We start from the raw sequence: 71,549 nt of genomic DNA, 5'->3' as shown, positions 1-71,549 counted from the left end.
TTTTTTTTTTTTTTTTTTTTTTTTTTTTTTTTTTTTTTTTTGTCCTGCTGTGGGCACTGTTCTCCTTACACAAAGACTCAGGCTGATGTAACTTCCACCATCTGGTACTTTGCATGTCACTGCGGCAGGAGGGAAGAGGCATAGCCAACCGTGCACTGACTTTTAAAGGCTTCCACTTGCAACAAACACAAGTCATTTCCACTCCTGTCCCATTGGTTAAAGCTATGGTTGACTTCAAGAGGGTGGAGAAATAGAATTCTGCCCTATGCTTTCAAGGAGAAATATTGTACAACAGCACTACACAACATCACAAACCAACTCAACAACCCATTCAGCCCCTACTTCCCTCCAGGATTCTGAACGCAATCACCTAAATATAATAAAAAATATTTCTGTCAAGATAAAACATTACTCGCGTTGCCGTGTTAGGACAAGGGGGAGGAAGGAGAAGCACTTAAAGCGACGGGGGCCGTGGGGGAGTGAGGTTGAACCCAGAGCTGTGGCGTCCCTACCTCCCTCTCTCCTGGGAGCGGGGGATCCTGAGTTGGGCGGCAGCGGCGGCGGCGGGCGGCGCGGTGGGAGGTGGTGCGGGGCGGGGCGAGGTGAGGGCGGGGTGGGGCGGAGAAGTGACCTGGCGCTGCGGCCGCTGGACCGCGTGCTGCTTCCAGGTAAAACCTCAGGAATCACAGCAAACACAGGGACCACAGAAGCGCTGTGACATCAACTCTTAGCAGCCCCCAAAGAGACTGACTGCCAACTTACTCAGAAATTAATTGAGACTGTGAAGCCCTTTGGGGGTTTTGAAGAGGAAAAGGAACTGCAGCGCAGGATTTTAATTTGTGAAAATTAAATAATCTGGTAAAAGGGTGGATCCGAGGAATCAGTGAAAGCAAGAATCTTCCACAATCTGTAATTGAAAATGTTGGAGGAAAAATTGTTACATTGGGATCTCACAAGTTGAGTACATACAAAATGCTGTTGAAGAAGCATCAAACTGTGTTTTGATGGAATAGAGATTTGTATTTGGTTTGCAGGTTTAGCACTGCAGGCTATTCCAGAAGACTTGGATTTATGAGACGACAATCTGCTTAAGAATTTAGATATAAGATGCATAAGAAGCCTTAACAGTTGCAGGGTAACCAATGACATTTTACATCTAGTACCAAACATTGACAACTTCAGTTGTCTCTGAGAGCTATCAAACTGGGGGCCACAGCATCTATTCCAATATTTTAGGTTTCCTCGGAGATGTTTCCTGGACTATACTCATAGCAAGAATTTGTCAGTTTTATCCAAATGAAATAGCGTCAACTCTTGTACATATATTTTTCTTGGTATTTCCTAAATGGTATGTGTTTAGATTATATCAGAATAAAATTGATTGTAGATGTTGGAAAAAATATTAAAAATTATTCAGTCATTAAATATTGTAATGATGGTTCCAAAATACACATAGGGGGTGAATTTATACACAGTGAAACTATAGGTGCTTTTTTCTTCTCTTCTAATTTTTTACTTTTCTGACTTGTGAATTTCCTAGAGTGACCAAGTAGCATCTTTTATAATGGAAACCACCAATAAACTTAATTGTGTAAAGTATGTTTATGAGACTATAATAATTTAGAAAAGATGCTTATGATTTTTTAGTGACAAAATTAATACATACAATTGCATCTATGTTGATACATATATCTGTGGTCAGGGACAAAAGAAATAGATAAAATGTTAGACTGTCTGGGGGTGCCTGGATGGCTCAGTTGGTTGGGCATCTGACTTAAGCTCAGGTCATGATCTCACGGTTTGTGAGTTCGAGCCCCACATCCGGCTCTGTGCTGACAGCTCGGAGCCTGGAGCCTGGAGCCTGGAGCCTGGAGCCTGGAGCCTGCTTCGGGTTCTGTGTCTCCCTCTCTCTCTGCCCCTCCCCCACTTGTGCTCTGTCTCTCTCTCAAGGATGAATGAACATTAAAAAAATTTTTTTTTAATGTTAGACTGGCTGTATTTTGATGAATTTTAAAACTCCACAGCTTTTATTTATTTATTTAAAAAAGTTTCACATGCTCCTCTGACTGAGCCAGCCAGGTGCCCCTTTTATATTTTTAAATGTAAAATAAATAAGAGGTGCATGGGTTGCGCAGTCAGTTAAGCATCTGACTCCTGATCTCGGCTCAGGTCATGATCTCAGTTTGTGGGTTTTGAGCCCCGTGTTGGGTTCTGTGCTGGCTGTGCAGAGCCTGCTTAAGATTCTCTCTGCTCTTCCCTCACTTGTGTGCTCTGTCACTTTCTCTCTCTCTCTCTCTCTCCTTCTCTCTCTCAAAATAAATAAATAAACTTAAAAAAAAAAAGAAAAGAATAGGGCAGAAAGTATGGAAGAAATGCTATTTTCAAGCTCTGCCTTTATTTCTGGAAAAGCATCCATCTATTATCCCCAGGGAGAGGACGTCCTCTGTCAGGTATAGCAGGACAAACAGAGGGCCAAGAACAAGGAGACCTAGTTTGTAACTCTGACTCTACAGCTAACTGGTTTGGGATTTTGTTTTATTCATTTAACCTCCCTTGGCCTTGTGTAGTCATCTGAGAAGTGAAGATATTGATCAAGATGATCTTTTTCGTTTCCTCTGAGTTCCAAAATTCTTTAGGCCACATGAGGTACAAGGGTCCTAAATCCCTGTACTGTGGAACATGAATTGCCTTATAAAATATTTGCTTCATTTGAGCCCCAGTGGCCAGTATGATAATATTAGTACATAATAGGCATTTAGTAAGTGCTTGATAATCAAAATTCAACTCACTGAATAGTCATGATCATCCTCCAGAGTAAGATGATCTTATAGAGGTTGAATTTACATGCCTAATAAGAGTACCAGGATCTGTCTGCTCCAAAGTTAAGGCACACTTTCTAATACATAAAGCAAACTAATTTCAACATAGAGAATCTGTTAAAATTCTTAGAGATGGGATAAACTTTAAAAACAAAACTAGAACATTGTTATGGTATTCTGAATTATGGAAAACATTTAGTCATTGACTGTTTTGTAAGATATAATAATTGGCATTGTGTTATTTATTGAATAATTAGTACTTGGGCCTCCTGTTGGAAGGACTTACCTTTTAGCTGAGAAAAACGTTGTGCGTATGTTGCCTAATTTAAACTTGTCCAGGCACTCAATGTGCAGTAAGCCAATGGCTGAGACACTGGTTTTGAAGCCAAAGGAAGCTTTATTATCAGAAAGGCAGCCCAACAAGAAGACAGGGGATCATTGCTAAAGCTGCTTTGCTTTGTTGTGCTTAAGGACAGCTTATCCACAAGAGAGGTCTTCTTGAAACCTTAGAAGGAGGGCCTCAAACAATCTGGAAGTATGCATTCTTCTGGACAATGTGGCAATTTGGGGCCTGATAAGATCAGATACTAGATAAGTTGGGAACAAAATGGTGTGTGGAGCTAAGTTAATAATGCAACTAATACAACTATAGTTCTGCTTATGTTTTCAAAGCAGGTCAAGAAAGCAGGTGTCTGGCCTCACATTTGTGAACCATGAAAAATGCATATAAAACATATTACAAAAATACGCAAGATTATAAGGCAAATGCTGATTATCTTTGAACTCCTCACCCTTTGCAGATGCCAGTGATTAGATCCATGATTGATCGCCTATTAAACTGCTTTCACAAAAAGAAAAAACAATATTTACTTTGTACTATATATTACCCTGTAATTACACTTACGTCTTTCCTTTGAATCTTAGGCCCACCTTTGTTCCAGATACTGTGTCAGTCCCCTCTTTGTTCCAAATTTTTTTTTTAATTTTTTTTTTTTAACGTTTATTTATTTTTGAGACAGAGAGAGACAGAGCATGAACGGGGGTGGGGCAGAGAGAGAGGGAGACACAGAACCGGAAGCAGGCTCCAGGCTCTGAGCTGTGAGCACAGAGCCCGACACGGGGCTTGAACTCACGGACCGCGAGATCGTGACCTGAGCCAAAGTCGGACGCTTAACCAACTGAGCCACCCAGGCGCCCCTGTTCCAAATTTCTTAAGGTAAGGGTTATTTCACCCCATCCCTATTCCAAGCAAAGAATTTAACTACCTGGGTAAGTTCTCGCCCAGGGTCAAGCCTTAGGGATCTGATTCCCTCTCATCAGGAAAATGCTTAAGATGGTGTCACAATTACTGGATTCTTTCTGTAGAGGGCCTAACTGTTCTCAAAATAGTAAATCCAAATAGCTTTGCTTAAACTGCTTGCAGTTTAACAACTAAATTATTGAAAAGAATATTTTGGGGCAAATTCCGCAAATTCCTCAGTCCTGAATATTTTCAATTAAAATACAAATGATGGTTTTCTTCCCCAAGCTAGATTTTAAATAAGAAGATTTCAAAAAAATCATCACACACACAGAATTCTAAATTCACTAAATTTTTTTCATAGCCGCTCACTTGTTCACATACACAGACCAATCACAGCATCTGCACATGGTTGGGAATTACCACAGGTTGGAGGACTTTTTCAGTGCTACAGTGGAGGCAAGGCAACTGTGACTATCATTTCAATGAAAAGCACTAAAGATCCATCTAAGTTTTCTTTTTTCCTTAGCCAAAATCTAAAACAATGCATCTAAGTTCCTCTGCTTACTCAAGGCCTTCTCCTTATCTGCCTGTATTGTGTGCTGACTTCAGGCTACACGTTCTGAATAAAATGTGACCAGTATGAACTCTGCTTCAAGGTGTCCTTAGTCCTCTAAGTTTGGTATCCTCTTTTTTGGGGGGAGTATTTAATAAACTTGAATATAAATATTTCCTTTGTTCTTATGTTAGAATTTTATATTCTTTTTTTCCCCTAAGATTTTATTTTTTTTTGAATTTTTTTTAATTTTTAATTTTTTTTATTTATATATGAAATTTATTGTCAAATTGGTTTTCATACAACACCCAGTGCTCATCCCAAAAGGTGCCCTCCTCAATACCCATCACCCACCCTCTCCTCCCTCCCACCCCCCATCAACCCTTAGTTTGTTCTCAGTTCTCAACAGTCTCTTATGCTTTGGCTCTCTCCCACTCTAACCTCTTTTTTTTTTTCCTTCCCCTCCCCCATGGGTTCCTGTTAAGTTTCTCAGGATCCACATAAGAGTGAAACCATATGGTATCTGTCTTTCTCTGTATGGCTTATTTCACTTAGCATCACACTCTCCAGTTCCATCCACGTTGCTACAAAAGGCCATATTTCATTTTTTCTCATTGCCACATAGTATTCCATTGTGTATATAAACCACAATTTCTTTATCCATTCATCAGTTGATGGACATTTAGGCTCTTTCCATAATTTGGCTATTGTTGAGAGTGCTGCTATGAACATTGGGGTACAAGTGCCCCTATGCATCAGTACTCTTGTGTCCCTTGGATAAATTCCTAGCAGTGCTATTGCTGGGTCATAGGGTAGGTCTATTTTTAATTTTCTGAGGAACCTCCACACTGCTTTCCAGAGCTGCTGCACCAATTTGCATTCCCACCAACAGTGCAAGAGGGTTCCCGTTTCTCCACATCCTCTCCAGCATCTATAGTCTCAAGATTTTATTTTTTAAAGTAATCTCTACACCAACTGAGCCAGCCATGTGCCCCAGGATTTTATATCCTTTTATGAACTTCCCACATGGCACAAACCTGGCAAGAAGGTATATAGACCATCCCTGCCAATGTCAGTCCATTGGAGGAGAGCTAGCTTCTCACAGATCTACAATAAATGAAGTGGACTACCTTTTTCCATAGTGGCAACTGAGACCAGCTCTCTATTCACTAGCTCTTGACCTTTGTAGAAGAGAGCAACTTCTCCTGGTCTGAAGACATTTGAAAGATCACACCTGAGGCAGGTTTTTCTCTAGATAATACTTTTCTTCCTCAGGCTGACTACTACAGTAAGACTTCATAACCCCCTGAGCAGAAATACCGTTCTTGTGCCAAGAAGAAGGGCTTATGAGCCCCAAAAATGCAGGACCTAGTTAATAGGAATATTTTAGGAATCCGGGGGACACATGTGCAGGGATCTTGAGCATACTGGATTGAGGATGGTGGTGGGAGGCAGGAATAGAAAGCTGGGTGGAGTATAGCTTATAGATATTGGGAGTACTTCTCCATGACTTGGAGCTTGGTGTTCTGTCAAGGACACCAGTAATGTGTCCAACATGCTGCTGAGAAGGCTCTTTGAAGCTTGCACACTCTGATAGCCTAGGATAAATGAGATGGAGGTGCTGAAACTGACTTGGCATAGTGCTGAGGAAGGGGTCTGAAGATTGGGGGATATAAGAATATTAGAATGAGGTTATTATCTGTGATCAGAGAAACCGATACTTGACAGCGTTCCCCAGGAGGAACCAGAGGACACTTCTCTCACTAACGCGGTGAGGAACGCATTGCTAAGGGATACCAGTTAATTTGAGAAGCTCTGTGACAGCTGTCTTGTATAGGCTGGGGTTGACAGAAGATGTTGCCATGAAACTGAGATTCCTACTATCGAGGAAATGGTAGGATTCTGGAATGGCAGACACCAATGGCAGTGTTTACCTGTTAGAATAAAGGGGGCATACGTCCTAATGGGCAGCAAGGCTATAGTAAGTAGTACGCAGTATGCTTTGACCCTCAGGAATTAGACAACAAACCATGGTGTTCCTAGGGGTGAGCCAGATGGAGAGCCAACCAGAATGTTACTTGACTTGTATAATAAAACAGAAAAATCGAGAGCCGGAGAACAGAAATCTTCACCAGCTCTTACTTCAGAGAAAAAGAGCCCTTTACCCAGTTTCTAAGTATGTCACTTCCCAGACCCAAAGCCCATTCATTGAGGGAGAGGTAGATCCCTTTGAGGAAAGACAATGCAATGCTACTGCAAGTATATATGATAAACACTACCATGATCCTTTCCCAGAGGGATATAAGACTGTTCATCGGGTAAATATGCACTGGCAAAAAGGAATTGTCAGACTTTTTAAGAACTGTTGAATATAGGGACCAGGGCTATGTGTTCGTAATGAATCAAGAGACCTGAAGTACCTTTGTTATTCTCTGCTTAAAATGGGGTCATAGGGAGGCCAAGTGATAAATGGAGTCCTAGCTCAAATATGTCTCACTATGGGTTCAGTAGATCTGTTGGACCCACCCTGCGGTTATTTCTCTCATTTATGAGCGTATAGTTGGGACACATATAGTTAGTAGCTGACAGTGCCTTCACATTGGTCCCCCAACCTGTGAAGTAAGAATCTCTAGGTTTCTTCCTTCAGCCAAGTTAACAAATCAAAGTAATAATACATGCTGGCAGAATTGAGTACCAGTTACCCACAGTGATTGCCAAATCAATAATGCATCATGGAATTTTAGGGTTATTTTTTTTCCCTTCCCTGTCTTATTCCTCCAGACTCTCACTCCTACTGCTTAGGATCCCTTCTTAAACAAACAACCTGTTTGCAAGACTGCTTTTTTGGAAACTCAGGCCAAGATGATTCTTCAGTGGCCATATCTGTGTTACTCCACTTATTTAGAGGAACTGTACCTCTATCTTCTATGGCCACTTGATCCAAATGGAGCTGCATATTCTTAGGGAGCTTTGTTTCCTTGGCCACAGTGGTCGGTTATGGGATAAACAAAGTAGTTAGTTAAGACACACAAAATGAGCCAAGTAGAGTGCTTCTCCAAATTTTCTTTATGTGGAGCTATTGGAAAAAATAGCCTCCAAGGCTGGGCACTACTGGTAGAACAGAGAATCTGACCAGATCTGCAAAAACTCACATTTGCCCAAGCCATCGTATCTGCCTCTCTTTTGGGTGAATTCCCTCAACCTTCTCTACCGTTTCCAAATTATCTTGAGTGTATCTTATTGGCAGAATTTAAATTGCATCCAGAAATGTAGTTCCTAACCTCCAGTCCCTTTAATGCCAGGGAAAGCACAGAAGAGGGTGGAAATAGATGCTGTTTTGCTAATAAGCAATATCAAACAAAGGGAATAATGCATACTTCATAGGATTGGCGATAATTAAATGAGATTCCATACAATGACTGGGTCAGAGTAAGGATTAAATATATGATAACAATATTCAACTCAAAAAACAGGTAAAGTGATACTGCCATGGTGAAAAACTGTGCTCTATCTGGACTGTTTATTATTAACACCTCTACGGGGATAGGATAACCATTCATTTCTACACATGTATAACATAAAAGATAGACTGAGACCATCTTTTCTGCCATTATATTACTTTATCTGTATTACTTAATCTATAGAACAACCATGTGAGATAGATACTGTTGCCTCCATTTTACAGATGCAGAAACAGGCTTTGCAGAACTATGTCATCTGCTCCAGTTTACATGGTCAATAAGTAGCAGAAACAGGCCTGGAACCTACTGTTTTTTGGCTACAAGGTTTGTAGTTTTTACTCTGTACCATAATGAATAAACAGAAGAGGAAATCCGGGAAGCATTTTGGAAGAAGCAAGATTCAGGTCTTTGAAGAATTCAACAGGTGACTATGGGGAAGGAAAAGACATTCCAGGTGGAGGACAAGCCTATAGAGAGGAAAGCCTAAAGCATACCTGGCTAGCGATGAGTGATTTGGGGCTACTGAATTCAGAGATGCAAGGGAACATATTCCCGAAGAAGCCCAGTGAGGCCAGCAATTATGTCTGGTGTTGCTCACCATTAGCGCCCAGCAGAGCACCTTGCACATAGTGGACTTAATATTTTTGAATAAATTGAAGATGAGTCTGAAAACATGGCTGAGGTCAAGATTTAAAGGGCTTTGAATACAAGGTTTGAACTTCATTCTATATGGGATAGGAAGTCATATGAGGATTGCAAAGAGAACAACAATACTGTGGAATCTATGGAAACACTTTCCTAGGCACCATGTGTAGGAGAGGACCAAAGGTGAAAGGAGATCTATGCATGAGGCCTGCGTGAGGGTAGTTGCTATAGTGGTTAAGAGTAGAAAGAAGGGAAAAAATTCAAAAGGCATTTTGGAGATGGAATCAACAAGTTGACAAGAAATTTTAGAGAAACCTGGAGATTACACAGATTTCAAGTTTGATTGACTGAGAGGATGGTAATTACTCAAGGTGATGGCCACAGGAGGCAGAGTAGAATAGGAACGCTAGGTGGGGGTGTCTGGGGTCAAAAGATGACTTCTGCTCTGGATGGTTTGGTTTGGAGATGCATGTACACCAAGGGAAGATGTTCAGCAGAAAGCCAGCAGATGCTGCCCTTAGGGGATAAATCAGAAATACCTACTTGTGCATGATTCAGGTGGAAGATATAATCGAAACTGTGGGACTAGAATAAATAACCCCAGATCATCAAATGAGGAAATGTAGATTGTGTAAACACCTGAGATCAAATTCTTGCTCTGTACATGGACCGTACTTTCAAATAAACGTGGTGATGAGGTGCCTAAGTGGCTCAGTTGGTTAAGCATCTGCCTCTTGATTTTGGCTCAGGTCATGACCTCACAGTTCATGAGATCAAGTCCCATGTGAGCTGATAGCACGGAGCCTGCTGGGGATTCTCTCTGCCTCTCTCTGCCCCTCCCCCGTTAATGCTCCCACTCTCTCTCTCTCAAAATAAATAAATAAATCTTAAAAAAAAACTATGACGAGCTGTAAGAGGGAAAGTTAAAGTCATTCCACACATTCTTTTTTCATAAAAATCTGAGGAAGATCTTGTAAAAAATATAATATGCCAACATATACTTCACAAATCAGTATTTTACTAAAAAATTCTTCCCTAAAAATTATTTAAAATTTTTTTTCAACGTTTATTTATTTTTGGGACAGAGAGAGACAGAGCATGAACGGGGGAGGGGCAGAGAGAGAGGGAGACACAGAATCAGAAACAGGCTCCAGGCTCTGAGCCATCAGCCCAGAGCCTGACGCGGGGCTCGAACTCACGGACCGCGAGATCGTGACCTGGCTGAAGTCGGACGCCCAACCGACTGCGCCACCCAGGCGCCCCACCTAAAAATTATTTTAAAATGCAAAACATCTTTAGAAACACTTAGCATACATCCAGAATAAATTGCTTACAAATTATTTTGCAGCTACCTTTGTATGAACATGGATTATCTACAAAAAGTGAATATCACATACCTTTGACAATGTCCAGCTGACACCTTCATCCATGCAAAATACAAGTTGCTATTTTCTCCTGTAACGTTTGATGAATATCTGATCCTATATTTGCATTGTGAATTGAGTATCTTAATTGGTAAGGCTTTGCAAAAGTAAACCAAAAACTGAGTTTGTGAAAAGGGTTCAAGAAATGGAATTGTTCTTCATAATAGTAAAGTTTGGAGATCTTCAGGGAACCCTGAAGGGAAGGGGTGGAGTGAAAGGGAGAGCTGGGAGGAGCAAGAATGCAAGAGAGACAAGATAAGAGCCTGGTGTCATGCTTGGTGGAACGGAGGCTCCAAGAACTTATAAGTACAGAAATGACTAACTTTCAGTGTCTTTTTTTTTTTTTTTTGGCAGACCACCTCTTCTAGTCTCTGGCAAACCAACAGTGAGTAGTAGATGACATACACTATCGCAACCACTCAAGGCCTATTGTTAAATAAAGGCTCAGAAAAATGAAGTAAGTGACCCATCCAAGGTGACAGTGGTAAGCGGTTGCATCAGTAGCATGCCCACACTGTCTTACCCAAGGGCTTGACAGACACATTTGGGAGGGCATCAGACTTTCCTTAAATTGTGAAATGGAGATTTAATCTTATCTTAACAGAATAAGTTTCACATAGAAAAAGGTTTTGGAATATAGAATCAAAGGCAAATAATTTATCTGAGCACATCTACTGAGAAGAAAATGTTAGAGAATCAAAGAATGAGTTACACTTCTATAGCAGCTCAGAATAATCATTACAGACTGAGATGCTTAACTCTGAAAATTAAATCAAATGGAAATGTTACTCACTGAAAACCTTACTTGTTCCAGTGAATTTCTTTAATGGTTAAAGATTTGATTGGCTACTTAGAAAACCCAAATAGTTATATTTATAATCTTTATCATGACTCCAAAGTATTAAATGTATAAAATATTATTATGGACATGCTACAGCACTTGACTGCCTTTGCTGAGTTGACCATATTCCAAACTGTGATATTATTATTTGTGTACTTACATTTTCTCTTCGACTGGTTTGAAGTTCAGCTTTGCATTTCTTCAAACTGCCTCGTCTATAGTAAGTGATGAGTATGCGCTGAATTGAATCGACAGTCTTCCCAAGGCTAGTTACATATAATAGAAGAGAATAAAATCTAAGCTATCTTAGTAATTTAACATTTGCTTTGAAAAGGATAAACCTGTGTTTATGAAACTTTTAGGCTTTTATTGTTTCTATTATCAAATTAAAATATAGTTTAGGATCTCTTGAATTGATATCGCACCTTTGTCCTGAGGAACTCATTGCTCACCATGGACTTCAAGGCCATCATTTAAATCATAGATGGCCATCGCCAATCCCACAAAGATTTCTACCCAGGCTGGCCCACAGGGAGGTATTCTGCTTGGAAAGGGGAAGGACCTCCTGCAGAGAGAGGCAGGGGGAGGCCCGGGTGAGGGGAGAGAGATTGATTGTAAAAGTAACTTCTGCACTTCTAAAAATTCCTCACTTTCTTAAAATTTGAAAACTACAGATATATATTAAATGTGAAGAGAAAATGAATATAGCTGCTGTCATTTTGGTGAATATCCTTCCAGTCCTTTTTTTCCTGAAATTTTTTTCTTTTTTTCTTACTTCATTTTTTCTTTTTCTTCTTCTTTTTTTAAGTAGTCTCCACACCCGTCATGGAGCCCAACATGGGGTTTGAGTGCACAACCTGGACATCAAGACCTGAGCTGACATCAGGAGTTGGATGCTTAAACGACTGAGCCACCCAGGTGCCCCAGAACTTTTTTCTTAATTGTGATTATGCACTATAAATGCTATTGGAATCTGTGTGTGTGTGTGTGTGTGTGTGTGTGTGTGTGTGTGTGTATTTCCCCACTGTTTATGAAAATTTCCAGATAAATGCTTAGCAACATAGGTAAATGTCTCCTGAAGTTGGATTAGGGTGACATTTCTCAACTTGTGGGTAATGATTGCTCCAAGATTCATAACTTACACATAGGGGTGCTGAAATATAATGGTTTTGGAAGATTATTATAAATATTTTCCATGGCCAGGAAAACAGAATCCAGAATGCCTTTGTGCCATCAGGCACTTTTTTTTGTTAAAACTTGCCACTTTAGTCATTTTTTTAAGTGCACAGTTCAGTGGCATTAAGTACATTCACATTGCTATGCAGTCATCATCACTATCCATCTCCAGAACTTTCTCCTCATCCCAAACTGAAACTCTGTACCCCACAAAAAATAACCCCCTTTCTCTACTTCCTCCAGCTCCTGGTAGCTACTATTCTACTTTCTGTCTCCATGTATTGGACTATTCTAGTTACCTCGTTTAAGTGGAATCACCCAGTATTTGTCCTTTTGTGTCTGGTTTCTTTCATTTAGCATAATGTCTCAAGGTTCATCCACATTGCAGCATGTGACAGAATTTTGTTCTTTTGAAGGGCTGAATAATATTCCTTTGTATGTATCTATGACATTCTGTTTGTCTATTCAGCTTTTGACGGGCGTTTGGTTGCTCAAGCACCTTCCTAGGAGTTAATTTAACCTGTGGGGTCTATCTCCATTTTCAGATGAAGAAACTGAGGCTGAGATAACTTACCCAGTAAGTGATGAACTTGAATCCAGAAGCCTAAGCAACAGCCTGAAGTCTTAACCGTTATGCTGTGCTCTTCCTATGTTTTTGAGTGAGGGTACAGGAAGTTCCATTCTGTACTACGGGGGAGGAAACCCCCACAGGCTGGATTGGGATAGGAGGGCTCCGCGGCAGCTGTGGCTCTGGCTCTGACCCTCAAAGGAAATGAAAGATTTAAATAAACTGTGGGCTGTGAGAACCGAGGCGTAAAAGGGCAGGGACAGGATTTGCTTTGAGTGGAATGGTTATGTGAGGGCCTGTTGGACCAGACGTTTTCCAGGGAGGTCATGTGCCAAGCAAAACACCTGTCGAGAAAGTTAAGGCGAACAGCGACCCAATCAGTTCCCCATAGCCTGTGCCACAGGACACAGTCTTGTCAGGACTGAGCTTCCTTCAACTCGGCCATCGGATTAAAGGTTAAAACCGAATGTATGTTTCCCCCCAAAACCTGTAGCACGTTAAACTTGTTAAATCAAATGATACCTTAAGTGACCGAGAAGGATCGGCTATTTAAAGAAACACGTCATTTCTTGTTAAAGCAATGTGGAGTACAGACTGTTTTCTCACGTTATACTCCACCAAGTCATTCATCAACACTGTGGAAAGACAATCCATCTCTTCACGGCTTTACCTCCTCTGCTGAGGGTGAATAGGTGAAGACAACAAGAAACGTGAGCAGTTAAGAATTAAACTACTATTTAAATGGTAGCACTTGAGGCTTTAAGATCGTGAGGTGCTTGAGAGCAAAAACCCCTGTCTTGTTTTCCTCTATCCCCCTCAGAGCCTAGCACAAAGTAGCCACCCAGACTTTGCAAATACAGTCTCCTGAACAGCAGGGAACCAAACAGCAGGGACCACTTGGAGTGAAGAGGAAACAGGCTCCTGGACTGGACCCAGTCACCTTGGTGGGGTGACCACTGGCAAATTATTAAATGTTCTGGGCATCAGTATCCTTATTTGAAAAATGGAAATCATAATGCCTAGTTGAGTTAAATAAATCATTTGACTCATCATTTAAAAACTCATTTTTAAGAGCCCTTATTAAGAACCGTGGGGTTGACTCCATTTCAAGATAATCATAAGTGGCATTGGAGAATTTGGAGACTTCTATCCTGAGATTCATTTCAGAGATTTCAGTCAGAAAATAGCAATATCGAGAGGCATCTGGTAAGTGATGGTTTGTCCAGTGAAGTAAGAACTTGCCCTTTGTACCTTAAATGCTTGTCGTTCTCAGGTGCCTGGCATAGTCATATCAGCCTGTCACCCCATGGGACAAAGTTCATGTCCTTGTTTTAGCTAAGTCTTTCCTCACAGTCTGTGTATTAAAACAAACATATGTACCAATGTCAGTGCTCCAGAATATGTAAGAAAAAAATTGATAGAACTGCAAGGAGAAATAGACAGGTTTACAGTTACAGATGGAAATTTCAAGGTTCCTTTCTTTTTTTTAATGTTTATTTTTGAGAGAGAGAGAGAGAGAGAGAGAGAGACAGAATGTGAGTGGGGGAGGGGTAGAGAGAGAGAGAAGGAGACACAGAATCCGAAGCAGGCTCCAGGCTCTAAGCTGTCAGCACAGAGCCCAACGTGGGGCTCGAACTCATGAACCATGAGATCATGACCTAAGCCAAAGTCGGATGCTCAACCGACTGAGCCACCCAGGTGTCCCAAGGCCCCCTTCTTAACAATTGATAGAACAACTAGACAGAAAATTAGTAAGTAACTCAACAAGAGCATCAGCCAATAAGATCTAAGAGACATTGATACGACACTCCGCTCAACAAGAGTAGAACACATATTTTTGACAAGTACTTGTGAAACATATGCCAAGATAGACTGTATCCTAGGCTATAAGACAAATCTAAACTGAAATCACACAGTGTCTCTCCAAAAACAATGGAGTCAAACTAGAAATCAATAAAGATGACAAGAAAATTTCCAAACACTTGAAAACCAAACAACACACTTAGGTAAGACACAAGTCAAAGAAGAAGTCGCAAGAGAAACAAACAAAAATACATTGATTGAACTGAATGAAAATGGAAATACAGCATATCAAAATTTGGGTACATGGCTCAAACAGTGCTGAGAAGGAAATATATAGCACCAAAAACATACATTAGAAAAAAGGAAAAGTCTTATATTAATAATCTAAGCTTCCACCTCGAGAACCTAGAGATGAAAGAGCAAAATAAACCCAAAGCAAGTAGAATAAAATAAATAATAAGGGTAAAAGCAGAAATCAATGAAACTTAAAACAGAAAAACAATAGAAAAAATAAATAAAGAGCTGCTTCTTTGAAAAGATCAGTAAAATTGACATACCTCAAGCAACACTGACAAGAAAGAAAGAAAGAAAGACATAAATTACCAATATCAAGAATGAAACAGGAGATATCATTAGAGACCCTACAGACATCAAAGGGATAATAAGAAAATATCATGAACAACTCTACATACATAAATTTGACAACTTAGATGAAATGGACCAATTCCTCAAAAAGCTCAAACAACCATAAATTAGTCAATATGAAATAGACCATTTGAATAGCTCATAACTATTAAGGAAATTGGCTTTGTAATCTTGAAACCTCCCCAAATGAAATCTCTAAGTCTATATCGTTTCACTAGGTAACTCTACCCAGCATTTAAAGAACAATTAACACTCATTCTATATAATCACTTTCAGAAAATAGAAGAGGAGAGAGTATTTTCTAATTCATTTTATAAAGACAACATTGTCCTGATACCAAAACCAAATTAAAATGGTACAAAAAAGGAGAACCAAAGACTAACATGTCTCTTAAATATGGATACCAGAAGTTTAATAAAGTATCAGCGGATTGAATTCAGCAAAGAATTACACAGCATGACCAATTGCAATAAGTGGGGTTTCTTCCAGGAATGCAAAGCTGATCCAACATTCAAAACTCAGTTAACATAACCCATTACATCAAGGACTAAAGAAGAAAAAAAATCACATTATTTTGTCAATAGACAGAAAGAAAGCATTTGACAAAACCCAACATCTATTCGTGATAAAAACTCTCACACACCAGGACAAGAGAACTTTTTCAAGTTGATTTTTTTTTAATCTACAAAAAACCTACAAGTAAAAACTAGAAACTTTCTTACTAAGATAAGGAATAAGGTAAAGATGTCCCCTCTCACCATTTCTTTTCAATATCACACTTTAAGTCCTGGCTAATGCAATAGGACAAGAAGATAAAATAAAGGGTATACATATTGGAAAGGAAAAAATAAAACTGTTTTTTTTTTCATTTATGACATGATTATCCATGCAGAAAATCTGAAAGGATCAATAAAAATCTCCTGGAACTAATAAATAATTACAGCAAGGTTACAGGATGCAAAGTTAATATATAAAAGTCAGCTGCTTTCCTATACACCAACAACAAACAAATGGAATTTACAATTAAAAGCACAAAGATCATTTACATTAGAATAAAAAAAATTGTTAGGAGATATTTATATATTTCTTAAAATTTTTTTTTTTAATTTTAGAGACAGAGAATGCAAGTGGGGGAGAGAGGCAGAGGGAGAGACAGAGAATCCTAAGCAGGCTCCACATTCAGCATGGAGCCCAATGCAGAGCTCAATCCCAAGACCCTGGGATCATGACCTGAGCTGAAATCAAGAGTCTGATGCTCAACTCACTGAGCCTCCCAGGCTCCCCAGAACCAATTTTTTAAATATTTAGGTATAAATATAACAAAATATGTACATGATCTATATGAAGTAAACTAAAAAACTCTCATGAAAGAAATTTTAAAAAAACTAAATAAACGGAGAGATATTCCATACTCATGGGTAAGAAGACTCGATATTGTCAAGATGTCAATTCTTCTCTACTTCATCTATAGATTTAATGAAATCCTAATGAAATTTCCAGCAAGTTATTTTGTGGATCTCAACAAACTGATTCTGAAATTTATATAAAGTGGTGAATGACCTAGAAGAGTCAATACAATATTAAAGGAGAATAACAAAATTATCTAACTTCTAGACTTATTATAAAGTAACAGTAATCAAGACAGGGTAGTGCTGGAGAAAAAAAAAAAAGTAAGGTAAATGAAACAAAATAGAGAGTTCAGAAATAGACCCACATAAATATAGCCAATCAACTCTTGAAAAATGAGGCATGGCAATACAATGGGGATAAGATAGTTTTTCAGAATTAGCGCTGGAAAAACTGGACATCCACACACAAGCAACAAACGTATCTACACGCAGACCTTATACCCAACAAAAAGTTAACTGAAAGTGGAGCACACACTTGAATATAAAATGCAACGCTATAAAACACCTAGAAGATAACATGGGAGAAAATCTAGGTGACTTTGAATTTGGCAATGACTATTTTAGACTAAAGTCCTGAACCATCAAATAAATAATTGATAAGCTGGACTTCACTAAGATTAAAAGCTTCTGTTCTGCAAAAGACACTGTCAAGAGAATGAGAAGACAAAGGCCTAGAGCAGGAGAAAATATTTGCAAAAGATATATCTGATGGGGACTGTTATCTAAAATATAGAAAGAACACTTAAAACTCAACAAAAAGAGAATGAAGAATCCAGTTAAAAAAATGGGCAAAAGATCTGCACAGACACCCTCCACCAAAGAAGATATACGGTTGGCAAATAAGGACATGAAAATATGTACAACATATCCTTAGGGAGCTGCAAATTCCAACAACGAGATACCTCTATACACCTATTAGAGTGGTCCAAATCCAAAAAACTGACATCAAATGTTGCCAGGATATGCAGCAACAGAAACTCCTCAGAATAGTTATGTACCTGGGCCCTGGAAGCAGGCAGCCTAGATCAAATCCTGACTCAAATCCTTAATCTTGACCAAGTCATCAGCCTCTCAGAACCACAGACTCCCCATGTGCAAATGGAAATGGTAATAACTATATTCTCATAGACTTGTTGCAATTTTGAAGCTACACTGAATTTTCACAAACTTAACACACCCATGTTAACCAGCCCCTCGGTTGTAAAACAGAACATTTCACTGACTTTTGACATCCTCCTGGTGCTCCCTTTCTGTCATTATGTCCCAAAGTACTCACCATCCTGATGTCTAATGGCATAGATTAGCTTTCTCTGCTTTGTACTTCTTGTCAATGAGTCATGCAGAATGTACTATTTTGCATCTGGTATCTTTCCGAAACCCAGTATCCTGAGATTGATCTATTGCACGTTATTGTAAATTGCTCACTCACATCATTATGTAGTATTTCATTGTGTGAGTATTCCGTAATGTATTCAGCATTCAGTTCTTGTTAAGCATTTAGGTTCATAGAGTTGTCTTAGGGGCTAAGTCTAATAGAATGCACAGCCTTTCATCCTTGTTCTCCGTCTTTTTTTCTGATACCTATGATCATTTCTCTCTCTCTCTCTCTCTCTCTGGTCTAGAGAAAAGAGTACTTGGATTTTTAAAATATAAAATAAATACTTTCTTCACACACTGAAAAATCCCAACCCCCTATTAGCATTCTCTTCTTCAACTATCCATGTGAAAAGGAGACCTCTCAAGACTCTGACCTTTATCTTCAAAGTCCAGTGTGAATTACAAAAGAGACTTTCTAGCTTTTTGAGCTCCAAATTCAGATCAGTTTGAACCATCTGCTTCATTTAAGATCTTTTTTAAAGGAGGCTTTGGATGTTTATAATACAAAAGCTTTTTGGCTTGGAAAAAAAGCCAAGTTCTCCACATGTAGCTCTAAGGAAATCTTGTAACATTTAAGAATCTCTCAAAGGTGAACTCTTCCTATCTCCATTTCCCTCAAGGGCACACCCCTTGTGGTTCGGAGAAAATGTGGAAATGAGTTACTCAACATTTCTATTGTAAAAATGTTAAGCAATAGAGCACTCCTGATTTCATCAAACAGATCCACCCACTGATACCCTCTGTCCCCAGCCTTAGAACACCTTTCACTTCTGCCTTCATTTCTCCAGTGATTTAAAAAAAAAAATTTATTTTGGCAATTTATCTGAAACATTACCGATAATAGTGATGGAGAGAGGTTGGGCAGGGACAGTGGGCTGCAGAAGCGTCCAGTGCAAAGTCCAGATTTCCCCTTCATCACAGGCTGGGAAGAATGTGACCAGTAGCCAGAACAGTCAATGAGGAGAGGAGAAGGGACTTCCAAGACAAAAGGAAGGGGAGCAAAGGTAATTGCTATCTGGTAATTGCCCGATGTCATACATGGTGAGTAACTGTGCTGTGTGCATGTGTGTAGATATATGTGTGCGTGCGTGTGTGTGTGTGTGTGTGTGTATGTGTGTGTGTATATCCCTGAGACAGGCTTGAGAAGCTGCTTGTCTGTTTCCTCGACAGAAGTAGGGCAAATATAAGAGCTCCCGGTTACTGCCAGACAGTAGTTGGCATTATTTGGTCAATACCGCAGATGCCCTTTGAACACGTTGGTCATATCAAGGTGCTTAAAACTGCTAAATAAGAACTCATGTATTAACTTTGGGCTGCCTTCCTAGGTGTTCAAATAAGAGATGAAGTTAGATATTAATGTTGAATCTCTTCTTCTGGGCAAGCAGTGGGCCCTGAAGGTGGACATGGGAGGATGAAACTGGCTTGCAGCCATGAGCTTGGAGGTCAAAGGGGTCCAAAGCCTAAGTGTCAGTTGAGGTAGCCTTGAGAAGCAAAGAACAGTTAGTATCAGTTGAAATGCTTTAGACCGCAAGTAACAGCATAGTGACAAGTGCTAGATTAGTGGTTATATCTGTAGCTTCTGAGCCAGATCTGGGTTCAAATCCTAGCTTTGTCATTTAAGTAGCTGTGTGACCTGAGCTGGATATTTACGCTGTCTGTATCTAGATTTCCTTGTCTTCCAAGTGAAGAAAATAATAAACACATAGGTTTGTTATAAGCCTTAACTACACACGTTCATTTAAGGTACTTAGAAGAGTGCCCAGAACTTAGTTCACTGTATGCTAACAAGTAATAGAATCCCATACTCAAGAAGACTTAAACATTCAGGAAATGCATTATCTCCCAGAGGGAGAGTGGGATTCACAGTTGATCGAACATCACGACATTATGGTCGTCTCCCTGTTCTGCCATCCTGAATGGTGCCTTATTTGCAAGCTGGGATCAAATGGCTACAGAAGCTCCAAACCTCCCGACTGGAAATAGGATGTGCTTCTTTCTGTGGCTATCTTTTAATAGAGAAAGGTAACTTTCTGAGAAGCTCTTCCTCAGATTTCCTCTAAGATCTCACTGGCCAGAATAGATCTCCTGGCAAAGAGAATGAATGTGTTGCTGTTACACCACTCAATTCCACGTCCGAAGCTGGGGACAGGGTTCGTTTCCCCTGGATGCTTTGAAATTTGTCTGAATGGTATTGGGTTCCCACAGGAGCTTCAACTGAAAGGATGGGGGAATGATAGACAATGGATACTAGAGAGCCAAGCAACAATGGCCACTATAACTAACATGGACAAAGAGAAGAAACGGGCTGCAGGGGTGAGATAGCATGGCACAAGAGAGAGCAAGAGGCAGAGCCTGGAGCGATCCATTGAGGTCATTTTACCCCTGGGAGAGGGCTGTTTAAAGAGCACGGGCAACCCACAAATGGGGAGAAAGCTGTGAAGGACACCAAACATCACCCTGGTCCTTCATTAGTTCTTCCTTTGTGGGTGGAGAGGAACAGGATTATCCTAGATTTACTTGATGGAAAGCTTTAGTCCATTAGGTACAAAACAAATAGGACAGATTAATGTCGAAAACTGTGAAGAGTGGTATTTTACCCCACTCACAAGTTAAGAGGTTAGGCTGCTACAATTTCATGGATCCTGGCAGAAGACCTGAGACTCCAGGGTCAAAGGCTGAGGACTTTCTTACTCGCAAAGTAAATACCAAAGCATGAGTATTTGTGCTCCAATTCCCACAGGGTGACGCAGAAAGGGCCAGCTGACACATGTACATATAAAGGGAAGGAGCCCTGAGCTTAGAGAAACCAAATATTTCATAATAAAAAAAAGTTACCCTGCCGGCTCTTTGCTCTGAAAGTAAACTTTATCTTTATTATACTAAAAGATAGGCACATCTATCTACACTCTCTTATACTCTGGAAACTTTTCTGATGAGTCTACCACTCTATTGGCTACTCTAATGAATCTGACCAAGAGAGGCTGAGACCAAATCTGTTCAATTTGTACAATACAACATCTAATTAGTCTACTATCAGTAGGACTCAAACCAGTAGGCTGAAACCAACCTGTAGAATTCACCCCGACCATGCCTCCCAGGGTTCCAGATCCAGGCAGTTGAACAAATCCCATATATCATCAGGTTCTACCTTAGAAAGTCAGGGGATTTTCTCCTTATATTTCTGTATTGGTGTTTCCACTTGGCCTGAGACATTAATTCAGGTACTACAGGATGTATCTGTGATGGCACCGGCTCTGCTTGGCCCTCCAGGAGGAAGTTTAGGGCAATTCTCTCATCTGTAGCAACCTTACCTGCTGAGTTGAGGCCCACTTGAATGCTTCCCGGGGATGAGGCACTAGCACTGATCACCTCAACCACAGTCAGGGACTAATTTTTTGTACCACTTTTTCTAATCGGATGAGTCCTGATATAGGGATAGGTGTACACAGGGTGCACATAAATAACAAGTCAGTTATCTCTTGGGGAATCTCTCTTGAGAACCAAGGGTGGCATCTTTTGGGAGAGATCTCTTAGTTGTGAGGGCTTCGTCATTTACTAGTGTTGCTTCCCTAACCACTTGAAGATTTCTTATGACCATGGCAAAGCTGCAAATCATTGTGTTTTCAGAAGGCAGGGAGCTTAATGTCCTAGTTCCACAAAGCAAGTATAGTCCCGAGGGCATATGTACATCATGACCATGAAATGAAAGTGTTGTTTATAGTTGTGGGGGTTGCTAAGTAGGACCTATATCATTTAAAGGGAGACATTGACAGAACATCCAACATTACCTCTTGGCCAGCTGGTAAACCTTGAACTTCCCCGGCTGAGTTTAAATAATTGAGTTTAGTCTTTCTTTATAGAAGGACTGCCTGAGGGCAGTTGGGGGGCATTTATCTATAATAGATATCTATTATCTATTAGTGATGGTTGTAAGAATAGGGGTGGAGACATCTGGATGTGTTAACATCTTTGTGGGAGGTGCAGGAGCTGGGACCATCCTCTGCCTCTTCTGATTGACTCCCCTGTAAAGGTAAGGTGACTAGTGGTCAAATCACAATCAGAGTCATCAGGCAGATGATGACAAAATCAGGCCCCCAGCCCCCCCAAACGCCCCTGGGCCCCCCGGGGGCGCGAAAGTCCTTGCAATGGTTTGGGAGAATCTCACCAGAGGTTTTCCTTCATGAGGAAGACTCCAGAGGTGATTTGGAAAAACAAAGATCATTCAGATCTCTCTCTCTCTCTCTCTCTCTCTCTCTCTCTCTCTCTCTCTCTGTCTATCATGTGTCTCAGGGTCTGAGATGCTCCCATCCCAGGTGCTACTGCTGCCTGTCCTCCATTGCCTCAAATTTCTGCATCCACTTTCGGCATTGATCATTTCACCTTTGCTTCAATCATCCCCTAATCATACTCAGACCTTTTATTCAGAAAAAAAAAAGTAACCTGGACATTTTAACAAAAGTTACACAGACCCATTGCGGCCTCCACATTGGCCTGTGATAGGGGATTGATGACGGCGTCCTCGACCAAATGGCAACTATCCTTATGATCTGGGACCGTGTCAGTCCAGCCAGAGAATCCAGGTGGCTGAACCAGAGTTAAGTCTGAATCTCCCAGGCCCCATTTTGACGGGGCTGCCATCTGGAGGATGTGCCAACCATGCTGGCCTGGAGTCGCCGTTAGGGGAGAGAAAGACATACCATGCCCAGGAATGGTCATGGAGAAATCTCAGATTTTCAAAATAGGTCCCTATCACCTCATCCCTTGTGTCCTGATCATTACCCAGAAAGCAGCTAGGAGGAAATGATCCCTTTCCGAGGACAGCTGTATTCGGTGACCAAACCTGATTTACTTATGTGCGTGGACTAGGATAAGGGGATGGGAGCAGAATCAGAAATTTTGAAGGTTGATGCCAGATGCCTGTGGACATTATGGATCCTGGAAGGTCCATAAAACATCCGTACTAACATCAGCTGAGGCAACGGTAGAGGGAAGAGGAAGGGTTCAGGGGGACACAGGACAAAAGAGCTTCTCCAGGCCAGTAAGGCTTTATATTTACTTTTACTTTCAAACAGTATGGTGTCTGCTCATGGCTCAACCAAATGAGCTTGCAGTGCTTTTGCCTGGTTCAACAATTTAAATTGGGTGAAAATCCTCATGGCTAATACCACCTGTTTCAGCCTTAGGAACCCCTTGACTCAGTAGCCATGCCACTTTATATTCTGGCTGGTGTTACTGGGTTTTCACCTTTTTGCTGACTTGGGCATGGCTCACATGGCAGCAACTTTTTTTTTTTTTTAAAGGAATCTACCTCAATCTGGGGCATTTGCTGCCCATTATCAAAATAACATCTCTTGAGACTTCATCTAGTTCCAGTGTAAGTTTTGGCGGGTGAGAACTGACCATAAGAGTTTATGTAGAATTCTTCGGGTCAGTTTCTCATTCTCCAGCGGATCTCCTGCAGCGGCATTGTAAATCCAATCCCAGGAACTCTTACGAGTTCAAATATTAGATTTCTTCTGTGGCTTCCCATGGAAGCTGTCTCAGGGATATCTCCCCCAAAGAACCATGATAATGGCTGGGACCCACTGCAAAGCCGCTGAGACACTTTGCTCTTGTCTGAACGAATCTGAGGGTGGAATGATAGACCATAGGAGGGACTAATGATCCAGTTGTTGCCATTCTTCTAGAAAAAGGCCCGGGACGCCTGGGTGGCTCAGTCGGTTAAGCGTCCGACTTTGGCTCATGCCATGATCTCACGGTCTGTGAGTTCGAGCCCCGTGTAGGGCCCTGTGCTGACAGCTCAGAGCCTGGAGTCTGCTTCAGATTCTGTGTCTCCCACTCTCTCTGCCCCTCCCCCCACTCGCACTCTGTCTCCATCTCTCAAAAATGAATAAACGTTAAAAGAAATTTTTTTAAAAAAAGGCCCAAACCTCCTGCTCATCCAGGATTAATATTAGCACTAGTTGTTACAGCAGGGCAGACCTGAAGCTGCCTGCCAAACCGGTGAGGGTCTCCCTACACCAAGATGAATTAGCAATGCTCCAAGCCCCACTTCACACAGCTGACTTTGAACCTACCTCCTAGTCCTCAGCTTGCTTCAATTCCTCCTTATAATTGGCAAAAACATGGAGAACCGTGCCTCATTGATCAAAAACTTGGTAACATGTTCACTGCCAATTCCCAGAGACTTCCCTCGAAAAATCTGCTAATTAGCCTCTTTGTCTACATCCCCTCTTGGTACCAAGACTGTCAAGAACTGCGAAGAGTCTGAGATTTTACCATCCTATAATCTGAGTTAGCCTGCCACAGTTTCATGGATATTGGGAGAAAACAGAAGACTCTTGGATCATAGACAAAGGACCTCATTATAGCAGTAGGAGTAGCCAAATATCAGTACTTGTGTCAGTGTCCCAAGCCCCAGCTCCCACAGGGCAATGCGAAGAGAGGCAGATAACTCCTGGGGATGCAGTGGATTGTGTTCCAAGAGTCTAGGGAAGCCTCTGTCCAGCTAATTACCTCTTCATGAATCTGTTAGCCCAGCTCAGCCTACCAGCATCTAGCTTTATGCAACACACACACAGACACACACACACACACACACACACACACACACTGATATCTTCTCCTTTCAACAATGTAACACAGCCTGTTTTACCTGTCTAACCCATGCCCGGATCCCATCCCCCTTTCCTTTGGCATTCTTCCCTCATGAACAGTCAGCCAAGTCCAATTATGACTTTACATTTATATCCTTAAATAGTAAAGAACTGATTTAAAACGTCAGGTAAAGAGAAAGACTTTGTGTTTGCTCTTAAAAGACAGGTAATCCTTTCTATGACATCCCATTAATCACATACTTCCCAGGACAGGGAGCTTCTGTGTTCCAAAGTGTCCCGTTCCATTGTTGTAGTAACAACTGTTAGAATCTGTTGGGCCTGTCGTCCTTTAAGGAGACAGAGTGAAATGGACCTCTTTCTTTTGTCTCCCATCTGCCTTCCTCTCCCTAAGACATGTAGCCAAGACTTCCTCCCTCCTTTTCCCCCAAACTGAGGGTAAGCGTAGCCCCTGGTTAAAAATGAAACCCCATCTTTTCACAAAAGGTGCTTTCAAAGCTGCTGTGGCCCTTTGGCTAATGGCTAAAGGAGTGGCCCTTTATGGTCCATTTTTTACTCTGTGAAGCCTGAAGGGACACAATCGGAAAACAGGAGACCGAGAACCGAAATGAATACATTCGAGAATGGGAAAAATGCAAAAGGGTCTGCAGCTTCTGCAGGTCGAGCTTCTTCAAAAGGGACTAGACTCGGGCTGCCCATCCTAGACTCTTCCATGGGGTTTGGAGTACCTCCGCACACAGTTCTGGGGGACTTTTGCAAAGGCAAGATTGTTCCATTGGTGTACTGCTGGAGCTCCTCTTTCACTTCACTCTGCTAAGGAAAGTTTAACACTAGAGGTAACAAAATAATTCTGGGGGCAAGACTGACCATGTGGACAGGGAACAACATTTCTCTGGGAGATTCAGGAGAGGAATCCAGAGAGGAGGGGTTAGATGGTTAGAAGAAAGACACCAGGATAAGGAGTGATGTTAGTGACCAGGTGTGCCCACAAGGAACTCCCTATGAATAACCGAACCTCCTACATGTACTTTGGGAAAAATCGTATTAGACCCTCAGTGTAAGTCTCCTTCCTCCACCATCCCGTATTATAATAATTTCCACCTCAATTGCAATGCACCCTCTCTTTCCTCCCACCCCCAAAGCCAAAGTCTGATTAACCGTACAGGCTCATGTAACGGTATCTTAGAAAGTAAAGGGAGTATATGATAAACAAAGCGTGGCCTGCCCCACATTCACTCCTCCACCGGTACAAGTAGAGGAGCCCTTTTGGCAGGGGACCATGCCTAAGAATTCCAGGCAGGAAGCAGCCATGAGCAGAGGAGGAAGCACATGACATTGAGGAACAGCATCTAGTAGACAAGTCAGGTGGAGTACAGACAAAACATTTCCATATACTTGAAGAGGAAAGTAAACTTTTAAGGAGGGCAAGATGATATCTGGGGCACAAATGGATTAGGATCCAGGCATTTCATCCCACCCCAAAGTGGAGAAGTGAGTTGCAATGGATTTGTCAAGGTCAAGGCCACATTCTCTAGGGTGGGGCCTTGGGTGAGGATATAAAAATATTTACACAGAAATCATCTTTTTGTTTAACGTTCATTTATTTTTGAGAGATAGAGAGAGTGCAAATGGGGAAGGGGCAGGGGGAGGGGACCAAGGATTTGAAGCAGGCTCTGCTTTGACAGCAGCAAGCCATATGTGGGGCTCAAACTCACGAACCTTGAGATCATGACCTGAGCCAAAGTCAGAGAAGCTCTACTGACTGAGCCATGCAGGCGCCCCTACACAGAAATCATCTTAAATAAAACTATTGCAACTGAATAAAGGAATCCTCATAAAATGGACCCAAGGCCAAAAGGAATTCTCAAGCCCCATCACCCATGGTCAATTGCAGACCCTAACAGGAAGAGATTTATACACTTTCCCAACAGGAAGGAGCCGATTTTACTACTCCAGCAGGAGTAGAAAGCAAAGGGAGTATTTCTTCTTGCCTGGTAGCAAACTCAGCCAATAAGAAAATGCCACAACTCAGCCAATGAGAAACCATCACCAGCCTGAACTCATGCTTTCCTTAATTGGACTCTGGCTCAAAGCAGCCCCTTCCAATGTTTACCTTTCCTCTATAAAGTAATGTTTCTCTCCTTTGATCTCTGCACTTTCCTATGGTTTGCCATGGCATACATGTCCTGAATTGAAATTCCTCTGCTATTCCCAATTAAACCCATTTTATTCATAAAGTAACTGACTGTTTCACTGGTTTTTTTTAATGTTTATTTACTTTTGAGAGAGAGAAAGACAGAGTGTGGAGTGGGGGAGGAGCAGAAAGGGAAGGAGACAAAATCTGAAGGAGGCTCCAGGCTCTGAGCTGTCAGCGCAGAGCCTGATGTGGAGCTCGAACTCACGAACCGCAGGATCCTGACCTGAGCCAAAGTCGGGCGCCCAACTGACTGAGCCACCCCGGCACCCCACAGCTGTTTCACTTTTAAGAATGATACTAAAAAATAATAAACCAAGATAGATGCTTCCACATCAAGTGACAAAGAATTATGACCTCAACATACAGAATGCCTACAATTCAGTGAGAAAAGACAACATAATAGAAAATCTAAAATAATAGCACACTCAAGATAAAGCAAGGAGGCTTCATTTACAAAAGACTATTTGTATAGTTGTGTGTATAGGACAGCCACAGTTACCTGAGGCTATTGGCAGCCAATCAGGAATCATTTCTATGTGTGAAAATAGGAGAGAAAAATTACAGGAGCCTAGAAGAAGAGAGGGTCACCTGAGAAGAACAATGACCTTTTTCCAAAGCCAGTCAGAGTAAATACTTGGAGTTTATTTTCTTCCCACCTCTAATCTCCTGCCAGGTTCTCCACTGGCTAAACCCAGCAGGGAGCCTTAGGGCACTGGGGCATTGCTAATGAAGGACAGAGAAGTCAAACTTCTAGGAGACAGCAGGGCAGAGTAGGAAGACTGTGAATCCTCAAGCAGCAGACAGAAGACACCCAGCACAGAAGGAGAAAATATGAATATGCAATTACAGGAAAAGAAATACTAAGAGTATAATGGCCATGTGAGACTAGGTCAAATTTCCCCAGCCATTTATTTTTTAAGTTTATTTATTTATTTTGAGAGAAAGAGGGAGAGTGCAAGAGCAGGGAAGGGGCAGAGAGAAGAGGAGACTGAGAAGCCCAAGCAGGCTCCGTACAGTGAGCTCAGAGCCCAACACCTGGCAGATCCCAGGAACCATGAGATGATGACCTGAGCTGAAGTCAAGAGTTGGACGTTCAACCAACTGAGCCACCCAGGCTCCCTCACCAGCCATTTAAAGATCAGATTCCTAAGTGAGACTTCCTGAGAGTACCTGGTCTACTACTTAATTATGTACTCTTGATTAGGTCTTGTTCTCATCATTGGGGTAATAAATGGGGTCATAATAACACATCATAGAGTTACCCTAAGGATCAAATGGGAAAAGGTATGTCAAGCACTGAGCCAGGGCTTGACATGGGGTAAGCAGTCAATACATGAAACCTTTTTTTCCCCCTTTCAAATTGGTAAATGATAAAGATCTATAATACTTGGTATTGGCGAGGTTATGGGGTAAAAAACATATTTTATTGGTAGTACAAATCAGTATATAACTTTTGGGAGGGTAACTTGACAGTATTATAACTTAAAATAAGAGTAAACAATTTTATGTGTAATAATTTATCATACACAACTTCTTTTAGTAACACGTAGGGACATATGTCTAAAGGTGTTCAGTGCCATACTGCAGTTGGGAAAGGTTGGAAACAACCTAAATTTACGCAATGAAACTCTACGTACCCATTTGTGTCAGTTTTCTATTGCTGTGTAACAAATTACCTTTGGAAACTTCAGAAACTTAGCCTCTTAAAAACAAGAATTTATTATCTCATAGGTCATGCAGGCAGGAATCCCTGCGTGGCCTAGCTGGATACCCCAGATCAAGATCTTATAAGGTTGTATTTCTATTGACCAAGGCTGTGATCTCATTTGGTGGCTCAGTAGAGGGAAGGAATGTAGAGATAGAGATATGCATCTTTTATTCCTGCATTGGATTCCCCATCTGGTTCAGACCGGCATAGGTATCCTCTCTTCCCATTGGAGTGGTAAGACTCACAACAAGGGTTTGCACTTTGGGGTGGAAGCAAACAGAGGAGGCCTTCTGTTTGCCTTGATGCTAGCTCCTCCAGGACAGTCTGCCTTGGGTTAAGACCCCCTTTCTTTTGAGAGGAAGCACAGTGATCTAAAGTTGAAGTCTGAGCTAATCACAAGGTCTTGCCTTTCCTTGCTTTGTTCTCTGTGAATGTATTTCCCCCTGGTACCTTAGGAGAAGGGATTGGCACCTACAGCAGAATTAAGAATATCTTGTATTACAGCAGGTATTAGCCAAATCCATGTCTAAACACATCATCCTCTTCAAATATGAGGCCACATCTATCATGAAATTGTTGTCTAAGAAGCCTTCTCTCGAGTCTGAACACTCCCTATCCTTATCATTTTCCCTCAAATGAGGTGTTTTTTGTTTTTGTTTTTAAGTGTATTTATTCATTTTGAGAGAGACAGAGACAGTGTGAGTGGGGGAGGGGCAGAGAGAGAGGGAGACAGGGCATCCCAAGCAGGCTCCACACTGCTAGCACAGAGCCTGACGCACGGCTCGAACCCCTGAAACTGTGAGATCATGACCAGAGCTGAAACCAAGAGTCAGACGCTTAACCGACTGGGCCACCCAGGCGCCCCAACGTCGGTTTTATAGCCATGATCGTTTAGTTGACTTTAAAGTCATTGTATGGTGCTCCCTAAATATTTGACGAATGAATTTATTGATTCAATAATAAACATTCTAATTGATCAGTGTCCTTAAATCATCACTAGGGCACAATAGCATTTTAAGGGCAGTGTATCAGCTAGGATGCTTTGGATTGCACAAAAAAGAAAAACTGACATCAAGCTGACTTAAACAATAATGGGATTCATCAGTTCACGAAACAAGGAATCCAGAAGTTGTAGAGATGCAATGGCTTCAGAAGGAGAGATTCACATGGTGGTGGAGGCCCTGGCTCTACTTGTCTATTATGCTCTCTGCGTGGCTTTCAGACTTGGTCCTCAGGCTGGAGTCTCTCCTGAGAGCAAAGTACCTACAGCTGTTGACTATAAGGCAAGTCATGCCCACCCACAGAACAGAGCTTCCTTTTCCCTGACCACCAAGCCAAAGGAGTGTTACCTGTATCAGATCAACTTGGGCCACCTTCCCAGCCCTGAACCAACCACTGCTTGCGCTGTTTGACTTGGACTTGGGGAAGTGCCCCTTTAAGCCAATGACTGATGGCAAGAGGATGGGGCTTCTAGGCCAGTCAAATCCTCCCTCCACTCTATCCCGGTATGGAGAGGTGGGAAAACCTCACCCAGATCCCATGGCTGGGAAATATAGATACTGCTAGGGAAAGAAGAAATGGAACTTGACTCTTCCATTATGTATTCAGCTGGTGTTGACTCAGTCCTGACTAGACACTCTTCCACACCCAGGGAATACAACAGAGAACAAATGGACAAAGTCACTGCTGTCATGGAAGGGAGATGAAAAAGTAGCACAGAGGTAAGTCAGGGAGGGTAAGAATTCCTGGGATCACAGAGAGCTGCTGTTCTACAGAGGGTTGTTGGAGAGATGGGTCAGAAAAGGTGACATCTGAGACGTAATTTGGAGGAAATGAGGGAGAGTGAAGAATACAGGGAGCCACTAAGTCAGAACAAGGCCTGAGGTGGGAGAGCGCATGTCCTGTGTGATTCACAACCACGAGGGCTGTGTGGAGCCTGCTAAGCCATGGCAAGGACTGTGAGCATGGGGCTAGGGATGACATCAGCCAGGTCTGGTTGTTAACTGTGGTGGCCACACTGTTGGTTGCTCTGACCCTGCCGTCTCTACTTATTCCCTACCACAGAGCTCATCTCCATGAAAGGTTGCAAATACCAGATGCCTGCCTTGCCTGCCTTTCAGTCAACGCATGAACGAGTCGTCCAAAAATTCCCACAACGGTTCCATAAGTTGTAGCTTATGGTCAAATAGATGGGAAAAGGGAGAGACCGCAAGTCACGAGCCAGTCAGGAGGCTTTCACCGGATTCTAGAACAGAGGTAAGGTATGTCTGAAGAGCAGTAATGGTCATAGGACAAGAGATATGGGTTGAGCGAGGCAGAGATGACAGACATGGAAGTGACAGTTTCTGGGAACTGGATGTGAGCAGAAAGGGAGAGAGGAGTCAGCTGAGGAGGTGGTGAGTGGGAGAGTGACAGAACCTTCTGGAGCAAGGGCCACAGTGTGGCTAGAAAAAAATGAATCTGGTGAGGTGGTGGCTGTGAGGTGGTGGCCATTAGTTCAACATGGAGTACATCAACATGCAAGGGAAGGGAAAAGATTCCCATCTTGAGAGACTATCTAAAAGGCAAGAATAGAAACTCACCAGACTTGTTCACAGATCTGGTCTATGTATAGGTTATTCATTCTACCCCCCCACTTCCTCCACCTCCCCCCCACCACCCCATGCTCTTTGCCTGGCAAACTCCTATTTATTCTTCTACACTCAGATTAATTCCCAACTCTTCAGTGAAGCCTCCTTATCCTACCCCGACGCAGAATTTGTTCCTTTCCTATGTTCCCAGAGCCTTTTGTGGACACCTGCATCCTATCATTTGCCACACACAATGCATTGTCATTTCCCTGCTCCCTCCCTCTTCAGTGTTAGACTGCAGGTGCCCTCCCTAGAGACCAGCTTAATGCTTTTTGTATTCCTGGCATTTAATACTGTGCCTAGAAGACATAATAGGTAATCACCAAATGAGTGATGAATGAACGAGTGAATAAATGAATGAAATATTGATCATAGAAAAAAGGTAGAAGTTAAAAGTGTTAGCAGAGAGTGATGAAATTTTGAAACATTTAAGTTAGGATATTTTGACATCCATGGAGAATGGTGGAGTAGATGAGGTTATCCTTGGAAACTCTTAGAGTCTATATGTGGAAGGAGGAGATCTAAATCTGAGCTGACATCAGATATGAAGAGGGATTACAGTCATTACCTGAGAATAGCTCAAGAAGGGTGCTGAGAAGTGAGTGAAATATTTGATGAAGGTGAAAGCCAGAGCCCGCAGAGAACCTGAAGGTCAGGAAATCAGGAGAATAAGTCTTTAGGATTTTCTGGAAACATAGCAGTCACATTTTATGATGCAATCATGGCAATGCAATCATGGAAATCTTACATACTCAACGTTGGTTTTTCCATAGGACTCAATGTAAGCGGGGGGGGGGGGGGGGGTTCATTCTCGGCTGTCAGGTGTATAAACATGATAGTTTTGTGCCATTTTTCAGGGGGGGCTGATCTTGCAGCCAGGCCAATGGCATTTTTTTCATTGTTTCCATTCTTCTCCCCCTTTCTGAGGACAATTTGAGAAGATTAAAGTTATGCTGGCTATAATCCTTGTATTTTCTCATTTTATTGCAATGATTTCATAGTATATTCTATCTCAGTTGTTCTCAACCCAGAAGAATCTGAGCCTCTCTGCTGCCTCCACCACCACCAAAATGGAAACATTTTGATCGTCACAACTGGCATCTAATGGGTAGAGGAGACCAGGGATGCTGCTAAATATCCTACAATGCACAGGAGAGCCCTATGTGTCAATAGTGCCCCAATGTCAATAGTGCCAAAGTCAAGAAACCCTTAGAGTCTCCCCTATATAAACAACACAGACATTATGGCACTTGTTTGGCTGGCCAGCTTGAAAATTTTGTGGTTCTTCATAAATGCAGAAAAGGTAGAGGGATTTCCTTTATTTCCATTTTGGAGACTTTGTTGACAGCTAATATTGCACTTCAAATTTTATCACACCTTTAGTCCACGTTCACATCAAGGGTGGATTTTCAGTCACTTTTTTTCAAGACTAACACTAACATCACCAATTTAACAAGCACTTAGGTGACATTGCTGAAGGGCTATAACAACAGGAAAGGTTAACGCAGAATGACAATAGTCACTAAAATCACGCCCAGAGTCTTAGTAGAGTTAGAGGAGGTGTGAAGTAGCGGTTGGGGACACAGCCTCCGAGGGAATGATCTGGCCACATCTCAGCTCTGGCACTTTCTTGCCAGTCACTGGCCTCTGGCAATTGCCTTTCTGGGCTTCAGTTTTCTCAGTGGGGGATAAGATTATCACAGAGTCCTTCCTCTTAGAGTTGTGAAAATTAACTACTGACACACATAAAGAGATTAGAGAGTACGATAAGGTGCCCAGGATGGCAGGCGCTTCTCTCTACTAGTCAAAGTGGGCCTGCTGCATGACCATCGCATGAGGCGAGTTGATATTTTCTTGACTGATCAGCTTTAAAATTCTGTGGTTCTTGACAGATGTTAAAATGTGGGAGCAAGTCCCCTTTTATTTCCATCTTTGAGGTGAAAATGAGACGTGGTCGTTCTCATATTGTGCTTCAAAGTCACACAAAGAGATCAGTGAGTGTGGCTGCGCTGTAAGTCTTCAGGGAATAATAGTTATAATAGCAGCAGGAGCAAAAGCGTTCCCCATATGTGAGACAAGGGGCATTATTCGGTAGCTGTTGTTTTCTTCAGTTCCACGATGCGCCACAAGAGAGTTCCAGAAGACCGTTTTAAAAAACTTAAAGAGGGCTGCTTTTGGTTCTGTTTAAATTGTACCATAAATGGTCACAAGACGGTGCCAAAAGATTCCTTTTGGAAACCTGATTGGTCAGTTCCTTGTTTGGTTGTTTAAATTAGACCAAAAAAAATAGTACATGAGTATATTTAATTGAAACAAAAATACAACACATGGGGTTAAGTACAAACATTTCAATTCAAATTTTCAATTTTTTTTTTCTCTTTGTTCTAGATTCTAGTCATAGAAAAACTCCTGGAAAAATTTTTCTGTTTCCATTAATCTATTGAAGATTTAATGAAAAACTTTTCAAAAAACATTACACGTCACTGGTGGTGATTTAGCACCCCCGTCGCATAGAAAAAAAATGGGGTTCCTGAGATCTGCTATAAAGAGCCCCAGTGCCCTGCTTTGACAGATTACTGTGAAGGCAGAGTTGCCTTGGTGACTCCGGGTTTCTCTTCCAAGTTCATACCTGAGCAAATGAGAGACAGTGCGGGGAACATAGCAGCATGGCTTTCTGGGGTGCTGGGCTCTGTTAAAGGAAAGCTCCAAATAGGATTTTCAATCACAAAAGTTATCAGCACACAAGGTCTTTTTTCCCAGTCCCTGTCTCCTCCCTGGAGGGAAGGGGTGGGGGGAGGGGTGTCAATCCCCTGAGGCCGTGGGTGGAGCCTGAGGAGCCTCTTACCTTAGCGCACCAAACCCCGCCCCCGTCCCGCCCCTGGTTGTCCCCAGGAGGTGGAAAGAACCTACTGAGAAACACACTTTCCAAATGGCGCATGTGCACAATTTTCGAGAGCATGAGGTAATAGCCCCGGAGAAAAAGCCCTTGAGGTCTTTCAGACGTCCCAATAGGACTATTCAAATAGCGATAATTCCTTGGAAATTGTTATTTCACTTTCTCTCTTTCATACTTCTGTAAAGTACAGACTTAAGAACAATAATGAAGTAAGAGCCCTGGAGTCTGGAGCCAAAGAGTCCCAGTTTTGGCAGCGAAGGGAAGAGTAGAAGAGGGAGGAGGAGAGAAGAAGGCAAGAGGGAAGAGGAGGTGAGGATCGAATGAGTGCTCAGTGCCGGTGCTGTGTGAGCACCTACCCTCCGTGCCCACTCATTTAATAATCAAAAGAATTCCACTGATTTGGTGCTTTTGGCTTCACTGACAGGCAAAGAAAGAATTTGAGAAGTGACTTTTACAAGGTCACACACCAGTAAGGGGTGAAATCAGAAGTCAAACCAGATAACTAAGAGATGCCAAATATGTGGGTTTTTAATAAAAGCCTACTATTAACCATCCACAACCTTCGGGGTTTACTCTGTGGTGGTGGTTGACGGAGCAACATACAAAAAACAGGTTGTTTGCCCTCTGTTGCTTTGACTGAGGGGGCAATGACCACAGAGGATACCCATTTGACTCAGACGCTCTTGCTGGGAGGTCCCCAGTGTAGAGCAGAAGAAACTCCTTCATGCTCTGGGCCGTGGCCTGCCTGGTAAACACTTCCTGGGTCCCTCCAAGGTGGTAGTTTCCCTTCTACTGTTTATTGATGCGCTACAAAAAGGAAAGTGCTTGTAAACAACTTGAGTGCATGAACAAGCTAATTAAAATAATTAATAGCTTGTGAAAAAAGTAGTAAAACTAATTATTATAGATTGGCCCTGTGGGAAGAGGAAAATTGCTGACATTCTTCAGGTCTAAGCTGATCCATCTGAGACAGAAAAGCACAGTTTACCAGGTCCCTTCAGAGGATATGGTTTCTTCCCAGCCCAGATTCAAACTCTCCTGCTTCTCATCCCAACCTGTAATTTCCTTCTTGGCAGTTCCTCTATGCAAGTGACCCTCCACTGATCCTCACTCCAAACCGTTCCCTCTAGGCAAGCATCTGACTTTCCTGTTTTTAACTTAAAGAATCATGAAAGTTTTGACTCTGAGAAGCACGGCATTGAAGGACGCTGCAGACCTCTAGTAAAATGACCCATAGGATGCATGACTCCTTTTGCGAGTGTTTCCACTTTTCACTTTTCCACTTTCCAGTTTCCACTTGATGGCTAGCCAGTCTTTGCGTGAGCACCTTCCAGTGACAAGAAATGACAGCTGTGGCTGCTCTGACTGCTGTCAAATACCTCTTGCTTTTCTTTCAAGTTATACTCTGTCCCTTTAACGTCCCACTATGGCTCATTCTATCTCTTGGGGCCTTAGAGAATAAGAAAAATGCCTTTTCCAAGCATTTGAAGGCAGAACTGTGTCAGCTCATGCCTTCCCAGTGTCCAGTTCTACTTCCAAACTTGCTAGGTGTTCTGCCCCCAGGAGCGGAGCACCCGTTGAAACGTTCTCCAGTTTACCTAGGAGAGGTGTTTACCTGAAATGGCCAAAAGCAGCCCTGAGCAGGGGAGGATCAGAGTCTTCTCTGGGAGAAGCAACAGTCATAGCTGAGGGGAAGTGGAACACCAAGTCCAAAGTAGATCGGGGAACAGAGGAAGGACATCAAACAATAAATTTGTTAGCTCAGAGGGTCAGGAGTAGAGGAGAAACAGGAAGAACAATAGGTCCGGAAAGGCAGTTCAGAACTAAGACCACGAATAGTAAATTTTTACAGGAGCTCCCCTTTCACATAGCTATGCACATGTGTCCCATGGCCATGCAGGGCCAGACACCCTCAGTTAAACCCTGGGAGTTCTTCAAGTATTTATTATACAATAGGTTATTGAAACTGCCTTTACAACACATTCGAGAATCTTGTTGAACATCCCATCAACTCACTGGTCATTAGTTGGTAGAATCACCTGACACATTGGGGTAACAGGGTATCTGAGAGGTGTTGAAAATGTACACCAGGGCATGGAGCAGTCTTTCTTTGCTCAGGAAAAGTCTCTTTAGTGGACTCTTTTAATTAGGTAAACATAGCTTGATAGAGTGCATGGGAAGCACTTAGTGTAGCCAGTAAGACCAGCTCTCTTCATCTCTCCTCTTAGACTGAGTGAGTCTCAGCGTTTTTGGACGATGGGAAGTAAGTGAGGCAGAGGTGGCCATGAGGCAGAGAGATACAGATCATCTTGCAGAATGAAGCAGTTATATTAAAAGTAATGTAAAAGTGATCATACCGTGTTCAGACTGTGAGTGACCAAAGCAGGTCATCTTGTTTGAAATGGCACAATGGCATTGTTCCATACCTAGTTCATAGCTGTTCCCCTCTTCCAAATTTCTTAGTGGTCACTAACTGGTGACATCATTCACAGTTCATGGAGGATCTAACGTCATTCACCCAGATCAGGAAATTTGTGTGCACTTAGAACAGCGAATTTTGTTCATTCAGCTAGCCTCTCCAGCTTCCTCTTTGCCAGGCTCTGCGGCGGGTGCTGTGGGTACAGCTGCAAGCTCTGTGAGTGCTCTCTCACCACCCTCCAGTTCCCTTGGAGCACATCATGAGCTTCTTGCTTTGTACCTGCTCACACACAGCAAGATGCCTGGAGACCCTGGAAAGTTCTCTAGCTACTAAGGTTAACTTATCCTTTAAGATTAAAATGAAATGGAAAGCCCAGCTTCCCTCTCCAAATCTCTAGATTATTCATTTCCTAATCACTTGTGGGCTCAGCTTCCTGCTTCTGTTAATTCTCAATCCCCACTCAACCCTTCACCTCCTATGTGCATGGCCTCTTTTCCACACCATGTTACCCCACTGTGGAAAATGCTCCAATTCCTGCACCCCCACACCCTACTGTCAAGAAAAACAACACACTGTGTCAGTTCATTTCCTCTGAGATTTGGTCACCAGGACAGAATTAGAAATGCAAGAGATTTCTTGAGGAAATCTTGAGATTTCTTGAGGGAAGAGCGAGAGAGAGAACGCGCGCGCGTGCGCACACACACACACACACACACACACACAGGAGTGGGCGGGGAAACCTTAGAACATGATGCAGGTCTGACACCTGTGACGAGAGAAGGGGAAGGAAGAGGATTTGTAAGAAGAGCCTCAGAAGACAGTACAGTTCTGGGAAAGTCCTGAGCAGGCAGATGGGAGATCTAGAGCAAAGATCGCCCAGTGGAAGAGTCCTGCGTTGGGCAGAAATGGCTGAGCTAGAGGTCTCCGCTGAGTTCAGTCAAGGCTGGAGCAGCCCAGGTAGATGGCGGCCTTGGTGTGAACATTGCAGTGGGTCCCCAAGGTGCACGAGCTGGAGGCCAACCTAATTGCATTGTTTGTAGCAGTTTCTCCCCAAGAGAGATCTGAGTGAATGACGTTCCACAGCTGGCTTGGAGCACCACATAGCAGACTTTTATTGAGGTTCTGAAATACAGGAGAAAATGATGGGAGTCATGTGAAAGCACAGCACAGCCAATAGAGGAAAATAAATATTGGACCCCACTGGTTTTAAACTTACTAGGCCATTCCTAACCACTTGTGGCTCTCTTCGTGGTGGTCCCTCACATTACCCCCTCACCTCACTTCCCTTGGCTCCTCTTTCCCTTTGTTTCTTCCCTTTCCTCTGGCTGTTAACCTTCAATTCTTGTTATTTTTCTCATACAAGGCAATTTATCCTTGGGGATTTCATCTTTCACGTGCCAGGTCTTTCACGTGCCAGGTCTTTCACAAAACAAAGGATAGTCTTCTCTCTGAACAATTCTACTTCCATCTTTATAATTAATGTTTTTAGGCCCATTATGTATTTTTTTGTACAATTTCTACAGAGTTTCAGAATCTTAATTGTAGGTATTATTTGAAAACTGAGTGCATTTTTTGCCAGGGAATTAACAGATGCGTCTTCTAAGATCCTTATCGTAGCTGTCAATTGCTCTATGAGTGATATCAACTGAGTTTAATTCAACAGTATTTATGGAGTTGCCCTCAGTCCTAGAAACTAAACTAAGTCATTTTGCAAAGAGAAATAAAATCAGCTCCTACCCCTAAGAAATAAGCTTCCGGCTTCTTGAAAGAAAAGTAGGGATATGTAAAAGGATCCACTACCAACTCAGTGGCTGAGCAGATGTCTAGATGAGGAGGCTGAAAATGGCTTCTGAGATCCTCATTCAGGTGGAGTGATTAATGTAATTTATCCAGAGAAAGGACAGGACAAAACGCAGATGGGGGTGGAAATGGAGAAATAGGTGATTTTAGAGATAGATGATGTTTCAGCGGTGCTCAAATATTTTCCTGAATGGATGAATAAATGAAATGAAAAGGCAATGGCATGAGCTTTTCAAAGGTAACTGGAAATTCCAACCCTAGGAGGGTGGTGAAGGAATGGCCTGCAGAGAAATGGTTAAGTAGTAGGTTTGATGAGGCTGCCCAGTGGAAATACTGTGGGACCCAAGGAATTTAACAAAAATCCCCTACCCCTGGACAAGCAGAGAAAGACTAACTCCATTTTGTGCTACACCCACCATCTCATGTATAACCCCCACATGACCTACTTATTGCCTAAGACACTCCCCCACCCTAGTCAAGCCGCTGAGCACACCCTTACTGGAAATTGGCTCGTATAGGAATACGGAACCCCTAACCGCCAAAGAATGTAAACCCCACCTTTTGCCCGCCAAACTTGCGCGCCAATTCTGACCAGAATGATAGGCTAGTTCAAACAGTTACTATAGGGTAAATTGTAATTCAATTGGCCACCTGCATGTGGACTGACATGACTATGCAACTTTCTGTGTGTGTTACAATCTCATTGGCCACTGGCCCGTATAAAACTGCTACGCCTCTTAACCTAGGGGTCCAAGTCCCTGCTCTGCTGTGTCAGGTATACTTGGGCCCAAGCTCGAGCTTGCAAATAAACCCTTTGCATCGGTATCGGCTCCTTGGTGGTCTCTCGGATTCGAAATCGGGGGCATTACAGTACATCAGAGACAGAACAGCATAAGACAGCATAAGAGACAGAACACACTAAGTCTAGAATCCTCAGAGATGTGTACAGAAACAGACTGAGTAAAGAAAAGATTGTTCCAAGAGGAACAATCAGAACAGAGAGTAACGACCTGTCACTGAAGGTAAATGCAGAATCACAAGAAGCTAGACTAGAAGAGGAAGAAAAAACAGGTTAGATTCTTCTTTGGTGACCCTCAGAGCCACCGTCTCAACAGTGAGGGCTCAAAATGCAGAGAGGACTTTTGCTCTTGCTGGAAGGAGAGAAGTTAGCATTAGAATACTGAACATTGGAGGAAAAGACGAGAAGCCAGAGAAAAGCGGAGCGTGGCCAGAGCCTGAGGGAAAGGAGTCCAGAGAGGAGAGTGGGTGGGACTTAGTGATGAGACCGTCTTGCTGCCAGAGGCTTGAGGCAACCATTGATTGGGCTGGGTCAGAGGTAGCCTTGGAAAGGAGTGGGGCACTGTGTTCTCCTACACAGGAGGGCAGATCAACACAGAAGAAATGGACTGAGTGGAAAAAAGGGAAATTGAGGGTGAAGTGGGCCTTCCTCCCACCTCTTAGAGACAGAAGGCCAGGTGGGGCTCTGGTCTTTGGAGAGCATAACAGGTTGGAAAAGGCCATAGGAGTCAGCCAGAGATGACCTTGAGGAAGCTAGGAAGGTGTGTGTTCTCATCCTCACACTGACGACAATTCATTCACAGTGATAGCTATTGTTAGAGTTCTTATTTTTCACATATTATTGATGTGGAGAACAAAGGCAAAAGGAAATGTAGATAAAATTAAATTTCCTTATAGCCCATTGACAAATACTTGAGGCAGGCAGAGTAAGACATTCCTCCGGGAACTCCCAACTGTCCGAATGTTAATGCCTGGCTAGAGGCAAAAACAACCTTAGCTTGAGGATAGTCAGGCCTCTAGGATCTGTAAGTCTTGGTCACCAGACCAAGGATTCCAAAATCCTTTTGGAAACTTCCCTGTGCCTTTACCTTCCCCAATTCCCAACTATGTGATCAGTCACCCCTCACACTTACAGCGCAGCTCTTTCTGCCCACAAGGGGTCCTGACCCCGTGTCTTAATAAAAACACCTTGTTGCACCAAAGAGGTCTGAAGAATTCTTTCTTGGCCCTCGGCTCCAAACCCCAACACTTCAAACTGCATCATTTTGGCACCCCAACGTGAGGCCTGCGTCTTCTCATCTGGACTCTGAGCCTCGGTGCAAACTTGGTTAAGTACTCCTCTCCTCTCCCTTTACTTTCATTTCAGGAGCTTTTCAGGGAGTATGGTCTTATTGGAACACTCTCATGTCAATTGCTCAGGCTGCAATCCTCTAACCCACGGCTCCTCTATGGGGAAGAGAAAGCCTGCCTTTTGGCTGGAAGTTAGTACCTTGGCCGGAATGCTAATAAAGACTCAGAAACTTGATGTCCTCTCTTTATTCCCATTCTTATACAAAAGTTGTCTGTGTTGGGCACAGGACAGCCACCTAACTCACCAGGACAGCTCAGTCGTAAGCCTCCCGTGTGAGGTTTCCTCCTCTTTGGTCTAATGTGACACCCTTCACATCTCTGGCCTAGCTGCTTCTGGCCTCGAGACCTCCACTTGGAGCACATCAAAACCAGTAACCGACTGAATTAAACCCAACCAGGATCTCTCCCTAGGGAAGCTGGTTGTAAAGACTACGTGTATTGGAATGTCAGTTAGATCATGATGGATTTCTGTCTTTACTGTTTTCCATCAGTGTCCCTTACTGGCTACTTAAATTATAAAGTTGGGTAATTTCCCCTTGAGAAACTCTCCTAGTGCTTTCTATGGGTTAAAAAGGAAGGATTCTTCCAGGCAAAGCATGTATTTTGATCCATTCAGTGCTACCCATTTATAGTCTAGAAAGCAAATGGGGAAGGGGAAGGTGGTAGCTAGTATCCCTCCTACAGGTCTTTACAGTGGGAATGGTGACCAACAGCGGTTTCGTTCAAAGAATGCCTCAGAGTGCTTTTGATACCAAGAAGCTCTGACATGTCCTGTGCCTGGGATGTCACCCAGGAGACAGGGGCAGGGGATGTTTGGCAGTGGACCTTTTCTACTTTTCTAGAAGCATGGGAGCTTCTTCAGCCCCCAAGGATTCTCCCTTGGGATGCCTTTTAACTCACAGAAATCAATTCAGATTGTAAGATCTAGGAAAGAAAAAACTGATCTTCTTCTGTAACATTGCATGGCCTCAGTACTCCTTAGGAGATGAGGGGAGATGGCCATTATTGGGACGTTAAGCTTCTGTATGATCTATCAGATCTCTTCTGCAAGAAGCAGGGAAAATGGACTGAGGTACCTATATCCAGGCCTTCATGGCCCTAAGTCAGGATTCGGACCTGAGGGCCTATTGTAGAATGTGTTACCACCAACCAGGTTCATAAACCCCATCTGGATATACTGGATGATGACCGTCTAAATAGGCCCATTCCTCCTACTAAGCCAGGGCTACTTCAGGAGTCACTGACCAGTCCAGACAAAGAGGACACTGGCTCTGTTGCTATCCCTCCTCCTTATAGACCCCAAGACCTGTCTGCTCCCAGCCCAGCTGGACAAAGTAGGAGTGGGATTCCTTATCTTGCAGGAGTTCCAGCTAACTTTGGAATGCATCTTCTTAGGAAAGTTGCCAATGGAGAAATGGGCATGATTCAGGTCCATGTCCCCTTCTCCATGGCAGACCTGGCCCAGATAAAATAATAATTAGGACGGATCATGATGTGTGCGGGTGACTGATCCTTGCCATGTCTTCTCACAAGACTTTCGGGATCAAGCGATGTCTGGCCAGGAAACAAAAGCAGAATCATCCCATTCCCTAGTGAGTTCAGATGAAGACTGGTAATAAAATCAGGTACAACTCCAAGAGGCGGCATTGGAGAAGAACCAAGCTGGGTCTGTAAGAGATCGCTCGTGCGATGGCACGCATATTTATGCTGCATGAAGGTCACGTGTTCCTATCCCATCACTCTGTAAACCTCCCTACTACCTGAACAATAGATATGCTTTATCGGGGAAATGATTTTTCTCTGCTATTATGCTTCTGTACCAGTAGGTTAGTAATAAATATGTGAGAACTTTTGACTGAAAAGAAAAAAGCAATTAGGACAATATTGCGAAAACCCTTCTCAATTTATTGAATTAACAATTAACAAGTGTATATACTGTTTGATTTGACCTGGCAAGATATATACATCATATTAACTCGTTGCACCCATGAGGAAAGGAACTGTATCGGGGATGTATTTGGAAGATCTCTGGCAACCAGAGATAGGGAACGTTATCCGGTAGGGGGCGCTGCTGTTCCAAATACCGAAGCACACTGAACTTACCAGGAGGACAGACAAGGAAGGGAAAGGTGAGATCATGTGATTACTTGTTTAACAGAAGGAATGAAAAAAGGATTCACTATACCTGTAAATTTTGATAACATTCAGGAAGTTATTCAAGGAGCTGGTGAGAATACAGCTCTATTTCAGGGTCATTTGATAGAAGCTATCCTTAGAAATGCAAATCTGGACCCAACCTCACTTGAGGGAACAACTATACTAAACCTGCATTTTATAAGTCAGCTGGCACCTGACAGCCACTAAAAACTGACTAAAATGTCCTTAGGTCCTCAAATCTTCCCTCTTCCCCCAGAACCTACTAGAGGTAGCAACTGGAGTCCTCAATAATACAGATGTGGCCTTAAAGCAAGGAAAGGACTGGAGAGCTGAATTGCAGGGTAAAATACAGACTCAAATATTGGCTGCCACTATTGTGGATTCCCCACGACACCATACTAACCAGGGGCCAAAGAAAAAGCTGGTATCAAAGAATCAGGTAAGATTCCATGCTAGCACTGTGGTCAGATCAGACAGTGGAAAAAAGAATGTCTAAACAAATGTTCTCCACCAGGGCCATGTCCTGTCTGTAAGAAAAAAACGACATTGGAAGAAAAACTCTCCTCATCTCCAGAGAGAGAGGGAGACAGGAACTCACTTCCCTGCCTCAGAGCAGGAACCAGAGGATCTGGCGTGATGGGGCCCTGAGGCTGGTCTGGCTCCCTTTGACATCAAGATGACTGAGCCCTGGGTTACTCTGGATGTGGAAGGCAAGTTTATCAATTTTGTTATTGATATAGGAGCCACTTTCTCTGTTCCTATTCAGCACTCCGGTTCTGCTTGTTTTTCTAACCATAAAATTGTTGGCATAGAAGGGGAAACTACGTGCCATTGGACAATGCCTTTAACCTGTATATACAAAAGTCAATGGGTTACTCATGTTTTTCTACTTCTTCTGTCTTGTCCTACTCCATTACTTGGACAAGACTTAATGTGTAAACTGGGAAGCAGGTTTTCCCTTACTAAAGAAGGGGATGGCTTGTTCTCTTTAACACCTGGAGAGCTGAAACCTTATCCTGCTATCCCTACTACTAGCTGGAAGGAAATAAATCCACAAGTCTGGGATTGTGGATGTCCTAGGACATCCTAGGAAGCCCTAGGACGGCTCTTAAAGCCCAACCAGTTAAAGTGATTTTAAAGAACCCAACCAGGGGTGCCTGGGTGGCTCAGTCGCTTAAGCATCCAACATTGGCTCAGGTCATGATCTCATGGTTCCGAATTGGAGCCCCACTTTGGATCCTCTGTCTCCCTCTCATTGTCCCTGCCCCCAACTCTAAAATAAATAAACATTTAAAAAAGATAAATAAATAAAGGACCCAATCACTACCCTTCATAGAAAACAATATCCCTTAAAACCTGAGGCAAAGGCTGGATTGCAACCACTTATTGATAAGTTTCTCAAACATAGTATTTTAAAGCCTTGTCAATCTCCTTATAACAATCCAATTTTACCAGTCAAAAAGCCAAGTGGGGACTATTGAATGGTACAAGACTTGAGAACTATAAATGAAGCTTTATGCCTGTTCATCCCATAGGCCCAAATCCCTATACTATTTTCACCCAGGTCCCTGGTGATGCCCACTGGTTTATAGTACTCATTTAAAAGACACCTTCTTTTGCAGCCCTCTAAGTGAGGAAATGCAGCCACTATTCGCCTTTGAATGGGCCTCACCTGTGAGCCCCCAGGCTGCTCAGTTAACATGGATGGTCTCCCCAAGCCACCACTGGGATTTAGAGACAGTCCTCACCTTTTTTGAGACTGCATTTAGTAAAGACCTTCGTGCTATCGCCTTGCCTCAAGGGACTACAGTTCAGTATGTGGATGATATTTGATTCCGTAGTCCCACGAGAGAAATGTCTGATGGCAATTCTGTAACTTTACTTGATTTCTTGGCAGACAGGAGAGGGTACTGCATCTTCCTTAAAAAGATGCAAATATCTAAACAGAAAGTACAATATTTGGGATATGAGCTAACGCCAGTTCACCATATCCTGTCTACTGACAGGAAAAAGACTATATTAGATCCTGGACCCCCAGCTATAAGAAAACAACTCCGTACTTTCCTAGGAATAGCAGGTTCTTCCCAGTTTACACTTTCCTAGGTATGGATTCCTGGATTTGGGCTCTTAGCCAAACCATTGTATGGTTCAGTTAAAAGCCCTGATGAGGAACCTTTATTCTGAACTAAAGCCCAGCAGACGGCCTTTCAAACATTAAAAGCTTTTGCCAGCCCCCGATTTGGCTTTACCAAATTTAGAAAAACCTTTCACTGTATATGAAGCAGAAAAACAGGGACAAGCTGTGGGAGTTCTTACCAAGAAATTAGGAAGTGAAACAAGACCGGTGGGCTATTTTCCAAAGTCACTCGATAATGTCGCTCAAGGTGGCGGCTTGTCTTCGAGGGGTGGCTGCAAGAGGCCTCCCAGTAGAAGAGGCCTCAAAACTTACTCTGACACAGTCTCTGCGAGTGATGACTCCACATCTGGTCCAGAGTGTCTTAGAAACCAAAGGCCACCAATGGATGACGGGAGGCCACTTAGCAAATACCAGGCTAGATACACCTGAAATAATACTTAAAACCTGTCAAAGCTTAAGCCTAGCTATCCTTATGCCTGGTCATTATACTTGTATGATAGACTGCGACTACTCAGAGATTATTGATCTTGTTTATTCTAGCAGACCAGATTTAAAGGAGTCCCCTATTGAAAATGCAGATGATAATTGGTTTACTGATGGCAGTAGCTTCCTGGATAAGGGAGAGAGAAAAGCTGGATGTGCTATAGTTAGTTTAATTAAGACCACTGAGGCAAAAGCCCTTCCAACAAATGCTTCTGCTCAAAAGGCTGAATTAATAGCACTTATCCATACTTTTCAATTGCTACATACCCATGGAGGAAGGAAAGGGGATTATTCTCAAGCCGTAATTCCCCAATCAAATATGGGCCTGAAACTATTTCTTTTCTTTTCTTTTTTTTTCCTAATGTTTATTTATTTTTTGAGAAAAAGAGACAGAGCACAAGCAGGGGAGGGGCAGAGAGACAGGGAGACACAGAATCTGAAGCAGGCTCCAGACCCTGAGCTGTCAGCACAGAGCCCAAAACAGGGCTTGAACTCACAGAGTGCAAGATCATGACCTGAGCCGAAGTTGGATACTTAACTGACTGAGCCATCCAGGGGCCTCTGAAATTATTTCTCTTCTTGAGGCTGTATATCTATCTAAGGAGGTAGCTGCAGTTCACCTCAAAGGACCTCAGAAAGATATGATCTTAGGGGGACCTGGGTGGCTCAGTCGGTTAAGCATCTGACTCTTGATTTTGGCTCAGGTCATGATCTCACAGTTTGTGAGATTGAGCTCTGCACAGGGCTTTGTGCTGACAGTGCAGAGCCTGCTTGGGATTCTCTCTTTCTCCCTCTCTCTGTCCTTCCCCCACTTGCATGCAAGCATTCTCTCATTCTCTCTCTCTCTCTCTCTTTCATAAATAAACTTAAAAAAAAAAAAAGGATATGATCTTAGAATCTAAAGGAAACAACTTGGCAAACCATGCAGCCAAACAGGCAGCACAAAATAAATATTCAGTCTCATACCAATCTTAACTCCAATAAAGTCCATAATTCCAATCTATTCAGACCAAGAAGTTCACAAAGTGCAGGAATGAGGATATTCAAAAAATGCATAGGACTGGCTTGTTAATAATAAGGGAAAAATCTTTATACCCAAAAATAACCAATGGAAGATAATACAGGGTTTACACTAGGCTACTCATTTGGGCAAAATACTTTAAAACATTGTATTAAAAATATATTTGATCGAATAAATTTAACAGCTACAATAAAACTGGTCTGCCGATCCTATATTGTTTGTGCACAAGTAAATCTGGAAGACGCGGTCTGCCCTCCCCCACTTTTAAAACCAATCCAAAGCCATAGGACATATCCATAAGAGGACTGGCAGCCTGATTTCACACAAATGCCTCCTTGCAAAGGCTATGAGTTCCTACTGGTGTTTGCTGATACTTTCACTGGGTGGATCGAGCCTTTCCATGTAAAATGGAAAGAGCCACGGAAATAACCAAAGTTTTCTTGCTAGAAATTATCCCTAGATTTGGCCTCCATGATCCCTTCAGAGTGACAATGGTCCTTCTTTTACTATGCAAATAAATAGCACAAGATTTTAAAATTAAATATTTTGGAGGTGCCTGGGTGGCTCAGTTGGTTAAGCATCAGACTTGATTTCAGCTCCTTGCTGGGCATGGAGCTTGCTTAAGATTCTCTCTCTTCCTCTCCCTCTCCCTCTGCCCCTTCCTTGCACCCCCCCCCCCCCCCTCAGTTGTCTCTCTCTTTCTTAAAAAAAAAAAAAATTAAATATTTTCTACATTCAGCTTGGCTTCCACAATCCTCTGGGAAGGTGGAAAAAGCTAATCATACTCTAAAATGATACCTTACTAAACTTAGTCCAGAGGCCCAGGAAAATTGGGTTACTCTCTTACCAATAGTACTTCTCAGAGTAAGAACAGCTCCAAAACAACCTCTAGGACTTAGCCCTTTTGAGTTATTATATGGAAAGCCATTTCTTACAGTAGACTTGTTATTAGATCAAGATTATAATACTCCATCAAATTTTTCACTTAAGGTTGGTTTAATGGTAAGTTACTTAATGAGTATACTGATCACATGCTCCCCAAACCTGATTTAACTACAACTGAAAGTCCGCCGCACGTAAGTCCTAGAGATATGATTTATTTAAAAGATTGGAAGTCAAATACAGCGGGGGATTTAAATCCAAAATAGAAAGGTCCATATGTACTCCCACTGTGGTAAAATTAGAGGGGCACTCTTCATGGGCTCATATCTAGAATAAAACCTGTACCTCCTTCACAGGAAACCAATGAGCAAACTAACATGCCTTCTTACACCTGTGAACCTGTAGAAAATCTAAAATTCCTCTTCAAACAACAATGAAGGTTGTATATTTTCTCCTTGTTTTCTGTTCATCTATCTTAGCTGACAATTCCTTTCTATAACGGGCACAGTATTATACTGAACTGCGACCTCAAACAACTTGTTGGATATATGGAATTTGCTCAAGTCAAGTTCATCTGAATTCCCTGGTGGGTTTTCCCCTTTGCAAGGCACTGATTGGCACTCTCTGTATACTTATATTTCAGAAATAATATATAATGATACCACGTTTCATTGATAAATCTATCACTACTTAGAATGTTTCTTCCCAGCCCATGACCAATAGAACATGGAATTTACCAAGACATAACCAGACTTTTTCATACCCTCAAACTATTAAAATATTAACTGACTTTACAAACCCACGAATTGATGCCCTCTAATGAGTGCCTAACTTACAAAGCCCCACTTATCACTATACTGAGGATGGCATATATCAAATTTGGGGTGGATATTTATGGCTCACACCCACTACTGGACAGTTCAGTCCAACGGCAATTTTATGGGGGAGGCAAGAAATCATACATATGACACTTGGGCAAATAGCACATGGCATTTAGGATTGCTATCATTAGAACAGGTTCTCGGGGCGCCTGGGTGGCGCAGTCGGTTAAGCGTCCGACTTCAGCCAGGTCACGATCTCGCGGTCCGTGAGCACGAGCCCCGCGTCAGGCTCCGGGCTGATGGCTCGGAGCCTGGAGCCTGTTTCCGATTCTGTGTCTCCCTCTCTCTCTGCCCCTCCCCCGTTCATGCTCTGTCTCTCTCTGTCCCAAAAATAAATAAAAAACGTTGAAAAAAAATTAAAAAAAAAAAAAAAAAAAAAAAAGAACAGGTTCTCAAACCATTATGCTCCAGGCAGCCGATTGGCTTGCTACTGGTTGGATAAGGCGACCTGGAATCAGATGGCTGGCTCCAAATGAAATCCACTGGTTATGTGGAACTAACCACATATCCTCTAGGTCATCGTCGCACCTTAGGTTTTGCCTGGATTCACGGGTGCGTTATCCAACCATCACTTCCCCCAGGTGATCTTCCCAATTTAAAAATAAGATGGACACAGTCTAGAAAACAGATAATCACTTGGTGTCCATTTTTGCTCCATCTGTAGGATTAGAAAGTGTAATTTGGCGTATAGAAGCCCTTAATAAATGCACCGTGAAGGTCCTCAATGATTCACAGAACAGCATCTCCTTACTTAATACTTAAGTCGCACAGATAAGCAAGGCTGTTCTACAAAATACAATGGCTTTTGATGTCCTAACAACAGCACAAGGTGATACATGTGACATTATTAACACAGGATGCTGTGTATACATCCCAGATGATCACAAAAATGTCACAAAGCTATTAAAAGATATGAATACCCAAATCAAGGCTCTACAAAATCTTTCCCTCCTTTTCAGTGATTGGTTACATTACTGGTTTGGAGAGGCATTATGGTCAACTATTAAGGGTCTCTTTGTTGCACTTCTCATTCTTATAGCCGTATTCATCCTAACATATTGCCTTTTTTCAGTGTCTCTCTGCTGAGACTCCATCACTACGATGACTTCACATCAACAGATGATCCTTTCCACAGAGATACTTCTTTACTGTCCACATTGGATTCAGCTGCCTCTGCCTTTCGTAACTCCCCTATACATTCCCAGACTGACCAATATTGACCCATAGGTAGGGACATCTCTCTGCCCCTCTTCAGCAGGAAGAAGTTACAGAAGATAAGACCTTCCTCCCTCAGCAGCCTTAAAGATTTAGGGGTCAAAATTGTTGGGGGGGGGGGGGCAGAGGTGATGTGGAGAACAAAGGCCAAAGGAAATGGAGATAAAATTAAATTTCCTTATAACCTACAGCCCATTGACAAATACTTGAGGCAGGCAGGGTAAAACATTTCTCCTGAAACTCCCTACAGTCTTAATGCTAATGCCTGCTTAGAGGCAAAACAAAAAAACAAAAAAACAAAAAAACAAAAAAACAAAAAAACAAAAAAACAAAAAAAACCCACAAAAAACAAAAAACCTTAGCTTGAGGATAGTCAGGTCTTTAGGATCTGTAAGTCTTCTTTAACATATGAAAGCCCTTTCGGAAACTTCCCCTGGTCTTTATTTCCCCAACTCCCAAGTATACAGTCTGTCAGCCCTCACACTTAAAATGCAGCTCTTTCTGCCCATGGGTCCTGCCTCATGCTTTAAGAAAAGCACCTTTTTGCACCGAAGGGGCTCCTGGCTGTCTTAGTCGGTGGAGCACACAACTCTTGATCTCAGGGTTGTAAGTTCGAGCCCCAAACTGGGTGTAGAGGTTACTTAAAAATAAAATCTTTAGGGGTGCCTGGGTGGCTCAGTAGGTTGAGCATCTTACTTCAGCTCAGGTCATGGTCTCACGGTTTGTGGTTTCAAGCCCTGCATCGGGCTCTGTGCTGACAGCTCAGAGCCTGGAGCCTGCTTTGGATTCTGTGTCTCCCTCTCTCTCTGCCCCTTCCCCACTTGTGCTCTGTATCTTTCAAAAATAAACATTCAAAAAAATAAAAGAAATAAAATATCTTAAAAAATAAAAAATAAAATAAAAACACCTTTTTGCATCAAAGACATCTCAAGAAAGAAACTTGGACTTGGCTCTGAACCCCAACACTTCAAACCGCATGATTATCTCACTTAACTCTTGAAACAATCCGTAAGCTAAGTTCTGAGGGGTGGAAACCAAAGCACGGAGAGGTTTTAAAAAATGTTTACAGTGATGGAGCTGGACTTCCAACCTACTTCACCTCACCTTACAGCCCATGCCATAAAATGCCTTTTTCTAGAATACCTTACCTTTCCCATCATGACTTACAAAACGTGTGCTCTTACCAAGCTCTGCCCAGGAATCCTCAGTCTGATTTCCCAGTCTGGACTCTGGACCTTCTCAGAGGTTCCTCCTGTATCAGAAGTACCCTATGTCCCCTTCCCTCTCTGCCAAGCAAACTGTTTTCCCCACCCCCTCTCTTCAAAGATTTCCTCATGGATACCTTCTCTGTGAGGTCCTCTCTTTGTGGGTGAATCTGAGATTGAGATTCTCTTGCTCTTGTGTTCACTGTAAAGCTTAGGTATTTTCCTATCATTGGATGGCCAAGCTTGTGGGAACTTTTGTGTCCACCTGGATGTCAGCTCCTTGAGAGTGTCCCAGTCTCGAAGCAGGGAGAACTTTCGTCTGCTTTCAATATGTCCTAACCAGTCTCTACTCTGAGATACTAGTTAACACATAACATTTGTAGAATATGATGATATTGCCAACAAATGTGTATTTACCTGCCTTCTCTATAAATGTAAGTGGCCAAAACCTCTATAAGGATTTTAATCAAGAGGTAACTTTTCTCAAAACCGGATTGCTTTATTTTCTGAACTTATACCTAGCTAGGGATTTGGTCATTTCATCCTTGTGTTTTATCTACCTTTACACTGTTCAGTTGCTTCTGAGTTAAAAGGGAAAGGCTAGCAATTTCCTGCTCCTTGCCTGGTCTGTTGCTAGAAACGTGTGAGATTTACTTGGCTCCGGTTTCCCTGAATATCTCTACCTTTCCAAGGAGGCATCCAAACGCTGCATTAAGGCAGCATTAATCTCTGCAGTGTTTCTTCCCGCTCAGGAGTTACCTCTTCCTGAATCCTCTTCGTTTATTGGAGGGAAATTCCTAATTGCCCTTAATTTATCACTCCTCTGACCCTGTTTCCATTGCTGATACATTTTATTGGCTTCATGAAGACAAGACCAAAGCACTAAACTAAAATAAATTAAAATGAAACCTACTTCAATAATTTAAGTTCCTGAATGTTCTCCCTTACCCACTATGGCTTTTAAGGTATTTAAAGAATATCTCATCATGTGGCTTTTTCTAAAGCCATTCTTCCATCACTGTCTACTCCAGATTTTTCTCAGTTCACTTTTGTACCCTGTTGGTATTGTTTCAGTCCTCCTACCCCTTTTTAAAACCTCTTCTTTTTAAGCATGCTGGTTTTATAAATCAAGAGCCTTCTGTTTTTCCCATGGTCATTTTTGGTTATTCTCATGTGGTCCTTCCTCATTTAGTAGTTTTTCTGAGCAGTTAATTCATTTCCTGGACACAGAGGGTTTTAAAGAAGCCTTACTTTGCCTTATTATCCACTTTGCCCCTCAATCAACCCTTTGTAATAGTATCTGGTTCTTCTAATCCTATTTAACATCCTCATCTACTTTATAATCAACTCTCCATTCTCTTCAATGACCAGCTTCTGTGGTTCATCCTTCTATTTGCCTTTCTCCCGTGATATTACATCCGGGCTGATCAAAATTGAGCTTCCTTTAGCTTTCTGCCAATTGATTTTTAGGAGTGAGTCAAAAATAATTTTATTTTGGGCTCATGGTAACTCTTTTTCACTTGTGCCAATAATCATGTATGCTAAACACATTGATTTAAAAATAAGCACATGCTTATTGTCATAAAGCAACTGTATTTTTTCCCATGATCTACTACTAGTTATAAAAACATTTCATCTCCTTAGGTAATTATGATAGTCACAGAAATAACTTTTAAATACTGCTATGTGTCTTCTCTAAAAAACTATCCCATTTTCATGAAAACTGCCTTCGTGGTCTTAAACCATCTACACTTGTTAATACCTGTGGTATAGATGTTTCTTGGGTTTCTGATGGAAAGATTTTGCTGACTGATCCAAGCTTAGACTTTTGCCCTTTTTTTGGGGTGACAGACAGGTTTTTCTAAATTAATTATGAAGTCATTCTCATCTGGAATTCATAATATTCATGTAACAGTCTCAAAGAGCTTCATGAATAAAGATAGCTACTGTAGAGTTTGACACTCTGAGGTATAAAGGGGTTAAATTATGAGCCTCAGCAACCAAACAATAAGGCCCTGACGGAACCAAAGAGAGCCAGACTGCCTAAATCATTTCTTCTGACTCCTCTCAAGCTCCCACCCGGTGTCCCAGCTCCCGTCCCTTCTCCTTTGTTACTGGCTGTTTCCTCTGATTGTAATTCATTCTGTATTCCTTCCTGCTCCTCTGTCTTGGCTAATTGTTCTTTTCCCACACTACTTGGTTTTAATTTCCTCTAGTTATCACCTTATCACCAATGTCTACACTTCCTCTCTCTCTCTGACCTATCTCCAGCTCACTGCTGACCTGCAGGGTCCCTAGCACAACTGCTTAATTTCCACTGTACGCGGGTTTGCCGATCTCTGAAATGGGAGTGGTAGCTCTCCCTTTCTTCCCAAAGCCGCTGGATCAAAATCCAGTCTTTCTGGGACAGTCTTACCAATAACAAACTATGGGCGTGCTGCATTCTGTGATTATTTTAATGAACATTCCAATTGGTTTCACTAGCAAAGCTGGAAGCTGAGAGGATATGTCATCCTTTTGGCTCTGTTTGCCATTTTTAACTTTGTGAGGGAATCCAGCCACACGAGTTCTAATTTTCTCTGTGTGGCACATTCACTGACAGAGCAATTTTCTCTGTGCTGTAAAAATTTGAGTGACATCCTGAGTAAACCTATTATCTCTTTTCTGAGGAAAAAAAAAATGTTCTTCTTACCCTTCCCCACAGGGTGGTGTCCTAGGAACTCCGTCAAAACACGTAGGCTCACTCACCAAGTTTCTTCACCAAGGGTTAAAATGGAAATCTTAATTTTTAAAAGCTGGTGTCATTATTGCATTAGAGAAGGAGGGGTATCCAATATTTAACGTAGGCTCATTGATCCCAGGGTGTCGGCGGGGGGTGGGGGGGGTGGGGGGGTAGCACTCAAGCTCGCTATTGTTTTGTTTGGTTTTATTTTGCTCCAGCAGACTTGATCCTTCTTTTTCGTTTTAGGGTTTGGGGGATGGGGAAATGAACTGTCCCTTGACTGAGGAGGTGGAGTGGAGGCCTTTGTTTTAAGACCGCAGTTCTGATTACACCTGACAGGGCTGAAACTTGATTCCCACAGAGACTACTCACACCTTATCTTCTTCATTCGTGATGATTACAGCAGGAATGCGGCACAAGGTGTCACTTTGATTCAGTCTGTATACTGCCGAGTGTGATAATAAAAAGAAAAGTTCATTTTTTTGGTCCCAAGATTAGCTCCAGGAAGAGTTCTCTCCCTTCCATCAGTGTTTTGTTTTTGTTTTTTTTTTTTTAAACTGGTCATCGAGGCTAAATCTTAATGTTCCTGGCTGAGAGTCTCATAGTTTGAGAATAATCACGTTTAATAAAAAGTCTGCCTAAGAAAAGGACTCCCATAACCTGAGCCATGGCAGTGATTTTGTGGTATTTGGATTCATGTCCGTAAAAATATTTGGACACCAGATGGTGGATTGTTAGGAGCATTCATCCCAAACCAGAAGTTTTAAAAAATTCACACACACACACACACACACACACACACACAGCACAGTGGGAGGGAAAAATCATCATTAGTTTTTTTTCCAGTCATGCTGCATGAGTAATGGTAAAAGCAAGAGCTAAAACAATAAGATTACCGTGTTGAACTCTTAATGCGTTGTCAGGAATACAGACTTCAAGTAGTGCTGAAAATATGTTCTTCCTCTGAATAATGCATACTTTAAGTGCAACTCACTTTGACAGCTTACCAATTGTACATATTTTCTAAAAAACAAAATCATCCTGCTGGTAGAGGAAGCTATTGGCGGTGACCTATCTCATATACAGGACCAGATTGAGAGGAAGCCAAATTAAACACTAAACCAACAGCCAAGGGCCCCGCTCATTAATCCAAAATGACATTTTCTCTGCAGGTTGATTTTGTTTTTAATAGTCTCAACTATCTACACTAATGGGTGGGGACGCATAGGATAAATAAACCAAAACAGGATAACAGAAAATGGAATTGATATTTAACTGTGGAATGTATGTTTGTGGGAGGGCTGTTATTTATGTCACATGGTGGTCATGCTCCATGGAGCTTTGGCTGTCCCTTTGTTGTGCTAGAGCAAACGTGAACTGTGAACTGTTCTCTGAAGGAAAAATCTGGCCCTGGCCCATGGGTCCACCTTAGTTTGTGTCTTTACAGAGATAGGTCTATGCAGATACCCGGCCTGGTTCTTCACCTGTGGATGCCAAGCTCCTAGGTGTGCACCTGCATCTAATCAGAAACACAGAGTTTCGACACACGTTAGGTCCCCTGCCACACAATTTATCCTTGACTTCTCTGCTGCCTGATTGAAGAAGAGAACACCTCTGGAAGGATATATTCTGTCATTTCTTTCGGCTATTTAAAAAAATTTTTTTTTTCAACGTTTTTATTTATTTTTGGGACAGAGAGAGACAGAGCATGAACGGGGGAGGGGCAGAGAGAAAGGGAGACACAGAATCGGAAACAGGCTCCAGGCTCTGAGCCATCAGCCCAGAGCCCGACGCGGGGCTCGAACTCACGGACCGCGAGATCGTGACCTGGCTGAAGTCGGACGCTTAACCGACTGCGCCACCCAGGTGCCCCATCTTTAGGCTATTTTAAACTTAATCCCTGGATCAAGGCAGATAGTTAAAGAACTTCGTGTTTGAACTGTATCATTTTGTTCCCTCAGAGAACTGCGTTCTTGAGGACTTCACTTTGCTGTGAGGCCCTAACTTAAGTCCCCTTGGGTGATCCTGTGAGAAACAACTATTGGGAACTGAGTTGCTTTACATATTATTCATGACATCAGTATCCTTTCCGAAGATGCACTGGAGAAACTTCTTTCAGGTCTCCAGTATCCTGAGCCCCTGGTAGGTATCTTATAAAACAGGGTAAGTTTGGGGCGCCTGGGTGGCTCAGTCGGTTAAGTGGCCAACTTTGGCTCAGGTCATGATCTCACACTCCGTGAGTTCGAGCCCCGCGTCGGGCTCTGTGCTGACAGCTCAGAGCCTGGGGCCTGTTTCAGATTCTGTGCCTCCTTCTCTCTCTGACCCTCCCCTGTTCATGCTCTGTCTCTGTCTCAAAAATCAATCAACATTAAGAAAAATGTTTTTAAATAAAAAAAAAATAAAAAATAAAAAAAAAACAGGGTGAGTTTTATGACTGATATGGTTTCTTTGTTGCTCAGAGCCAAATCTGTGGTCCCTCTGTAGTAACTGCTTGAATCCCTATGATTGGAATTGCTCTGCAGTGGCATTATTTCTTGTTTCACTTTACTGTCTTTTTTCTCTTCTTCTTTTGTTTCAATTTTATTGCATGATTTTTTAAAAGTTTATTATTTTGAGAGAGAGAGAGAGAGAGAGAGAGCATAAGCGAGTGGCAAAGGGGCAGAAAGAGAGGGAGATTGAGAATCTAAAGCAGGTTCCACACTGCAGGGCTCACACTCATGAACCATGAGATCATGACCTGAGCCTAAATCAAGAGTTGAATGTTTAAATGACTGAGCCACCCAGGCACCTCTTATTGCATGATTTTTATAAGTCACGTAAGGTACATTTTGAAATAAGTCAGGGTAGTTAAATGGATACATTTATCATTCTTATGGCATTTTCTGAGCAAACATCAACAAGAAAATAGCCCCCGGAGATACCCCCAAAAGTATGAATGATAATGGGGGAAAGTTTTTAAATATTTTTATTACCCCAGGTAATTGAGAATTTGAGATACAGCAGCTATTTTTAATTAATTTGACTGAAACACAGAGGAAATTGAAGCACACGAAGAAGAAGCAAAAACTCTCTGCTGGGTAGGACACCACTACTGAGCAAACCAGGACTCACAGGAAAGGAGGAAGGTACCATCTGACCCTTTACTAGGTGGGAAATGGTCCTGAAAGGGCCCATCTGGGCCAAGGGCTGAAACCAAGGACAACCTCATCTGGAGGGAAGGGTTACTCTGCTGAAAGAGTGAAGCAGGCAGGGAAATCATTCTCCAAACCCAATTCAATGCTTCATATTTCTTTTAAAATCTCATTTGTTTGTTTGTCTATTATTATGCTTAAATTTGAGCAAATCATAACCCAAGCCCTATTATCCATCCTTGATAATGACATTTATTTATGAAGGTAAAGTCCATCAACTACATGCAACAATGCGCCTGTCACTGAGGATAAATGAACAAGTCAGAAGTCCTGTTCTTAACGAGCTCACGCCTTTTTAGCCCTTTTTGTTTGTTCATTTATTCAAACACCTATTTATTATTTCATATTTATTTGTTTTATCCAATATCTCATTTAGTTATTGAGTATCTGAAGGGAGGGCTATAAGAATAATTGTGGGAGGGCACCTAAGCTATAATGCGTTGGGGAACAAAGGAAGTCCACCTGAGGAGGTGGTCTTTAGATTGAGACCTGAAAGCAAGGAGCTGGGCCAGGGGCCAGGGATGGGAAGGGTGAATGCTGAGTGGATGGAACAGTGTCGGCAAAGTCCTGAGGTGGGAATGAGATGCCCGAGTTGGCTGGAGAACAGTGAGGGAGGGCCAGTGTGCATGTGATGAAGTGACAAGGTACCTGTGAGGTCGTGCTGTAGGAAAGCATTATTTCTTCTCTCAGATGCCCTCGTGGCCAACATCTTTCAGCTCCTTTAAGTCTTTGCTCAGCCACTCTTTCAATTTGTCCTAACATGACCATCTCATCTAAGTTGTAATAGCCTCCTCCCTCCGATTAGTTTCCTTTGCATATATCACCTTCTAACGGTATAGTACAGTATTTGTTTATTACGTTTCTTGTTTGTCTCCCCCCTACCCTTTTCCATTAGCTTCAGAAAGGCACAGATTTTTATCTGTTCTGTTGACTGGCACAACCCCCAAATCTAGAACAGGGCCTGACATGTGGCAGGCACTCAATCAATAGCTGTTGAATGGAATTAAGTTGAAAGGCAATGAGCATTTTAAGCAAGGAAGCAACCTGATCTTACTTATATTTTTGGAAGATAACTCCGGAAGCTGAGTGGGAAAAAAAATACGTTTTAAATCCAAAAGACACTTCTCTACATGGTTCTCCATCAACTCCAGAATCTAAAACCAAGCCTTGGCCAGGAAGATGTTAAGCTTCTTTCTTTTTTAAATCACCCAGGTAGATAAAGAAATAACATGGGTATTATGGAGGCTTTACGCACACGGGGAGGAGCCACAGAAGGAAAGCCCACCACCCTATCAAGTCAGGTCAGATCAGAAGCACCCACTGCATGCATGCCTACCAACAAAGCCCCAAATAACTGGGATCAATGAAACAACAGGTTATGTTTGCGCTGATTCTCTTTGCTGTGGCTTGCTACCGCTTCGAGGAAGAAGCTATTTGCTTTTCATGTCAGAGTTAAAAAAATTTTTTTTCAGATTTCACTCAAAAGCAAAACAATTTGTACTGGTTAACTCTTTTTAAAGAAGTATATTGAAAGAAATTGCCTCAGGATAGGGTGCTCATACTCCATTAAGAGGAGATTTATTGGTTACACAGACTTGGAAAGCCTAATCTAGGCTGATTTGTGCACTCAACAAATATTTATCAAACATTCTATATATGCATGTCCTTTCTGGGGAGTTAAAGAGATGATTCTTATACGGGTTCCTTATAAAGCTTACCTTCTAGTTGAGGAAATGACACACATGCACAAGAAGTTAAATTAGAAGAGACCAATGCAAACTGTGCCCTGAGGCAGCTTGTAAGTATTAAACAGGTGGTAAGACCAGGTGCTGTACAATCACTCCCAAGTGCTAGCCTGTGTAGTTTTCACTCCCTTAGACAGTCACATAATAAAAAAATATATAAGTGAATATAAATGAGTTTTTCTGAAGCTAAGGGTACAACATTGAAAGAACTGACCATTATTCTGAGACTGTGCCTTTTGGTCTTTTTGAGTGGTAAAATATCTTTTCTTTCATAAGATCATTGTGATGGTGGTCTTTTTAAAAAAGTCTTTATTTTGGCAGAATAAAAAAAGTTGACAACCCTATATTGGACTTTATTATGTTGAAGTCGTACACTGATTCATAAATGCCCCAAACTAGAAACTGCTGCTATTAGAGCAAACAGGATGGACAGGAGGGGTTCATTGACCAAATGGAATAACCTGGGTAGGATTTTGATGGTCAGAGTGGATACAGATGGACATTATATATTAAGTCTCAGCACATTTTTGGCGAGGTGAATTTAACCATGCTTTGCGTGGAGGTTATATGAACAAAGCCACAAGATAACAACGCAGATGACCAGCTTGGAGCTGTCCTCTGTAGGGAGTGCATATAGGTGCTTACTGGGAAATTAGTTTTTAGAGTAAAATTGGGGCAGATTATGGAGAGGCTTGAATGTCCAAATAAGGAGATAGACTTTAGAGAAATGGCAGCATGTTAATGGGTAGTTTTAAAGCAGAAAAGTAACATGAAGGAGTATTGTTTTTTTATTTTTATTTTTTTAATGTAATTTATTGTCAAGTTAGCCAACATACATTGTATATAGTATGCTCTTGGTTTCGGGGGGTAGATTCCCGTGACTCATTGCTTACATACAATACCCAGTGCTCATTCCAACAAGTGCCCTCCTTGAAGGAGTATTATTTTTAAAAGATTAACAAAGTCATCAAAGCACAAAGGAAGAGAATAAAACAAGAAAAAAAGGAACAGAGGGGAACTACAAAACAGCCCAAATAGCAATAAATACATGCCTACCAATAGTTATTTTAAATGTAAATGGACGGAATTCTCCAATCTAAGGACATAGAGTGGTTGAATGGATTAAAAAAGAAAAAAAAAAAAAAGAAAAGAAAAGCAAGACCCATCTATATGTTGTCTCATCTATATGCTGGCTCACTTCAGATGTAAGGACACACATAGACTAAAAGTGAAGGGATGGGAAAAGATAATCCATGCAAATGGAAACCAAAAGAAAGCTGGGGTAGTTGTGCTCATATCAGACACAATAGACTTGAAAACAAAGAGTGTAATAAGTGACAAAAATAGGCATTATATAATGATAAGGGGGTCAACCCAACAAGAGGATATAACATTTGTAAATATTTATGCAGTCAACAAAGGAACACCTAAATATATAAAGTAAATATTAACGGACCTAAGAAGAGAAACAGACAGCAATACAATAATGGTAGAAGATTTTAGTACCCAACTTACATCAACGGATAGATCATCTGGATAGAAAATCAATAAGGAAACATCAGCTTTAAGCAACATATTAGACCAGATGGGCTTAACAGATATATAGAGAATATTCTATTCAAAAATAACAGAACACACGTTCTTTTCAAGTATGCATGGAACATTTCCAAAATAGATCACGTATTGGGTCACAAAGCAAGTCTTAGTAAAATTAATAGGATTGAAATCACATTAAGAATCTTTTCTGATCACAATGGTATTAAACTAGAAATTAATTACATGAAGAAAACTGGAAAATTCACAAATATGTGAATCAAGCAACATGTTACTGTAGTACCAATGGATCAAAGAATAGAGTAAAAGTGAAGTTAACAAATACACTGAGACAAATGAACATGGAAATGTAACATACCAAAATGTATGGGATGCAGCAAAAGGTGTTCTAAGAGAGCTTAAAATTCCAATGACGCTTTTCAAAAAAATAGAACAAATAATTATAACATTTGTATGGAACTACAAAGACATCAAAATAGCCAAAGAAATCTTGAGAAAAAAGAACAAAGCTGGAGACATCATTGTTCCCTCATTTCAAACTATATCGCAAAGCTGTAATAATTAAAACACTATGGTGTTGGCATAAAAACAGACACAGACCAATAGAACAAAATAGAGAACCCAGAAAATAAATCCACATGTATACGGTTAATTAACTTATGACAAAGGAGCCAAGAATTGACAATGAGGAAAGGACAGTAAGATATGGGGTCAACTGTGAGGAAAATTTAAGTTTGATTACTGGCTCCTGGGCACTTGATTGCTTTATTTAATTGGCATGTGAGCAAAGGAAAGTGATAATTGAAGTATGTGTTCTAAAGGAACACAAACATAATGGTCACTTGTACACTGATGTTTACAGCAGCATTAGTCATAATAACTAAATCATGGAAGCAACCCAAAAGTCCACCGCTGGATGAACAGATAAGCCAAGTGTAGTATACACATACAATGGAATATTATTCGGCCTTAAAAAGAAAGGAAATTCTGACCTATGCTACAATACGGATGAACCTTGAGGACACGATGGTAACTGAAACAAGCCAGACACAAAAGGAGAAATACTGTATGACTCTACCTGTATGAAGTACTCTGTAAGTGGGTATTTACAAATCTAAAATACAAACCATCTTAGAGTATTTGACTACTCTGAGAAGTCAAAATCATAGAGATAGAAAATAAAATGGCAGTTTCCAAGGGCTCTGGGGAGGGGGAAATGGAAAGTTGGTGTTTAATGGGTATAGAGTTTCAGTTTTGCAAGATAAAACTAATTCTGGGAATGGATGCTGGTGATGGTTGCACAACAGTATGGGTATATTCGATGCCCTGAACCGTACACTTAAAAATGCTCAAGACAGCAAATGTTACATTATGCATATTTTACCACAATTTTTTTTAAAGAAGGAAAAGATAAAAATGATGACCACAAAAGCTCATCGGGTTTATTGGTACAGTGTTTCTGTTAACGAGGTCTGCAAAGTGCTTTGCAGCCATTTATTAGCTTTGGGATGTTTTGTCAAATCAGAGTACATTCTTTAGATAAGGAGTTTGGTTTGCTTTGATATTTAATGACCTTCCCTTTACCTAAGGCACAGCATTTCCAGATGTGCAACACCACCAACACCGAGCCCGGCACATAGTAAGTGCTCCGTAAACATTTTCAAATATATAACTACCGGCGAAGGCTAACATCTATTCTGAACATTTATTTAGAAGCAGGTTTATCTTGAAGCTGAGGAAGCTTAAGCTTCAAAATCTCAATTTAAGAAGCCCTTCCCAGACCCTGGGAGGGGCCTTAGCAACACGTTCATATAGTCCTATATTCATATAAAACTTGCAAAAGTGAGATTTATATTCTTTTTATGAAAGAGGGCCCCCAAAGTTATATCATCTTCAGGTCCCACAAAACCTGGATGGGCTGCTGTACTTACTGCCTTGGTAACGACTTGCTAACTCCTTTCTGTGGTTGCCTGGTAACCCTCCTGGCAGCCGTGTGTTCTCTCCATTTCTCAGATGAGGAAACTGGGTAACTTGACCACAGTTACTCCACAAGGAAGTGATCCACAAGGATTTGTCCCCTGGCATGTGGGGCTAGCATGACAATTCCACCGAGGAGGGGAGGCCAAGCCTGACTCCAGTCAATGTTAAATTAGGTGTGTACTTGATAAATACTATAATTTCACTTGCTGTAACTATAATAACGACAATGATGACTGGTCTTTTAAAATAACCTATGATTTGGGGAAACCATGTATCCTACAGGCTTCTCCAGCCCCCATCTCCATTTAATATTCTTGTTTAGTAGATGGAAGGAAATTTAGGGAAGAGCGGGGAGGAAAAGAGCAAGCCTGAAGAGGGGAACAGAAGGGACAGAGATGCAATCCTGCATTAGCAAAAACTCTCCACATGCTCTCCAGCATTTCTCCTTTTCTTATGAGGGATGTGCAAAGGCACTTCGTCTCCTAGGAGGTTGCATTTCGGTTTTATCTAGCACTTGTATCTGCTCTGGCCCCCTAGGACTTCTACTCTGGAGGTGCTATTTCTAGTCTGAAAGCTCCATAAGTCAGAGGGCAGAAAGGAATCCTTCCTGTAAACATCCTCTGGGCCACTCCCGGAAAAGGTAACCAGCAACCACTGCTTCCTGTCTTTATTCTGATTCTTGGAGCAAATAGTACAATTTTTTACTTCTCTAAGATTTCTTGAGACCCATGAGAGAACAGAACTGAAAAGTCACAGGATTAAAAAATTTCCTCCTCTTGGGATGCCTGGGTGGCTCAGTCAGTTAAACATCCGACTCTTGATTTCAGCTCAGGTCATTATCTTCTAGTTTGTGAGTTCAAACCCCATGTAGGATTCTGTGCTGATTGGTGCAGAGCCTGCTTGGGATTCCCTGTCTCCCTCTCTCTCTGCCCCTCCCCTGCTCACCATCTCTCTCTCTCTCTCTCTCTCTCTCTCTCTCTCTCTCTCTCTTTCTAAATAAATAAATAAATAAACAAACAAACAAACATCAAGAAACCTAAAAAATAAAAATAAATAACAATAAAAATATCCTCCTGTTGAGGATACCACTGTCTTCAGATTGAGAGTCTCTGGCTTAGAAACCTCCTTCACACTCCTGGCTTCCATCAAGACACTGGGCCTAGCACTGTGCCTGGCACTTGGGAAGTGTGCCAACTGACTCCCACCCCTCAGAGAGGTGCTGTCAATCAACTCAAAGGCAGCATTCACCCACCCACCCAGATTTCTGTCCCTTGCCAGTAATCAAACCTAAATTCTTCTTCATGGTTCACCCCGTATCTTACTGCCAAGGACAAGGGCAATGTGTCAATGGAGCCATGATCATGAAGTCAAGAGATCTGGGTCCTAGTCCAGCAGTGCAATGAGTGTTAGCCACTCAAGTGATACCGGGGCAAATCCTTTCATCTTGCTGGGCCCCAGCGTCCTCACCTGTCCCGTGAGTGATTTGGACTCGGGTTTCTTTTCTAGGGTGATTGACTCAGCCCATGTCTTGGGAAATCCCCCCCTCCAGGGCAAACTGGGACAGGACAGCTGGTCACCCTGCCTTTAGCAAGTCCTCAAATCTGACACCAGGTTTTTAACATGTGCTTGATTAAATGGAATAAAGCTGTTTGCCTCTACCCCACCCCTCAGGAAATATTAAAAGGGAATTCAGCAGCTGAGTCAGGCTGGGACAAAATTCCAAATGTGTAATTTTTAACAGGCCTTTTGGGAAAAGGTTGATTTCAGATTCTGTTAAGAAGTCATCCCTTACAAATGTTCTGGTAAGGGAGGTTTGTATGTTAACAATTAGACAAGAGCTGTTAAAATCTCAGCCGAACAGCTTAAACTATTTCCTACTTTTAATAAATAGCTCGGCTTCTCATGGAACCACCGTAGAACAGTAGGATTCCTTTCCCCCTAAAGTGTGCACTTCTAGGTCACGGGGAAAAAAGCAAAATAAAACCCAGCAACAACAAACAAGCAAAATTAAACTAAGGTCGGCTCCTTGTCTGATCTGCAGCTAAAAGGAAAGCTCAGTCTGGAATATGTTTCAACTTCCCCTCTCTTATGTAGGAATGTGCTGACGTGCCTGCTTGAAACCCCAAATGAGCCCCCTTTACTGGGGAGGATGATTCAGCCAGATTCCAGCTACCATCAGCAAATAGGCAGGGCTGGTGGGAGCGAAGTCAATGAAGATTCTAGGACTGTTAACTTCTAGGGGCCAAATGGAGTCCTGGTTGATTTGGGCAAAAGAGGCATTTCAGCTCAGTCTGTCAGTTGCCTATTTTTAGATTATTTGAGGATTTGACCCTGGGTCCGTGGGCAGTTACAGAGCATTATTGATTTGACTGGTCTTGACAAAGGACCTAAAAGTCAATCTTGGTCCTACATGTACAGCCTCTTCCCCACGAGTACATAGAAATGAAAAAAGGGGTGTCTGGCTGGCTCAGTCAGTAGAGGGTACATCTTGGGGTTGTAAGTTTGAGCCCCACATTGAGTGTAGAGATTACTTAAAAAATAAAATCTTAGGGGCGCCTGGGTGGCGCAGTCGGTTAAGCGTCCGACTTCAGCCAGGTCACGATCTCGCGGTCCGTGAGTTGGAGCCCCGCGTCAGGCTCTGGGCTGATGGCTCGGAGCCTGGAGCCTGTTTCCGATTCTGTGTCTCCCTCTCTCTCTGCCCCTCCCCCGTTCATGCTCTGTCTCTCTCTGTCCCAAAAATAAATAAACGTTGAAAAAAAAAATTAAAAAAAAAAAATAAAATAAAATCTTAAAAAAAAAGAAATGAAAAGACAATTCCCTATATCAATTATTATTCCCTATAGACAATGGTTTAGTGACCCCTTTCTATGGTCTGTCATGATAGAATCTAAGCCTACAGATCAAGTTATATTTTACAAAACTTTTCTACACATACATCATTCAAACTTCACTGAGATAATGTATGTAAAGTAAGACATTATTATCCCCATTTTATAAACACAGAAATGGAAGCCCAGAGAAATTAGGAGTCTCGCCCACAGACACAAACCTGGTAAGTGGCAGAGCTGGGCTCAATCTTAGGTCTTCCTAATTGAAATCAGAACTGTCATTAAAATGCAAACCAAAGTGCATTATTAAAGTATTCCTTCTAGCATTTTTGCTACTCTTTCTCATACTATTGATACCATCTAAAGGTAATGATTAACAGGAGTTTAGAGAGAGTGTTAAAAAGGAAGAAAGTCAGAAACAGTGTTGCATACCACTTACTTTTAAAGGAGCCACAGGAAGAAGAGAAGCCAGCAAAGGGGTCAGAGAAGGGGTGGAGGACTTAACCAGCTCAAGGCTGTCTCCTAAGCCAGGGAGGAGAGAGGAGACTTCATCTGTAAGGACTGATGATTAACAATGACCACTCCGGGGTCTGGTGTTCAGGGAACAAGAGCAAGGGCTTTGGATGGGGGGAGGGGAAGAGATCCAGGGCACAGGTGAGGGCTGGCCTTGGAGAGGAACGTGGGCAGTTGCAGATGGAGGCTTGCAAGAACAGAATAAAAAGATACAGAGGCAGACATTTGATAGCCTTAATGATACCTCTGTAGAAACTCTCTTACTATGTTTTTATTTTCTCAGCAAGCGAGTAGTTTTGAGGAGAGAGGAGAATCAGTGAAATCCTCTCTTTAGAAGGGGAGAGTAAGTCATCTGAGGAAACCGGTTAGGATCTCCAGGCAGCACTAAGGGTTTGAGGTCACTTAAGATTCGATGTCATTGTTGGGTCATAAAGATTGAACCACCAATTCCCAGGCCTCCCTTTGTCCCCACCCCTCAAGTGTGCTCTGCTTTAAAACATATAGCATCTATTATTTTATTCAATCTACAAACATTTGTGTCACAATTAACCTAGTTCCTGGTGCATAGATGCAGTGAGGGCATGTTCTCTCCAGGGTCAGGCTTGGAGGTGGGGAGGGAGGCATGAGAAGGGTTTGGAAAGGTTGATTCCTTTGGGGCTTTGGCATCCATCCCCCATGTACAGAGGGAAACGGATGCTTCTTGCAGGCAGCAAGCTCCCTCGGGATTGAGGGGAGAGGCAACTGGAGAACATGGCTTTAATTTGAGAACTGAGTGAACTTTGACACATCGAACCCCAGAATTAGACATTACTATTTAGGCATACTCACCCAGGCCCAAGCTTCAGTGGACCTCCATAGCATGGAGGAGAAAGGGCTGAAAACAAGTGACCTAATGTGGGCATATCACTGCCAGGAGGAGAAAGGCAAGGAAGGTGTTCCCATCTGATGCAGGTCCCAGTTTCTCCTTCCAAAGTCACCAGTCAGGTACACCATTTTATCTGGAGGGGGTTGGTGGGGGAGGGCAAGTGGGAGAGAAGGAGGCCAGGAATGGGACATAATTTATGTGTCATGGAAGGAAGTAGCAGGTATGGGGATGGAAGTTTCCCTCCGAATAGTCATGAATTGAAAGAAAGGTCTTGGGGACCATGAAAGGCTACCCAGTCCCCTTACCCCTGCTTTAGCCCTGAAGCAAGCACCAGATAGGTAAAAGGGAGTGGGAACTTTGAGGATATAAACAGGAAATTGATGACCATGTTGACCTATGTAATCTGAGCTAACCCAACATGGAAGTGAGATAGTGAAAAGGAGGTAGGACCAATCAATTGGGACCCAAGTGAGGTCAAAGAATGGTTGGCTTTGAAGTTTCAGGGAGAATGTTCTGGAAAGGTCACATAGCCTTCCACATATTTGAAAATCACCATTCTGGTCCTCTTGAGTCTTTTTGCTGCAATGAAACATACCCAGTTTCTTCACTGGTCCTCATATGAGAATATTTCAAGTATATTTTTTAAAAGCCTGGTTGCTTTCTACTAAGCTTGCTCAATCTTGTTCCTGTGAAAAGATGGCACAGGGAGACCATAACAAAGACTCTGTCCTACAGAAGTAGGCAGGGATCCCTTCTTCCCCTGGTCAGAGACACCCTCCCTCAACAGGTACTGGAAGCCATGGATCTTGTTCCCCTTTCAGTGGTTCCCTCCCCCTGATAACTCACCCTGAGCCCTCTGGCTACCACAACCCCTGGGTCTTTTTTGTGCAAGTACTGCTGCCAGATGAGGGCTCTGCCATGGCATACCTGAGTAGTTGGGTTTTTTGGACCTCATGTGTGTATTTACCCATATTAAATAGCAAAGTTCGGAGGAATGATTTCTTTGCGGGTCATTTCAACTTTTACTAAAATTCTTTTTTTTTTTTTTTTAATTTTTTTTTCAACGTTTTTATTTGTTTTTGGGACAGAGAGAGACAGAGCATGAACGGGGGAGGGGCAGAGAGAGAGGGAGACACAGAATCGGAAACAGGCTCCAGGCTCCGAGCCATCAGCCCAGAGCCTGACGCGGGGCTCGAACTCACGGACCGCGAGATCGTGACCTGGCTGAAGTCGGACGCTTAACCGACTGCGGCACCCAGGCGCCCCCAACTTTTACTAAAATTCTTAATGACATTTTTATCAATCTCTTCATCATTTACTATTAGTCTCAGAGTTTTTGGTAGTGAGGGAAGTGTATACTTGGTTTATGCCTATTTTTTTTTTTGAGAGAGAGACAGAGTGTGTGTGTGTGTGTGTGTGTGTGTGTGTGCACAAGTGGAGATGGTGGGGGGGGGGAGAGATAGAGAGAGAGAGAGAGGGAGAAACTTAAGCAGACTCCATGCTCAGCACAGAGCCCAACACATGGCTCGTCCCCCATGATCCTGCGATCATGACCTGAGCCAAATTCAAGAGTTGGACTCTTAGCCAACTGAGCCACCCAGGCACCACATTGATTTATATCTATTGATTTAGCAATCACATACATTTATTGAGAACTTTCCAAAAGGTTGGTACTAGAATACAGCAGTAGCAGACAAACCAGACATGGCCCTGCTTTCACAGAATGTGCAGGGCAGGATCAGAAGGAGCTTGTGGTTTGTGTTTTTGCTTAGGCAAGATTTTAACTTACTGAGAGACCTGAACTTATTTGTTGGAGTTTCTTCTTTTTTTCCTCTCGTTGTAACAGAGGACTTAACTCTTACCCCTTTGAAAGCCAGGCTCCGTACTTGACTTTGGTACTCATCTCCTCTTACCTACTCTCTCTCTTTTCTGGGGGGTTCCCTTCAGCTCATGCACCTGCTCACCTTCAAAACTCCTTTCCTTGATCCACATTGCCCTCTCCAGCCACTGACTATTCCTCGTACTCCCTCACAACAAAACTTCTTGGAAAAGAAAAGAAAAGAAAAGAAAAGAAAAGAAAAGAGAAGAGAAGAGAAGAGAAGAGAAGAGAAGAGAAGAGAAGAGAAGAGAAGAGAAGAGAAGAGAAAAGAAAAGAAAAGAAAAGAAAAGAAAAGAAAAGAAAAGAAAAGAAAAGAAAAGAAAAGAAAAGAAAAGAAAAGAAAAGAAAAGAAAACCTTCCACGTGTGGTGTATTTGAGGCTGGAAAAAGCATGGATGTGTTTGGAACAGCTGTGAGTGCTGTGGCAGAGAGCTGATAAACGAGGAAGAGCACTTTCCAGAGGGGGAGGCCCGGAGATCAAAGCCCTCTGCAAATATTCTGATAGAAGGCAGCTGTGTCATAGCAAAGCAGGCACTGATTTTTCCTCCAAGAATTTTGCAGAGTCCTGGTCCTACCATTTTTTAGCTGATGTGACCCCGGTCAAGTTACTCAACTTCTTTGAGCCTCTGTGGTCCTCATCTATCAAGTGGAGGCAGAGACATCTCCCCCATAAGTTTTTTTGTGATAATGAAATAGAATTCCTGAAAGTGTGAAACAAATATTTGTAAGTATTATTGTACAGAAATATTTCTTCACTCCATTTAAAGGAAGGGGTCCACCCCAGTCCGAGTCTGGGCTCCTCCAAAATGAAAGTGTGAGGGGCGCCTGGGTGGCGCAGTCGGTTAAGCGTCCGACTTCAGCCAGGTCACGATCTCGCGGTCCTTGAGTTCGAGCCCCGCGTCGGGCTCTGGGCTGGTGGCTCGGAGCCTGGAGCCTGTTTCCAATTCTGTGTCTCCCTCTCTCTCTGCCCCTCCCCCGTTCATGCTCTGTCTCTCTCTGTCCCAAAAATAAATAAAAACGTTGAAAAAAAAATTAAAAAAAAAAAAAAATGAAAGTGTGAGCCAAAGGCTCGCACACACAGCCCCCATGTTGTACATTTGGGAATGTGATCCTGAGGAGCAGGACTGGGAAGAGGAGGAGTAAACAGGGAAGGAGGGAGGGAAGGGCTGTTCAAGGATGTGTTACTAAATTGGTCAGGGCTATAGGAACTGCAGGTGACTGGTGCTCAATCCCAGATGAGCTTCTGAGGAGTCTTATGACAAGCGTTTCAGAACTGTCCCCTCAGAGGACTTAAAGGGGAGAATTTATCCAAGGATTTCTCCAATGATCAAGGGTGGCCTGGTGGGCATTGACTGGGCGGTACATACCCGAGTTGCAAGTGGAAGGCCATGTCACATACCTTTGCAATTTACTCAGAATGGGTGCCTGGAGCAGTGGCTGGAGTAAGAGGTGGGGTCAGGAGGACTTAAAATGCTGCACAAGATATAGCCCATCCAACACAAATGGAAACGAAGAAGATGGTGACATGACTTGGCTTTCGCATTTATAGCAGGGATCATAAGCCACTTCCTTGGAGAAAAAGAGAGTAGCCATTAGTTATCTATCCTGTGTTTTTCCAGACACTGTGTGTTTCTGTGCAACCAAGAAATACAATCCCCAAATGCCCTGCCTGGCTTTGTGTACCCAACTATAAGTAGAGAAAGTAGGACCTAACTGAAAGAGATTCAGACGGAGGCCTTGAGTAGGCTGCTTAATTTCTCCCGTGAAGCAAGGGCAGGCTTATGGGGTAAATTGCTACTACTGCTGGTACTATCTTTCCTCCCTATATTATAGAGGTTTGGGGGGAGAGTGGCAGGGAGAAGGGAAATTCATGTGAACATATTTTGTAAACTAGTTAAAATTATTCCCATTTGGGTATCATTAAACATTGATCACTAAAGTCTGTTTTTCTAAGATATTCTTTTTTTAAAGTTTATTTATCTGTTTTTAGAAAGATAGATGGGGAGGGGGTAGGAAGGGGGAGAGAGAGAGAGAGAGAGAGAGAGAGAGAGAGAGGAGAGAGAATCCCAAGCAGGCTCCGAGTTGTTAGCATGCAGCCCAATGTGGGGCTCAACCTCAGGAATCGTGAGACCACAACCTGAGCCAAAATCAAGAGTCAGACCCTTAACCAACTGAGCCACCCATGTGCACCCTAAGATATTCTATCATAATCAGAATAATTCAAGTTCAATCAACTCAAAACAATAGACCTAACTACCTACTTTGTTTGTTTTGTTTTTTTTTTTTAATTTTTTTTTCCAACGTTTTTTATTTATTTTTGGGACAGAGAGAGTCAGAGCATGAACGGGGGAGGGGCAGAGAGAGAGGGAGACACAGAATCGGAAACAGGCTCCAGGCTCTGAGCCATCAGCCCAGAGCCTGACGCGGGGCTCGAACCCACGGACCGCGAGATCGTGACCTGGCTGAAGTCAGCCGCTTAACCGACTGCACCACCCAGGCGCCCCTAACTACCTACTTTGTGCCAGGCCCTATGTAATCCACTAAGGATTCAAAGATGCATAAAGAGGAATGACATAAACGGTTATGCTCATTCTTGAGTACTATTATTACAGGAATGAAAAGTAGCAGCATCAGGGGGCGCCTGGGTGGCTCAGTCCTTTGAGTGTCCGACTTTGGCTCAGGTCATGATCTCACGGTTTGCGGGTTTGAGCCCCGCCTCGGGCTCTGTGCTGACAGCTCCTGCTTCAGATTCTGTCTCTCTCTCTCTGTCTCTGCACCACCAGCCCCCACCCCCTGCTGCTTACACACACACTCTCTCTCTCAGAAATAAATATTGAAAAAAAAAAAGTAGCAGCATTGAAGCTTTGCTAGATGGAGCTGTTCAGAAACAAACATCTTACAGGTGTTGAAAATGTGGATATGTTTTCCAGCAGTCAAAACCATTGAAATAATTAGACTTCTTGTAACTTTCTCTAATTTCCCAAATGTAGCATTTGTTTAATAGGGAGTAAAGTATAGCGTTGCTCTTGTCTAGGGCGTTTATCTAAAATTACCCTCCTAAATTCAGGAGTACTTTTCGAAATGATTTCCTTTTTCTTTTTCTTTTCTTTTTTTTTCTTTTCTTTTCTTTTTTTTTTTTTTTTTTTGAGAGAGAGGTACAGAGAGAGAGAGAGAGAGAGAAAATGCAAACATGTGTGCATGTGTCCATGTGAGTGGGGGAGGGACAGAGGAAGAGGGAGAAGAGAACCTTAAGAGAGTCTCCAAGCCCAGGGCAGAGCCTGACCCAGGGGTTCTATCTCACAATGGTGAGGTCATGACCTGAACCAAAATCAAGAGTCGGGTGTTCAACCGACTGAGCCACCCAGGCACCCCTCAACATGATTTTTTTTTTTTTTTTTTTTTTTTGAGACAGAGAGAGAACATGAACTGGGGAGGGGCAGAGAGAGGGAGACACAATCTGAATCAGGCTCCAGGCTCTGAGCTGTCAGCACAAAGTCTGATGCAGGGCTTGAACCCACAAACCATGAGATCATGACCTGGGCTGAAGTCAGACGCCCAACCGACGGAGCCACCCAGGTGCCCCCAAAATAATTTTTAAACAATTAAATACACATGTACAGGATTCTATGGCAGCAAAAATCAATGAATAGGATGAATAGTCAGGAGATCCTTGGTCATTTATTATGCACTCAAATGCAACTAACTCCTGGAAAGAAATCTATTTTGCACTGATTCAGCATGTACTCTAGCACATACAATTGAAACAAATTGTACTCTACACACATACAATCAAAACAAATGTTTCAGAAAACAATAGTTAAATGAAACAATGTTTGCCTTTGCTATGTGCAACGGGTTCTGATAATTTCTATTTTCTTCTTTTTAATTTTTAATTCCATTATAGGAGTATACTAGA

At 42.3% G+C, this 71,549-nt stretch overlaps 1 protein-coding gene, 2 long non-coding RNA genes and 1 pseudogene across 3 annotated transcripts; 3 read left to right on the top strand and 1 right to left on the bottom strand.

The window, feature by feature from the left end:
• Positions 1-718: 718 nt before the first annotated feature.
• On the top strand, positions 719-1,423 carry LOC121017813 (poly(A) polymerase type 3-like; annotated as a pseudogene).
• Positions 1,424-11,141: 9,718 nt separating this feature from the next.
• On the bottom strand, positions 11,142-64,695 carry LOC121027505 (uncharacterized). Its single transcript, XR_005788765.1, has 3 exons — positions 64,599-64,695; positions 12,737-12,924; positions 11,142-11,252 (listed from the first exon to the last, which is right to left on the bottom strand). It is a non-coding gene; the product is annotated as an uncharacterized LOC121027505 (long non-coding RNA).
• On the top strand, positions 18,715-32,076 carry LOC121027506 (uncharacterized). Its single transcript, XR_005788766.1, has 2 exons — positions 18,715-19,005; positions 30,135-32,076. It is a non-coding gene; the product is annotated as an uncharacterized LOC121027506 (long non-coding RNA).
• On the top strand, positions 41,895-42,207 carry LOC121027504 (60S ribosomal protein L39-like). Its single transcript, XM_040471032.1, is given in 1 exon segment — positions 41,895-42,207. A coding segment is annotated over 1 exon segment (156 nt). The 3' UTR covers positions 42,051-42,207.
• Positions 64,696-71,549: the final 6,854 nt, after the last annotated feature.

This window comes from Herpailurus yagouaroundi, unplaced genomic scaffold (assembly GCF_014898765.1).
Source record: "Herpailurus yagouaroundi ecotype Mexico unplaced genomic scaffold, PumYag 77, whole genome shotgun sequence".
Classification (NCBI taxonomy): domain Eukaryota; kingdom Metazoa; phylum Chordata; class Mammalia; order Carnivora; family Felidae; genus Herpailurus; species Herpailurus yagouaroundi.
The sequence above is the reverse complement of the archived record's forward strand: the minus strand, read 5'-3'. Positions and strand labels throughout refer to the sequence as shown.